Source organism: Oncorhynchus mykiss, chromosome 9, assembly GCF_013265735.2.
Source record: "Oncorhynchus mykiss isolate Arlee chromosome 9, USDA_OmykA_1.1, whole genome shotgun sequence".
NCBI lineage: Eukaryota > Metazoa > Chordata > Actinopteri > Salmoniformes > Salmonidae > Oncorhynchus > Oncorhynchus mykiss.
Window position 1 is genome coordinate 13,918,894 of NC_048573.1, and position 72,089 is coordinate 13,990,982.

At 44.1% G+C, this 72,089-nt stretch overlaps 2 protein-coding genes and 2 long non-coding RNA genes across 5 annotated transcripts in view; all 4 read right to left on the minus strand.

Annotated features, from left to right (window-relative positions):
- Window positions 1-3,950: 3,950 nt before the first annotated feature.
- LOC110531536 lies at window positions 3,951-24,861 on the minus strand. The gene is made up of 3 exons (XR_002474715.2): window positions 24,531-24,861; window positions 5,249-5,303; window positions 3,951-4,290 (listed from the first exon to the last, which is right to left on the minus strand). It is a non-coding gene; the product is annotated as an uncharacterized LOC110531536 (long non-coding RNA).
- A 2,556-nt stretch (window positions 24,862-27,417) lies between these two features.
- On the minus strand, window positions 27,418-51,100 carry LOC110531537 (zinc finger protein 219). 2 transcript variants are annotated; one of them, XM_036989164.1, is made up of 7 exons: window positions 50,863-51,100; window positions 40,466-40,529; window positions 38,531-40,042; window positions 37,574-38,405; window positions 37,023-37,169; window positions 33,177-34,056; window positions 27,418-33,030 (listed from the first exon to the last, which is right to left on the minus strand). In XM_036989164.1, exons 3-7 carry the CDS (start codon window positions 40,037-40,039, stop codon window positions 32,646-32,648), a joined length of 3,753 nt encoding a protein of 1,250 aa, XP_036845059.1. In that variant the 5' UTR covers window positions 40,040-40,042; window positions 40,466-40,529; window positions 50,863-51,100; the 3' UTR covers window positions 27,418-32,645. The 2 variants fall into 2 exon arrangements, with proteins under 2 accessions (XP_036845059.1, XP_021470428.2); XM_021614753.2 differs by lacking the exon at window positions 37,023-37,169.
- Window positions 51,101-58,565: 7,465 nt separating this feature from the next.
- Window positions 58,566-68,046, minus strand: LOC110531538. The gene is made up of 11 exons (XM_036989255.1): window positions 68,014-68,046; window positions 67,616-67,761; window positions 67,099-67,228; window positions 67,000-67,022; window positions 66,489-66,722; window positions 65,436-65,640; window positions 64,168-64,322; window positions 63,718-63,782; window positions 61,823-61,921; window positions 59,431-59,513; window positions 58,566-58,941 (listed from the first exon to the last, which is right to left on the minus strand). The coding sequence occupies exons 1-11, from the start codon at window positions 68,044-68,046 to the stop codon at window positions 58,843-58,845; spliced, it is 1,272 nt and encodes a 423-aa protein (XP_036845150.1). The 3' UTR covers window positions 58,566-58,842.
- A 2,842-nt stretch (window positions 68,047-70,888) lies between these two features.
- The window catches only part of LOC110531539, a 12,279-nt gene continuing 11,078 nt past the window's right edge, over window positions 70,889-72,089 (minus strand). The window contains exons 2-3 of the long non-coding RNA XR_005053429.1: window positions 71,353-71,512; window positions 70,889-71,178 (exon numbers count right to left, since the gene is read on the minus strand). This is a non-coding gene — a long non-coding RNA (uncharacterized LOC110531539). The remainder of the gene's footprint in view (window positions 71,179-71,352; window positions 71,513-72,089) is intronic.

Sequence of the window (72,089 nt, forward strand, 5' to 3'; positions counted from 1 at the left end):
AGGTAGGTAGGTAGTTATAAACATAAATAAACCAAACAGAAGGGTATAGGTACCATAGGTAGGTAGGTAGTTATAAACATAAATAAACCAAACAGAAGGGTATAGGTACCATAGGTAGGTAGGTAGTTATAAACATAAATAAACCAAACAGAAGGGTATAGGTACCATAGGTAGGTAGGTAGTTATAAACATAAATAAACCAACAGACAGAACTTAAACATCATCAATAAATAACACTTCAATAATATATTAATTAAATAATTAAATATAGACAATATAATGTTTTGATTGATCCTAACCACAAAGAGAGAGTTTGCTTGGGGGAGTAAATCTGAAATGACACCCTATTCCCTACATAGTGCACTTCTTCTGACCATACTATTCCCTTGATAGTGCACCATTTTATTTTACCATACTATTCCCTAGAGATTGGACTACTTCAAACATACTATTCCCTAAATAGTACACTATGTACTGAAATGCACTGTCTAGGGAACGGGAAGTCAGCAGATACGCAGATTCCTTGGAATGATTGGTGAGGTTTCACTTTAGGATGGTCTCCTTACTAAACTGGGTTAGTCTACTATTGCTTTAAGTCACTACAGAGTACACCGACAGTAAGGACATATAGGCAACTAGAACATGTGACTTACAGGGGTTGGATGAACAGTCTTCGGTGAGATAAGTATGTATGGGTCTAATGTTAAATCCAAGTTGTATTTTTGTGTATATCCAAAAATCCATGTTACTAGCATACTTCTACTGCTACCTCCTTAGTATATCGTAAGTAAGCTATGTCCAAGCCTGAACAGCCCATAGGGCAGGAGCATATCTCCTGTTTCTGTAGCATGAGGCAGCTTAATGTGCAAGTACACCCCCTAAACAGGACACTACTTGTGCTGTGCAGTAATATATTGGCCAAGCATACTTAAAACTATGTTCACAGGAGGTTGGTGGCCCCTTAATTGGGGAACGACTGGAGCGGAATTAGTGGAATGGTATCAAATACATCAAACACATGGTTTCCACATGGTTTCCACATGGTTTCCACCTGGTTTCCACATGGTTTCCTCATGGTTTCCTCATGGTTTCCACATGGTTTCCACATGGTTTCCACATGGTTTCCATGTGTTTGCAATTCCATTTGCGCGGTTCCAGCCATTATTATGAGCCGAACTCCACTCAGCAGCCTCCTGTGTTCTAGTATGGATATTGGGACACACATTGTTTACGGGATGTGCTATTTTGCTATAAGGGTCTATAGCTCTTGTCAAGAATTAGGTCACTAGGGTTTTGGAGGAGAGCAGAATTGTTTACTTAAAGAGATTCTCCGGTACTTTTGTATACTTTTTAGTCAGTCTTTCTGAAAGTAGCGCTCACGAGTCAAAAGTGGTCCCCTAAAATGGTGTAGTATGTCACATATGTGCAGATATGTGCACCACGTCATTGCTCTTTCTCTCGTTCTGCTGTGTGTGCATCTTGCTAGCTGTCACTCAAATGGTGAGGGGCTGAAGTTCGTTGGCTAGAATGTGAATTGCTAGAGGGCTGGCCCACTTGGGGGAAAATGTAGAGAAAATGGCGCACCACAGCTTCCCAGACAAACAGTCACTTTCAAACTAGGGACTTTGTGGCTAATTGAGGTAAAACAGTAATTCTGCTCATAGATTATGCATGTATAAACTACACATTGACACATCCAGCCCAAAGCGGGAGGTAAAAAATAAAAAAAAAACACTTAGTAGTCGCCAAAGTTCCGGAGCACGTCTTGAAGACACCTCAGACCCACTCTATATACCCTATCTAGAATCCATCATTAATTCCATTCAGAAACACAATCACCAAGAAAGGCTTTCATCACATCATCCATTTAGTCACAGTAGCACTATGTTCTTGATAATCCTACAATATTTGGTTGCCTTTAGGGGAAGAAGTGGAAAAGGGTCCGGTTAAGAAAGAACTAAGATGACCCAGGTTTTAAATGGGGCCATCTCTGATTCAATAGAACTAACTAACTAGCTCTGGGCCCGTAGTTATCAAGCGTCTCAGAGTTGGAGTGCTGATCTCAGATCAGGTCCTCTCCATGTCCATACAGATCAGGTTCATTATGATCTAAAAGGCCAAGCTGATCCCAGATATGCATTCCTGTTCTGAGTGAGCTCCGACTGACAAGGGGCTCTTAGAAAAAGTCTTAAGTAAAAAATCCATATGTAAGAAATAGTCCAAGATAAGGGTAAATGAGAAAAGGCTTAGGAGGGAGTAGAGAGGAGGGGGGGTGGGCGGAATGATATTGCTTGTGCTCGTTTTGTCTTAATCTGCTCTGTCCTTGAAATAGAAAAGAGGTTACATTCCAATAATAATACTATGAATCAGTAGGGAGATTAAAGCGTAAGGAGTACAGAGGTCTGGGCTTTCAGGAGCAGTCCTGTGTGCTACATACGAGGGGAGGGGATGGAAAGTGGGAGTGGGTTTAATCATTGTCCAAACAGGCAGAATGATTAGTTCTGTGCGTAGGAAATATGTGTGTGCGTGTGCATGTGTGTGTGTTTGTTTGTGCAGACTTTTTCACTGTCAAGTGCAGTTGACATTTTGTCGTTTTTTTGCGATTGTGTGCTCCGGATTGGGCGTATAATTGCTATTTTTATATATGGGTGCTGTGTGACTGTGTTGTGGAGGTGTTAGTATGCAACTCTTTTACCTCTCGCTCCTCATTCCTTTCTCTATCCTCTCACCTCATTATCTCTCTCTCTCTCTCCCTCTCTCTCTCTTTCTTTCTCTTTCCATCTCTCACACCCCCTCTGCCAGTCTGTCTGTCTCTGTGTAAAATGAGGGTTTTTAGATCAGGTCATATGTCGGTGCTGGCACCTGGTCCAGAGATGTTATCAAGTGTTTATTTAAGGGCCTGAGGGTCTCAGGTTACAGCAGAAGGAACTCTACACCACTGCTAGGCTGACCCACAAGAATACAACATTCAGCTACAACCAGTTGACCAAGACCTTTCCAAAAATATGTCCCTAAAGGGACAGACTGGCTCAGGTATTCCGAACACACCGGATCGTTATCTATCAGCGGGTTAACTTTATACTCTCTTTCCTGGAGGGTTATCTGACCATCTCTTGACTGATATTGATATTGTTTTTGATGAGCCAATGAAAGCGTCAGTAACTGGATGTTGGATGGAAAAAGGCTCCTATGTACTCTGTATGTACTCTGTGGAGTTTCTAATGGTTACGTAAGTACAACTGAGTTCCCTGTCCGTCTGTCCATCATCTCAGCGCGTCCTCTCATGAGGTCAGAGCCACTGAGTCCAGCGATCGGATGTCTGGCCTGCATCGGAAAAAGAATGGAAAAGAAAGGAAGAGAGATACAGAGCCCTTTAAAACTAACTAATTACAGCTGTCTAAAACATGAGCTAGTAACTCTGCCTTTCTTATTGAGGGTACCACAAAAACACACACACACACACATGCGCGCACACACACGCACACACACAGAGAGAGAGAGAAAGATGTTAAATGAATGAAAGAGAGCTGGAAATATAGTATGTGTTTTTTTTACATGTTGTGTGTGGCAGCCAGTTGTGTTTGTTCGGTCAGAGGACTTGGTTCTCTGTTTTCAAGGGAACAGTTTTCCTCTCTCTTGGGGGTTGGGGGGCATGGGGATGTGCGGCTGTGCAGTGGGAGTGGGGGGACGGGGTGCGTTTGGGAGGGAGGATGCAGGGGGATTCATCAGGATATCTGCAAAGGTGGTGGTGACTGGGGTCATTGGTCATGCCAGATTATAAATTATGTTTTAACATATTATCTCTTCTCCTCTCCTTTCTTCTCCTCTCCTTCCCTCTCCTCTCTTCTCCTCTCTTCCCCTCTCCTCTCCTTCCCTCTCCTCTCTTATCCTCCCTTCCCCTCTGGTCTCTTCTCCTCTCCTTCCCTCTCCTTTCTTGTCCTCTCCTCCCCTCTCCCTCTCTCACAGTGAAGATATTGGTTGGTTTTATAATTTGCGATGACACAATTCCTAACTTCATCTCCCCTCTTCCTCAACGTCTCCACCCTCACACCACCCGTCCTCCTCCATCACTATTTATTTATCTGTTCTGCAGAAAGTTTTTTGTCTTTTTTTTTCTTCTTTTTTTTCTTTCTTTCTTCTCCTTCTGTCACTACTTCTTGTTCTTCTTGAAGCGTCTGAACTGGTTCTGGATGGCGAGCGCTGCTTTCTCCGTCTCTGGCGCTTCCAAGTCGATGTCCACTTCCTCTTCCTCCTCCCCAGTCGCTGGGGCCTTGGAGTCAACCGCCTTCTCTGGAGTGGACAAATCAAAAAGGCATTGATTTCAAAAGGGGATAAGTAACAAATACGTGTACACACACACAGTAGCGACGTTCCCACATCCATGTTCATCTTTACCAGGTTTGGCCTGGCCATGAAGGACAGGACAACGGGTAAGTGTTTGGGGTGACTTAGTGTGTTAGTGTCCCTCCATCGGGCTGCTATAGGTCACAGACCTCGGTTCAAACACTATTTGAAATCTGTCAAATACTTATAAGTGTTTACTTTAGCCTGCCTGGAGTGGCAGTTGGGAAGGGTGTGGAATTTTATGATTATTCTGTCAGTTCCATTGCGCCAGGCAAACTCAATATAGAACAGCTAAAGTATTCAACATTATTTGGTCTGGTAGCTTCAGCACTACTTTGAGAGAGGTGACAGAGGTGCAGAGGAGAGAGGGAGAGAGGGAGGATGGAATGACTGTTCTAACAGTCCAAAGTGGCTGGAGTGACAATGTACTTCTGGACAAACAAACTCATCAAATATATATTTAGTGTCTTGGAGATGGAGAATACAAACAAAGAATGAACGAGGGGCCAAATATGGAGGTGGAGATTTAGCTTATGCATTCAGCCCGAACAAGATATCACAGGATGCGTCCCAAATGACACAATTTTACCTTTTTAGTGCACTACTTTGTCCAGGGCCGATAGGGCACAGGGTGGGAGACAACCCCAGTGAATCCAGACAAAATTTTAAACATTGGGCCAAATGGAGACTTAGTTTATGCATTCACCTGAAAAAAGTAATCCCAAAATTAGGAGAATGTGGCCTTCAGCCGGGCTAACAATGGCCATAGCAGGCAAAACCTACACTGAAAGGCTAGCATGTCGATGCTACACTTACAGATGAGAGAGAGCGTATGACAGACAAGGAGAAAGAGACAGAGACCAAGTTTATAGAGTGTGCAGTCTAAATACACTGTGAGACAGACCTTTGTTGTCTGACGCAGGCGCCTGGCTGCTGTTGGGGTTCCCAGTGGATCTGAGCTGCAGAGAAGAAGAGAAAGAAAGAAGAGGTGTCAACTACAACAGAATTCTTCAACTAACACACAGTATCACCAGTATCAACTACATAACCAGTATCGACTACATAACCAGTATCACTACATAACCAGTATCGACTACATGACCAGTATCATTACATAACCAGTATCACTACATAACCAGTATCACTACATAACCAGTATCAGCAGTAATACCTTTATCAGCAACACAACTAGTGCCAACTACAAGTAACTGCCAAAATAAAGGAAACACCAACATAAAGTGACCTAATGGGGAATTGGGCCACCACGAGCCAGAACTGTTTCAATGCATCTTCACATAGATTCTACAAGTGTCTGGAACTCTATTGGTGGGATGCGACACCATTCTTCAATGAGAAATTCCATATTGTGGTGTTTTGTTGGCAGTGGTGGAAAACTTATGCTCCAGTCCAAAATCTCCAAAAAGTGTTCATTTGGGTTTAGATATGGTGACTGAGACACACACACACACACACACATTACTTGCCTAATTAACGAAGGAACCTCAAGTGAACTGCACTTTTTTCCATAAACTTTGTATTCTCCATTTACTCAAGTGTTACCTTTCTTATGGCAGTTACCTGTACATTACCTATGTAGTTGCCAGTATTAACTGACTGAATACAAGAGACATGTACGAGGACAGACAGTCCTCTTGGAGTGGATAACAGGAGTGTCTGTGAGAGTGACATCCTCTTGGAGTGGGTAACAGGAGTGTCTGTGAGAGTGACATCCTCTTGGAGTGGGTAACAGGAGTATCTGTGAGAGTGACATCCTCTTGGAGTGGGTAACAGGAGTGTCTGTGAGAGTGACATCTTCTTGGAGTGGGTAACAGGAGTGTCTGTGAGAGTGACATCCTCTTGGAGTGGGTAACAGGAGTGTCTGTGAGAGTGACATCCTCTTGGAGTGTGTAACAGGAGTGTCTGAGAGAGTGACATCCTCTTAGAGTGGGTAACAGGAGTGTCTGTGAGAGTGACATCCTCTTGGAGTGGGTAACAGGAGTGCCTGAGAGAGAGACATCCTCTTAGAGTGGGTAACAGGAGTGTCTGTGAGAGTGACATCCTCTTGGAGTGGGTAACAGGAGTGTCTGAGAGAGAGACATCCTCTTAGAGTGGGTAACAGGAGTGTCTGTGAGAGTGACATCTTCTTGGAGTGGGTAACAGGAGTGTCTGTGAGAGTGACATCCTCTTAGAGTGGGTAACAGGAGTGTCTGTGAGAGTGACATCCCCAGAGACACAATGGAACCAGAGAACATAGATGGTTTAACAGTTCAAGAGAATGTTTTTTTTCCTCTCCTTTTCCCTTTAATCTCTTTAGTGTCTCTGTGTGTGTGTGTGTGTGTGTGTGCGTGCGTGCGTGCGTGCGTGTGTGTGTGTGCGTGCGTGTGTGTGTGTGTGTGCACATGAGTGTGTGGTTTACACGAGGCCCTTTCCCTCAAGCACATTAAAAGACACCAGACCGTCCTGGCTGACCCCTCCCTGTGTGTGACAAGTGACCTAATTTTATGATCTCTCTTTCTCATCTCCCCTCTCTTTCATTTCCCATTTCACTCTCATTATCTCTCTCTTTCCCTCTCTCTCTCATCTCCCGCTATATCTCTCTCATCTCTCTCTCTCTCTCTTTTTCTGCTTTAAGGTCTCCTTATTATAAGTACTGTGCTTATGTGCATACGTCTCGGGCAGGGAGAAAGACAGGGAGAGAGATAAGGTGGAGAGGGTGGATACAGAGAGATAGCGCATCTGCTGTGTGTGTGTGTATTGTGTCCCTGCGTAACCCCAACATCCTCATTACGCCTTGTGATGCAGGCACGAAATGGATCGTGCATAAAACAATCTCCAGCTAAGCGTGAGGTGCAAACATGAGGCCTGCCACTCCGGCCTTAGTGATGAAATAAAATAATAGTTAGTGTGAGACACCTTAGAGATCGTAGAAACTCAAGTAAATGACAAAGACTGAGTTTGTGTATCATGGAGAGAGAGAGAGAGGGAGAGAGGGAGATGGAGAGATATGGAGAAAGAGATGGAGACCTCCGTTTTACCTCTTCTCCTCCCACTCCTCTTCTTACCCCCCACACTCTCTCTATTACACACACACCCTCTCTCTGCTACATTCTCATATTTACAGGGATGGCTGGCTAAAACTCAAGTGAAGATGGCACTCTCTCTCCCACCCTGCTTGTCAAGGATTTCTTACTTATTTGTAGCTGCTAATGCCGTAACCCATGAATATATAGACATGAAGCACAGAGAAGGCCAAAAAGAGGAGAGGGGAGGGAAAGGTGAAACGAGGGAGGGAGAGAGGGGTGCGAGACAGATTGCCTGGGAGCTGCTGTAGGTGTTGGAGAGAGAGAAAACGAGAGACAGAGAGAGAGAGAGGGAGAGAGGGAGATGGAGAGATATGGAGAAAGAGATGGAGGGAGAGAGAGAGAGGGAGATGGAGAGCTATGGAGAAAGAGATGGAGGGAGAGAGAGAGATGGGGAGAAAGAGGGATGGATGGATGGAGGGATGGAGAGAGATGGAGAAAGAGATGGGGGAATGGAGAGAGAGAGAGAATGTAAGCGTTGGTTAGAAAGAGAGTACGAGCGGACATACAGAGGCTTTCAGACGGCATTAAATCGGCCTTTCACTGAAAAAGCACAGCTCTCATCAAAAACATCACTGCTCTATTCCTGTACTCGCCTCTCACTGACTCTCCCAATCACTGTCAGCGCTGCGGCGGATGAGAAAGGGAAGGAGGGGGGGAAGGGAGGAAGGGTGGCGGTAATAGCAAGTGTGAAAGAGACACAGGATGCTTAGCTGAAGAGTGAAAAGCACCCTTGGCTTTGGAACGCGTATCTGCAACAATGCCATAATGTTATATCATCTGTCTGTCTGTGCTATAGATCTTAAGCTGACAACCATTATCTAGTATGAATATAAATTATGTTGAAATAGATACTGGTATAGATTTGGACCAGTATAACAGAGTATGACAATCTGGTCTGTTAGTGTCACTAAGCTATAGCTTTATGTTCAATATCCTCCATCTATTATCTATCGTTCTCTTCTTCGTTGTCATTCCCCCCTTCTTCCCTCTCTGACTGACAGACACACACACACAGACACACACATACGCATTCACACTGCCTGGAGGCAATGGTTGTCTCTCTATGCTGTGTTGTTCCTTTCACACTCAGAGGAGACAAAAACTGACACACAAAGCAGGAGAGGAGAGGGGCTTGAGTGAGAAAGAGAGTGGGGAGAGTGAAGAAAAGCAGGCATCTGGGTTGCAGAGAGGTGGCTTTGAATGACGAGCTGAGAGAGAGAGAGAGAGAGAGAGAGAGCGCACAGGGACGAGAATGGAGAAAAAAGAGAGTAAGGTTGAAGAGTGAAGAGAGAACTCACACGATAAACACATTCCCACTGTGAATAGACCTCCGTTTTACCTCTTCTCCTCCCACTCCTCTTCTTACCCCCCACACTCTCTCTATTACACACACACCCTCTCTCTGCTACATTCTCATATTTACAGGGATGGCTGGCTAAAACTCAAGTGAAGATGGCACTCTCTCTCCCACCCTGCTTGTCAAGGATTTCTTACTTATTTGTAGCTGCTAATGCCGTAACCCATGAATATATAGACATGAAGCACAGAGAAGGCCAAAAAGAGGAGAGGGGAGGGAAAGGTGAAACGAGGGAGGGAGAGAGGGGTGCGAGACAGATTGCCTGGGAGCTGCTGTAGGTGTTGGAGAGAGAGAAAACGAGAGACAGAGAGAGAGACAGGGAGAGAGAGAATGGAGGAAGGAAGGAGGGAGACAGCAAGTGGATGAAAACGGAAGATTCCTACTTATCGAGACAGACGGTTGGTAAAATGGAGCCGAGGGATAGACAGGCATCGCTTAATTTCCCCCCCTGCCAACATGCTTTAGCTGGACAAGCTTTCTATTCTAGGAATATACTATCTTTTTCCATCAAGGTTTCATCAGTTTTCTACTGTATGTTGTAAAGCCTTTTATCTTTCAGTCCCTTACTTCTCACTGTTCGACACTGACACTGTGTCTGCATCCAAAATAGCACCCTATTCGCTCTTTAGTGAGCTACATTTGATCAGGGGACTAGTGCACTTAATAGGGAAGTTTGTATGGCCATTCATCCCAGCTCTATACTGTCTGTATTCATCATTCCGTGTTCAGTTATCTGTTTGTATGGCCATTCGTCCCAGCTCTATACTGTCTGTATTCATCATTCCGTGTTCCGTTATCTGTTTGTATGGCCATTCGTCCCAGCTCTATACTGTCTGTACTCATCATTCCGTGTTCAGTTATCTGTTTGCATGGCCATTCGTCCCAGCTCTATACTGTCTGTATTCATCATTCTGTGCAAAAATCTGGTAACCTTCCCAAAATGAAAACCAAAAGTAATAATCCTAAAAATCCTGGATACAAGATTAGCAGAATGGGGAGGGAATAAGCAGGATTAAAAAGCAAACAAAATGGGGGTAAAGTTACCAGAATTTTGCAACCCTACACCCTGTGTTTAGCTGTGTTAGTATGGCCATTTGGCCCAGCTCTATACTGAATTCATAATCCAGCCGGCTGTTCATGGGGATGTAAACTGTCCTCCACCAGCTGTCTGTCTGTCACTCCTCCAGACTACATACTGGACTGCTGTATGTTATCCTCACTGCTCCCAACTGCACTTAGCCAGATGGACACACACGAGCACAAGCACGCAAAATCTTGTATCCACCTAGCTGTTTTCTCACTGCCGAAAATGTCATTCTGAGGGACTCCAGTCCTCGCTTTTATTTTCCATCCTGAACCACTCTGACCGTCTCTATATGAACCACTGACAACTTGGAAGGAAAATTACTGAGGATAATAGCGGACAATATTGCCATTCCTATTTGCCACATCTTCAAATTAAAATCAGATCAAATCAAATTGTATTGGTCACATGCTTGTTTACCTAGCTCCAACAGTGCAGCAGCATCTAACAATTCACAACAATCCACACAAATCCAAAAGTAAAAGAATGTAATTAAGAAATATATAAATATTAAGATGAGCGCAGTGGACTAAGGCACTGCATCGCAGTGCTAGCTGTGCCACCAGAGACTCTGGGTTTGAGCCCAGGCTCTGTCGCAGCCGGCTGCGACTGGGAGTTCCATGGGGCGAAGCACAATTGGCATAGTGTCGTCCGGGTTAGGTAGGGTTTGGCCGGTAGGGATATCCTTGTCTCATCGTGCACTAGTGACTCCTGTGGTGGGTCAGGTGCAGTGCACGCTGACCAGGTCGCCAGGTGCACTGTGTTTCCTCCAACACATGGGTGCTTCAGGGTTGGATGGGCACTGTGTGGCTTGGTTGGGTTGTGTTTCGGAGGACGCATGGCTTTCAACCTTTGTCTCTCCCGAGCCTGTATGGTAGTTGTAGAGATGAGACAAGATAGTAACTACTAACAATTAGATACCATGAAATTGGGGAGAAAAAGGGGGTAAAATCAAAAAAATACAGTGGAATTTAATACCGAATATACATACAGTGGGGCAAAAAAAGTATTTAGTCAGCCACCAATTGTGCGAGTTCTCCGACTTAAAAAGATGAGAGAGGCCTGTAATTTTCATCATAGGTACACTTCAACTATGACAGACAAAATGAGAAAAAAAATCCAGAAAATCACATTGTAGGATTTTTTATGAATTTATTTGCAAATTATGGTGGAAAATAAGTATTTGGTCAATAACAAAAGTTTATCTCAATACTTTGTTATATACCCTTTGTTGGCAATGACAGAGGTCAAACATTTTCTGTAAGTCTTCACAAGGTTTTCACACACTGTTGCTGGTATTTTGGCCCATTCCTCCATGCAGATCTCCTCTAGAGCAGTGATGTTTTGGGGTTGTTGCTGGGCAACATGGACTTTCAACTCCCTCCAAAGATTTTCTATGGGGTTGAGATCTGGAGACTGGCTAGGCCACCCCAGGACCTTGAAATGCTTCTTACGAAGCCACCCCTTCATTCCCCGGGCGGTGTGTTTGGGATCATTGTCATGCTGAAAGACCCAGCCACGTTTCATCTTCAATGCCCTTGCTGATGGAAGGAGGTTTTCACTCAAAATCTCACGATACATGGCCCCATTCATTCTTTCCTTTACACGGATCAGTCGTCCTGGTCCCTTTGTAGAAAAATAGCCCCAAAGCATGATGTTTACACCCCCATGCTTCACAGTAGGTATGATGTTCTTTGGATGCAACTCAGCATTCTTTGTCCTCCAAACACGACGAGTTGAGTTTTTACCAAAAAGCTATATTTTGGTTTCATCTGACCATATGACATTCTCCCAATCTTCTTCTGGATCATCCAAATGCTCTCTAGCAAACTTCAGATGGGCCTGGACATGTACTGGCTTAAGCAGGAAACATGTCTGGCACTGCAGGATTTGAGTCCCTGGCGGCATAGTGTGTTACTGATGGTAGGCTTTGTCCCAGCTCTACTTTAGTCCCAGCTCTCTGCAGGTCATTCACTAGGTCCCCCCGTGTGGGTCTGGGATTTTTGCTCACCGTTCTTGTGATCATTTTGACCCCACGGGGTGAGATCTTGCGTGGAGCCCCAGATCGAGGGAGATTATCAGTGGTCTTGTATGTCTTCCATTTCCTAATAATTGCTCCCACAGTTGATATATTCAAACCAAGCTGCTTACCTATTACAGATTCAGTCTTCCCAGCTTGGTGCAGGTCTACAATTTTGTTTCTGGTGTCCTTTGACAGCTCTTTGGTCTTGGCGATAGTGGAGTTTGGAGTGTGACTGTTTGAGGTTGTGGACAGGTGTCTTTTATACTGATAACAAGTTCAAACAGGTGCCATTAATACAGGTAAAGAGTGGAGAACACAGGAGCCTCTTAAAGAAGAAGAAGGTCTGTGAGAGCCAGAAATATTGCTTGTTTGTAGGTGACCAAATACTTATTTTCCACCACAATTTGCAAATAAATTCATAAAAAATCCTACAATGTGATTTTTTTCATTTTGTCTGTCATAGTTGAAGTGTACCTATGATGAAAATTACAGGCCTCTCTCATCTTTTTAAGTGGGAGAACTTGCACAATTGGTGGCTGACTAAATACTTTTTGCCCCACTGTATGAGATGAGTAAAGCAGTACGTAAGCGTTATTAAAGTGAGTAGTGTTCCGTTACTAAAGTGGGCAGTGATTCCATGTCTATGTAAATAAGGCAGCAGCCTCTAAGGTTCAGGGTCGAGTAGTCGGGTCGTAGCCGGCTAGTGATGGCTGTTTTGATTGATTGTTTTTGGTCTGATGGCCTTCAGATAGAAGCTGTTTTTTAGTCTCTCTGTCCCTGATTTGATGCACCTGTTCTGACATCACCTTCTGGATGATAACGGGGTAAACAGGCCGTCGCTCGAGTGGTTAATGTCCTTGATGATCTTTTTTGCCTTCCTGTGACATCGGATGCTGTAGGGATACTGGAGGGCGGGCAGTGTGCCCCCATTGATGCGTTGGTTGGACCACATCACCCTCTGGAGTGCCCTGCGGTTGTGGGTGTTACAGTTGCCGTATCAGGTGGTGACACAGCCCGACAGGATGCTCTCAATTGTGCATCTGTAAAAGTTTGAAAGGGGCTTAGGGGCCAAGCCGAATTTCTTCAGCCTCCTGAGGTTGAAGAGGTGCTGTTGCGCCTTCTTCACCACACTGTCTGTGTGGCTGGACCATTTCAGATTGTCAGTGATGTGTATGCCGATCAACTTGAAGCTTTCCGCCATCTCCACTGTGGTCCCATCGATTAGGGTGGATTTCAAGTTTTCATAACAATCGTAATCAGCCTTTTTGGATCCTGATTATGGCCGATTACATTGCAATCCACAAGGAGACTGCATGGCAGGCTGACCACCTGTTACGCGAGTGCAGCATCAAAAGGACCTTGTGGCTGCAAGGAGCCAAGGTAAGTTGCTAGCTAGCATTAAACTTATCTTATAAAAAAAAATCTATCTTCACATTATCACTAGTTAACAACACATGGTTGATGGTTGATGATATTACAATGAGGTGCCTGTTAATTTATCATCGAATCACAGCCTACTTCAAGTTGATGATTTAACAAAAGCTCTTTCGCAAAAAAAGCACAATCTTTGCAATAATGTACCTAACCATAAACATCAATGCCTTTCTTAAAATCAATACACAAGTATGTATCTTCTAAAAATCTGCATATGTAGTTAAAAGAAATTCATGTTAGCAGGCAATATTAACTAGGAAATTGTGTCACCTCTCTTGCGTTCAGTGCAAGCAGAGTCAGGGTATATATGCCATTTATTCCTAACAAAGACCGTAATAAATGTGCAAGAATTTTACAGAATTATGACAGAACACTGAAGGTTGTGCAATGTAACAGTAATATTTAGACTTAGGGTTGCCACCCGTTCGATAAAATATGGAACCGTTCCGTATTTCACTGAAAGAATAAATGTTTTGTTTTCAAAATGATAGTTTCCGGATTTGACCATATTAATGACCAAAGGCTCATATTTCTGTGTGTTTATTATATTATAATTAAGTATATGATTTGATATTTGATAGAGCAGTCTGACTGAGTGGTTGTAGGCAGCAGCAGGCTCGTAAGCATTCATTCAAACAGCAGCTCCTTGCAATGCTGGGATGCACAGCGCTGTTTATGACTTCAAGCCTATCAACTCCCGAGATTAGGCTAGCAATACTAAAGTGCCTATAAGAACATCCAATAGTCAAAGGTATATGAAATACAAATGGTTTAGAGAGAAATAGTTCTAGAATTCCTATAATAACTACATCCTAAAACCTCTTAACTGGGAATATTGAAGACTTGTGTTAAAAGGAAGCACCAGCTTTCATATGTTCTCATGTTCTGAGCAAGGAACTTAAACTTTTTTACATGGCACATATTGCACTTTCACCTTCTCCAACACTGTGTTTTTGCATTATTTAAACCAAATTGAACATGTTTCATTATTTATTTGAGACTAAATAGATTTTGTTTATGTATTATATTAAGTTAAAATAAAAGTATTTATTGTTCATTCAGTATTGTTGTAATTGTCATTTACTACAAATATATATATATATATATATATATATATATATATATATATATATAACAATCGTCCGATTAATCGGTATCTGCTTTTTTTGGTCCTCCAATAATCAGTATCGGTGTTAAAAAAAATCATAATCGGTCTACCTCTAATGTGGATAGGAGCATCTTCAATCTAAGCCTACTAGAGAGCGTGTGCCCTCAGGCCGGGAGGAAAGCAAAAGTAATTCCGCTACCCAAGATAGCCGACCAATCAGCCTGTTACCTACCCTTAGTAAACTTTTGGGAAAAATTGTGTTTCAGCAGATACAATGTTATTTTACAGTAAACAAATTGACACAAACTTTCAGCAGGCTTATAGGAAAGGACATTCAACAAGCACAGCACCTACACAAATGACTGATGATAGGTTGAGAGAAATTGATGATAAAAAGATAGTGGAAGCAATTTTGTTAGACTTCAGTGTGGCTAGTCTGATGATGGAAAAACGTATGTGTTACTGCTATATTGTGGATAAAAAGCTACTTGTTCTTTAATGGAAGCCTCTTCAACATAATCCAGGTAGAATCAGGAATTCCCCAGGGCAGCTGTCTAGGCCCCATACTTTTTTCAATCTTTACTAATGACATGCTGCTGGCCTTGAGTAAAGCCAGCAGGTCTATGTGTGCAGATGACTCAACACTATACATGTTAGCTACTAAAGCGTGTGAAATCCCGGCAACACTTAACAAAGAGCTGCAGGTAGTTTCACAATGGGTAGCAAAGAATAAGTTAGTCCTGTATATTTCAAAAACAAAAAGTATTGTATTTGGGACAAATCATTAATTAAACCATAAACCTCAACTAAATCTTGTAATAAATAATGTGGAAATTGAGCAAGTTGAGTTGACTAAACTGCTTGGAGTAACCCTGGATTGTACTGTCAACTGTCATGGTCAAAACATGTTGATACAACAGTAGCTAAAATTGGGAGAAGTGTGTCCATAATGAAGCACTGCTCTGCCTTTTGAACAACACTATCAACAAGGCAGGTCCTACAGTCTATAGTTTTGTCTCACCTGGACTACAGTTCAGTCGTGTGTTCAGGTGCCACAAAGGGAAACCTTGGAAAATTACAATTGTCTCAGAACAGGGCAGCACGACTGGCCCTTAAATGTACATGTAGAGCTAACATTAATAATATGCATATAAATCTATCATGGCTAAAAGTGGAAGAGAGATTAACTTCATCACTACTTGTTTTTGTAAGAAGTGTTGACATGCTGAATGCACCGAGATGTCTGATTAAACTACTAGCACACAGCTCAGACACCCATGCACACCCCAGAAGACAAGCCACCAGAGGTCTATTCACAATCCACAAGTCAAGAACAGACTATGGGAGGCGCACAGTACTATTTAGAGTCATGGCTACATGGAACTCTCTTCAACATCAGATAACTGATGTAAGCAGTAGAATCAGATAAAAAACGGATAAAAATACACCTTATGGAACAGCAGAGAGTGTGAAGAGACACACACAGGCATAGACACACATACAGATGATAAGACACACTGTACACACATGTACACATGGATGTTGTATTGTAAATATGTGATAGTGGTGTAGTGGCCTAAGGGAGCACACTACATGTATAGAGTAAAGTGTTATGAAATGTCATATTTTAAATTGTTTATAACTGCCTTAATGTTGCTGGACCCCCGGAAGAGTAGCCTTGGTAGCAGCTAATGGGGATTCTTAATAAAAACAAACACAAATACTTCATAGACCAGTTAGTCCACACTCAGTTTCTCATGTTTTAATAGGTCTTGCTCTCCATACTTAAGCAATGAAGCAATCAGAGGACAAACTGCATTGCCTTGCATAACGTAATTAAATATTCAGATATGGAGCATGTTAAGGACGGCCACTCTGATACACTCTCCTCCGCTACTTAATTTCTTTACATTACAAATAAACACAAAATAATGTCCTTTCTTTACTTTTTTCTCTAATCACAACTTGCCATTATTCTATTTCTCTATCTGATGCTGCCATATCATTATTACCTGATCTCTCTCTCTCTACTCCCTCTTTCTCACTCTCTCTTTCTCTACCCCTCTCTCTCTACCCCCCCCCCCCTTTTCTCTCTCTCTCTACTCCCTCTTTCTCTCTCACTCTCTCTCTACCCCCCTTCTTCCTCTCTCTCTCTTTCTCTACCCCTCTATCTCTACCCCCCCTCTTTCTCTCTCTATCTCTCTCGCTCTCTCTTTCTCTCTCTCTCTCTACTCCCTCTTTCTCTCTCTCTCTCTCTACTCCCTCTTTCTCTCTCTCTCTCTACTCCCTCTTTCTCTCTCTCTCTCTCTACTCCCTCTTTCTCTCTCTCTACTCCCTCTTTCTCTCTCACTCTCTCTACTCCCTCTTTCTCTCTCTCTCTCTACTCCCTCTTTCTCTCTCTCTCTCTACCCCCCTTCTCTCTCTCTCTCTCTTTCTCTACCCCTCTCTCTCTACCCCCCCTCTTTCTCTCTCTATCTCTCTCGCTCTCTCTCTCTCTTTCTCTACCCCTCTCTCTCTACCCCCACACCCTCTTTCTCTCCCTCCCTCCCTCCCCTCTCTCTCGCTCCAGGCATCAAGATCTGACGATGACTTTCAACCAACGCTCGCTACCTCGCTCTCCAACCAGAAATATTGGCCCTCAATGTAAACTATTTCCAGTTAATGGTTTTATATAAGTACTGTAAGTAGGTGGATGGAAGGGAGTCTATTGGGTAACGCACTTCAAAAATACACTGACACCTGGGAGATGGAGGATTATGTCTGTGTCCAAAATGGCCCATAGGACAATGCTCAGGAGAGATAGAGAGAGAGACAAGCGAGAGAGAGACAAACGAGACAAGCGAGAGAGGGAGACAAGCGAGAGAGAGATTTTGTAACCTTACTCTGTGTTCAGCTGTGTGTTACAGTAGTATGGCCATTTGGCCCAGATCTATACTGAATTCATAATCCAGCCGGCTGTTCATGGGGATGTAAACTGTCCTCCACCAGCTGTCTGTCTGTCACTCCTCCAGACTACATACTGGACTGCTGTATGTTATCCTCACTGCTCCCAACTGCACTTAGCCAGATGGACACATACACACACGAGCGTAAGCACACACACACAGGAACAAAAGCACGCAAAAACGTGGAAACACACACACTGTTCTACAGTATAGGCCTTCTGTATCCACCAAGCTGTTTTCTCACTGCAGAACATGTCATTTTGAGGGACTCCAGTCCTCACTTTTATTTTCCATCCTGAACCACTTTGACCATCTCTATATGAACCTCCTCATAGACCAGTTAGTCAACACTCGGTTTCTTCTGTTTTAAAAGGTCTTGGCTTCCCCCTTTCTCTTCATAAGAACAAACTGTTCTTCATTGCCTTGCATCATGTAATTCAATATCCAGATATGAGGCATGTTAAGGACTGCCACTCTGATACCCTCTCCTGTACTTTCTTTCTGAAGATGTCAAATAATAAAAATAAAGTCCTTTCCTTTTTGATCTCTAATGACAATTTGACATGTTTCTCTCTCTCAATCTGATACTGTGATACCATGTCATCACCTAATCATCTCTTTCTCTCTCTCTCTCTCTCTCTCTCTCAATCTGATACTGCAATGTCATCAGCTGATCATCTCTCTCTTTCTCTCTCTCAATCTGATACTGTCATGTCATCACCTGATCAACTATTTATCTTTCTATCTCTCTCTTCCCTCTCTATTTCTCTATCTCTATCTCCCCACCCTCTCCCTCTGTCTCTCTCCCTCTCCCTCTCACTCACTCTATCTCTATATAGCTCCCTCTCTCTCAAGTGCTCTTTATCACTCTTTCTCAGTCTCTTTCTCTCATACTCTTCTCTCACTCTCTCTATCTCTACCCCCTCTCTCTTTCTCTCCTTCTCGCTCTCCTTCTCCAGACGTCAAGATCTGATGATGACTTTCAACCCACGCTCGCTACCTCGCTCTCCAACCAGAAATATTGGCCCTTAATGTAAACTATGTGCAGTTAATGGTTTTATGTAAGTACTGTAAGTAGGTGGATGGAAGGGAGTCTATTTGGATGGAAGGGAGTCTATTATATCAAAAATAGACTGACACCTGGGAAATGAAGGATTATGTATGTGTCCTAAATGACACCCTATTCCCTACGAAGTGCACTACTTTTGACCAGCACCCACAGGGCTATGGTCAGAAGTAGTGCACTATGTAGGGAATAGGGTGCCATTTGGTATGATGTCTGATGATGCCGTTTGAAACGGTGAAATGGAGAGACAGAGAGGAGGAGAGAGAGAGGAGAGAAGAGGAGAGGGGGCAAGTTAGAGAGAGAGAGAGAGTAGGGGGAAATGGAGGGGAGAGAGAGAGAGAGAGAGAGAGATGGAGAGGGAGAGAGAGAGGGGGTAAATGGAGAGAGAGAGATTTGAAGAGAAACAGACAAGGGGTCTTAAAGAGGAGGAGCATAAGAAAGAGGAGAGAGGGGAGAGGGGAGGGAGTGACAAAGGGAGAGAACAAGAAAACATGACAGGTTTGACTTTAGACATTTAACTGCCCTTTATGGATAATTTTTTTAATTTTCATAATTTTCACAGCATGTGTTGGTCTTTAATCGAACCACAAATACCACTCTACATCTCTAAGAAAAACAGCACAGCTGAAGATATATTGGAGGGGATAAAGAATAGACCCAAAGCATACAAGGCCCACTAATGCATGTATTGGTACAACAAAAGAGACATTACTGTAAGAATAATAATATATACAATACTATTCAAAAGTTTGGGGTCACTTAGAAATGTCCTTGTTTTTGAAAGAAAAGCTACTTTTTTGTCCATTAAAATAACATCAAATTGATAAGAAATACACTGTAGACATGGTTAATGTTGTAAATGACTATTGTTGCTGGAAACAGCTGATTTTTTATTGAATATCTACATAGGCGTACAGAGGCCCATTATCAGCAACCATCACTCCTGTGTTCCAATGGTTGTGTTAGCTAATCCAAGTTGATAATTTTAAAAGGTTAATTGATCATTAGAAAACCTGTTTGAAATGATGTTAGCACAGCTGAAAACTGTTGTCCTGATTAAAGAAGCAATACAACTGGCCTTCTTTAGACGAGTTGAGTATCTTGAACATCAGCATTTGTGCGTTCGATTACAGGCTCAAAATGGACAGAAACAAAGACCTTTCTTCTGAATCTCATCAGTCTATTCTTGTTCTGAGAAATGAAGGCTATTCCATGTGAGAAATTGCCAAGAAACTGAAGATCTCGCACAATGCTGTGTACTACTCCCTTCACAGAACAGCACAAACTGTCTCTAACCAGAATAGAAACTGAGCAAGAGGACAAGTACATTACAGGGTCTAGTTTGAGAAAGAGATGCCTCACAAGTCCTCAACTGGCAGCTTCATTAAATAGTAACCGCAAAACACCAGTCTCATCGTAAACAGTGAAGAGGCAACTCCGGGATGTTGGGAGCACACCAAGGCCTCCCACTCCTATTTCTATTCTGGTTAGAGACAGTTTGAGGTTAGTTAACATAGTGTCCAAAGAAGGGCCAGATGTATACAGAATGGCATCGTCTGCGTAGAGGTGGATCGGGGAATCACCCGCAGCAAGAGCAACACCATTGATATATACATAGAAAAGAGTCGGCCCGAGAATTGAACCCTGTGGTACCCCCATAGAGACTGCCAGAGGTCCGGACAACAGGCCCTCCGATTTGACACACTGAACTCGAACTGAGAAGTAGTTGGTGAACCAGGCGAGGCAGTCATTTGAGAAACCAAGGCTGTTGAGTCTGCCGATAAGAATACGGTGATTGACAGAGTTGAAAGACTTGGCCAGGTCGATGAAGACGGTGATATTGTGATATTGTGACAATATGATATTGTTTAGTACCTTGAGCGTGGCTGAGGTGCACCCGTGACCAGTTTGGAACTGGATTGCACAGCGGAGAAGGTACGGTGGGATTCGAAATGGTCATTTATTAACTTGGCTTTCGAAGACTTTAGAGAGGCAGGGCAGGATGGTTATAGGTCTATAACAGTTTGGTTCTAGAGTGACCGTGGCAGCTTTCCAATCTTTAGGGATCTCGGACGATACGAAAGAGAGGTTGGCGGCAGATAGTTTTAGAAAGAGAGTGTCCAGATTGTCTAGCCCAGCTGATTTGTACGGGTCCAGGTTCTGCTCTTTCAGAACATCTGCTATCTGGATTTGGGTGAAGGAGAAGCTGGGGAGGCTCGAGCAAGTAGCTGTGGTGGGGCTGTTGGCCGGGGTTGGGGTAACCAGGAGGAAAGCATGGCCAGCCGTAGAGAAATGCTTTTTGAAATGTTTGATTATCATGGATTTATCTGTGGTGTGACCGTGTTACCGAGCCTCAGAGCAGTGCGCAGCTGGGAGGAGGTGCTCTTGTTCTCCATGGACTTATCCAACTAGTCTAAAGAAGGACAGTTTTATTGCTTCTTTTTTTTCTTTATTTTTATTGCTTTTTTTTTATTGCTTATTTTTGCTAACATAATTGCAAAAGGGTTTTCTAATGATCAATTAGCCTTTTAAAATGACAAACTTGGATTAGCTAACACAAAGTGCCATTGGAATACAGGAGTGATGGTTCTGTTTCCAGCTACAATAGTCATTTACAACATTAACAATGTCTACACTGTATTTCTGATCAATTTAATGTTCTTTTTGTGGATTTAAAAAAAAAATTATTTCAACAACAAGGACATTTCTAAGTGACCCCAAACTTTTGAATAGTAGTGTATAAGCCTACAGGAAGGCTTAAAACCGCATCGGGTCCACGGGAGAGGAGAGAGAAAGAGGAACTACCCTCCTCAGCAGTAAAATGTCTTTATTTATAGATATAAATAAAGGGATTATCTCCCTGTCGGGGGGAGGGAGAAAGGAGAAGAGGAGGGGACCGAGCGAAAAGCCAATAATATTCTAACATCCCAGTCAAGAAGACGAGAGGGGGAGAGATAGAGTCAGGAAGGCAGAGAGATAAGGGGGGATAGGTTGAGAGATGGAGGGGGGATTGGCACTTTTTCACTTTTTGCCTCAGTGGCTGGAGGATTGGCCTCGCGCTGCAATTAAGACCTGCTAATTAGCCGCACATGACTAAAATAGAACGTGTTTAGTGAGGAGGAAACCTGCTAACTGTTAATTGCAAGCATGTGTGCGTGTGTAGGCTGCCTGCAGGCACTTGCGACAGTTGCGCAAATGTAATTTCTTATATCTATCTATGCTACAGCCTAGTCTATATAATTTTATATTTTATGAATAAATAATCACTCACAAATTCCAACGAGTCTGAACTTGACAAGAGAGGCGACAAGTACAAAATGAAAAGAAAGTCTTCAAAACAAGCAGCTGTGTCAATTCTGGTGCCAAACATAACTTACATAAGGCAACTCGTTTCATTGCATGCTACTCAACTCTTGTCTTCAGAGGCTTGCAAATGCGCCGCGCATATTGGCGCTCCCGGATATGTGCGCACGAGTTTTAATACCCTGGCTGTACAGTATGTTCTCGCGCTGTTGCTAAGGGGAATATTGTGTGGTTTTACTAAAGGGATGAAGAATAGCAGGAACACCATAAAACATGTCAGCCTTGGGTGGAAAGTAGATTTGAAAAAAAAGATAAAGCCGACAGGGGGGTCGCGAAACGGAGGCAAATAGAAGAGCCATCTGTCCACACTACTTATCCAACACAACCACAAGAGCACCAAGTGGCACCGAGTAAGTTAGCCAACAGTGCGACTGCAGTGCAGGGCCCGTATTCACAAAGTGACTCAGAGAAGGAGTGCTGATCAAGGTTCAGATCCCTCCCCCTGTCCATATACACTGAACAAAAATATAAAAAGAGCATTGAAATGTCTGGGTCCCATGTTTCATGAGCTGAAATTGAACATCCAATACTTTTTCCATACACACAAAAAGCTTATTTCTCTCAAATGTTCTGCACAAATATGTTTACATCCCTGTTAGTGAGCATTTCTCCGTTGCCAAGATAATCCTTCCACCTGACAGGTGTGGCATTTCAAGAAGCTGATTAAACAGCATGATCATTACACAGGTGCTCCTTGTGCTGTGGACAATAAAAGGCCTAAAATGTGCAGTTTGTGCACAACACAATGCCGCAGATGTGTTTGGAGGGAGCATGGAATTGGAATATCCACCAGAGCTGTTGCCAGAGCATTGAATGTTAATTTCTCTACCATAGGCCACCTCCAATGTCATTTTAGAGAATTTGTCAGTACATCCAACCGGTCTCACAACCGCAAGCCACATGTATGGCCTTGTGTGGGCGAGCGGTTTGCTGATGTCTATGTTGTGCTCCATAGTGGCGGTGGGGTTATGGTATGGGCAGGTATAAACTACAGACAATGAACACAGTTGCATTTTATCAGTGACAAATTGAATGCACAAAAATACCTAGACGAGATCCTGAGGCCAGTTTTGAGGCCCATTTTTTTCAAAGGTATATGTGACCAACAGATGCATATCTCAGTCATATGAAATCCATAGATTAGGGCCTAATGCATTTATTTCAAGTGACTGATTTCCTTATATGAACTGTAACTCAGTAAAAACAAGGAAATTGTTGCATGATGCATTTACAATTTTGTTCAGTATAAAATTATTTATTAAAATCGAAATGGCAAAACCGATTAATAGTGTCACTAATAAGTATTGTGATTATTGCTCTTAATACGTTGTAGGCAAACTTTGAAAGATATGAACAATTGTAGTTCAAGAACATTTCAAACCTGAATTATGTGGTGGCAGGTAGCCTAGTGGTTAGAGTGTTGGACTAGTAACTGAAAGGTTGAAAGATCCCTAGGCTGACAAGGTAAAAATCAGTTGTTCTTCCCCTGAACAAGGCAGTTAACCCACTGTTCCTAGGCTGTTGTTGTAAATAAGAATTTGTTCTTAACTGACTTCCCTAGGTAAATAAAGGTTAAAAAAATATCTCTAATATGTGAACATACAGTATATGATCCTATATAAGCCATTAACTAAAAGTGAAAAAACAGATTCACCAAGAACCAAAGCAAACTTGGCAAAAAACTATAATATTTGGATATGTCCCAAATGGTATTCCCTATTTAGTGCACTACTTTCGACGAGGGCCCATTGGCACCCTACTCCAGTCCTATGAGCCCTGGGAATAGGGTGCCACTTACTAGTCTGAAACATTATAAAGGGTGTCCAATTTAGTCTCGATTACTGTAGGCCTAATAATAACATTTTGAATAGTCAAATGGCAAATTAAATTTACTTCTTAATAAATGGATTCCAGAGACAAAATGGGTAGAGACAAAACAGGTAGGCTAAACCATGAAGACTAAAGTTTATTTGATCAATTAGAAAAGAAATGGACGTGCTACATCATGGTTTAAGTCCATGATAGACCGCGTAGTCATATAGCCCAGATGGTTCGTAATAAAATCATCTCTATTCCAGAGAAACAGGTGTGTCTGACATCTGCGTGACAATTCACACCGGCGGCGGAGGAGACTTTTGCCACCCATCACTGGGCTTGAACGGCTGTTCACAATGCCCATCGGCGATGCAGGCCTCGGTAGTCTACAACGTAGAGCCGGTAACAGCCAGGTATTTGTATGCGGACGTCCAGTGATTCTCGCCTCGCGCTCTCGGTACAGTGCCCGTTTGATTTGGGACCCGAGCCAAACAATAGTCGCAAGAAGATGGAGACAGAGCTGCGCTCTGAAAACGAGACTTTTAAAAATGTTTTTACCGCACCTTGCATGGGTTGCGGCCATGGGGTGGAGGTGCGGTGTGTCATGGTGGTATCATCTCAAACATATTCAGATAGACAGTTATGTGAGCAGGGTAAAAATGATACGTTCCCATGTTAAAGTGAATCAAAAATTGGCTATAATTTCCATCCAAGCATAACCATGGGATTTATTGAATGGTGCGGATTGTATAACAAATGGGAGTTATATTGTGCATTCTCATAGCGCGTAGCCTTAAATCCAATCAATACAATAACGGCAGAATAATAATAATCACCTCATTAATATATCCTAACAACAACTGCGGCTCCAACTGTTAGAAACAGATATAGTTGATCTGCACACCTACCTCGCTCATGTTGAGTACGTGCAGTGGGGAGAGAGTTATTCAAACAAGTGACTTCTTCACGTTTTTATAACCGGTTATACTGGCAGTTTCAACTGTCTCTTTCCTTGGAAAAACACTTCAGTCGATCAAAGGTTTTAAAGAGAAACTAAAAGGATGCGCCAAAGACAGAAGAGTCGGGTGTAGAGTGGAGTAAACGGACTCCGTCTCAAGCAGACAGTCTAGGATACAGCAGCATGGACAGTGCAGTCAGAGCAAGCAGTGCGGTTTTGTGCAACAGACAACGTCAGAATCTTCGGTACCTCTCTGCCGCCCCCCACCCTCTCTTCTACTCTTTCTTGCTCGCCCACTCAAGAGCGCTCTCACCCACTCACTGGAGACTTGCCCTTGTGCCAACTGAGCGGTGATGCGCGGACGCTTACTCCTGGACATGAATCTTTGAATAAATCACTTGGGAATAGATAAAGTAACATTTCTAACAAAACAAGTAACACTATAGAAGTTTTATCAGATTTTAATGTAAAAATTACACCATTGAGATGAACTCCAAAAATGCGTCATATTTGATGACTGGTGCATGCGCTATGAGAAGCATAGATCTCAAAATAGGCCGACATGACATCATCATTCGTCGTATCATATTTAATGACAGACAGTGATGTTATCTACTATATGTTCTGTTCATCCTATGTCAGGAAAATGTCTGGGTACTTGACCATGAGACCTACATTGTGCTATCGTTCCCCTTAGAGGAATGGGAACCACACATTTTCCATACGATGTTTTAATTGTATCAGCCAGGAAAACAGACAGAGTGGCCCCCCTCTATCATAATCACATTCATACTCGCTCCAGTCACAGAATCACATTAATGATACCTGAGAATCTAGATGTGCCTGTTATACCCACTAGAGGACGATAGAGATCCACCGTCTATTTTTACAGTCAAGACGTGCATGCCAAATGGCACTATAGACAAGAGCCCCACGAGCCATGTTCAAAAGTAGTGCACTAATTAGGGAATATGGTGCCATTATGGATGTTCCCAAGTTGTGAGAGGTGAAGGGTGGAGTCCTCCGGTGCTCCAACACCGTTATAGGCCAGTATGACTAGACACTCTCGTATGATAATGTAATTTATCATGGCACACTGCACCATGATGGTTCAACAGTGTATAGTCACATGGATGTCGTAACCCTTTAGTGAAGGCATGGTGAAGTCCCATCAAGTTTTAATCTTGTGTGTTAATTAGGGGTTCAGCAGCAAAGCTGGTGAAACCCGGTTGTGTTGGTTGCCGTTCGTTATTGTTATTCATGCAAGCTCATTGTTCCATAGCGGCCATATTGTTTCAGCAAGAGTTTTGGAAAATAGTGCTTTGATGCAATTTACCGAATTTGGTTCAGATCGGTCCAGCGGTCCAGTTGATTATTGTTATTAATATGTTCATTTTTCTGCCGTTTCGGTGGGAAATAAACACATTCCAGTGAGATTAAAAGGCCCAGGATTGTGCAATTTTGCATCATGGTAAAGTCCCAAGGGCCACACCCTCTCATGCAATATCATGCCAATTGGCCACATGGTGTCGCTTTAACAAGCAATAAAAAATGCAAAGTTTGAAAGATCAGCCTCTGCACCCCGTTTGACCTAGATTCATGACATTTTGTCCATAGGTCCATTTCCTCACATTGAACAGATTTGCCTCAAGAACCCATGAAGTTCACCCTGATGGATTCTCCATCATTTTGAATGTTGTCAAAAAGCACATAAAATGCTACTCTGGCACCGAATGACCGATCTTTGCAAAACTTGATATATGGCATCTATGGTCCAAGGTCAGTTTACACACTATAACCCAGGCTAGTACATCAAACAACATGGCCGTAATGGACCAATAAACATTCACGTGGGCGTGGTTTGTCAAATAAATGTATATAAATCAGCAAATAGCTCAGCACATTCATATTGACCACATGGTAGCGCTATAACGGGCACATTTTTATATCTCTTGATCTGTTTGACTCAAAGTGATGAAATTTGGCACACACGTTCAAGGATAGTCTAGCTAACCTGTAAAATATGGTTGAGTTTGTCCACATTGTGGTACTGTTGGACAGGTAAAATCATTTATTCATAGCGGCCATACTTTTTCAGCTAGTTTTGGAAAATTGTGATGCTATATACCAAATTGTGATGCTATATACCAAATTCATAGCTGCTATATACCAAATTTGGTTTCGAGCGGTCCAGTGGTGCTGGAGAAGATGTTTAAAGTAGTCAACATCATTGAAAATGGTCCAAAATACATAAAAAGCAAATAATATTGCATGATCAGTTTGATTTTGACTTCTGATATTTGGCAAGCATTTATAATAGCACAGAATTAACTCGTACTAGGGCAATGTGTCCAACTTGTCCTAATGGTGGCACATTGGGCACACAGCTGAACCCCGGCAATGCTGCTTGCAGCTTTAATCTTATGTTGTAACCCTACATATAATTGAATGCATCTGAGAGTAGGACTGCTGATCTAGGATCTGTTCTTATGTAACACACTTGATTCGGTCAGGGTCATGTGATGAGGTAGCCCCGCCTACAAATTTCAAAACTAGTGATGAACCCAGGTTCATGTCCTGCGTGATACATATAATATCTATTATTCATTATGATCCAAAAGGAAGAACTGATCCTAGATCAGTGCTCCGACTCTGAGAGGTTTTGTGGATACGGGCCCTGGTTCCTCTCAAGGTTTCTTTCTTTCCTATGGAGTGTTCTGTCTTTTTCTTGACCTCTGTCCCCCTTCAATCCTTATCAGGTACTGCCTTTGAAATAACAACACTGTAAGAGAGCATTAGAGAATGACACAGGACACACAAAAAGAAATCGTCAAACCTTGTTTTTCTTTGCGTTTATTCATCTCTAATGTTGTTTTTTTAATCTGTCCACAAACTCATATTATTAGTTACTACTATGTTAGGTACATTTTTCCCTCACTGCAATGGCAGTAATCTACACAAGAGCTAAAACCCAGCACTTCCCTCCACCTCTCCAACAGACAGTGGTGTTGGACCAAATGGCACCCTATAGTGCACTGCTTTGGATCAGAGCCCTATGGCCCTGGTCAAAAGCAGGGCATTTAATAGGGAATACGGTGCCATTTGGGACACAACCTATGATAGGATGCCCTCACACACCACTATAGATTTTTTTCCTTTGAAAAAAACAACTAAGAAATTAAGGGTCAACAATATACACTAACTGGACAGTTTATTAGGTACACCACCCCTTTCACGAAAATGGATTGCTCCTATAGACAGTGAATCATGTGGCAATGGCTTGCTATATAAATCAAGCAGACAGGCACCAAGGCATTCAGTTACTGTTCGACTGAACGTTAGAATGGGCAAAACGAATGACCTAAGCAACTTTGAGCGTGGTATGATCAACATGCCAGAAGCAATATATTAGAAACGGCAGCCTTCCTGGGATTTTCAGGCATGACAGTGTCTAGGGTTTACTGAGAATGGTGCTACAAATAAAAAAACATCCAGTCAGCGGTAGTTCTGTGGGCAAAAACAGCTCGTTGATGAGAGGTCGAAGGAAAATGGCAAGAATCATGCAAACTAACAAGTGGGACGAAAAACAGACAAATAACGGCGCACTACAACAGTGGTGTGCAGAACGGCATCTTGGAACGCACAACTTCTTGTCACGGATGGGCTGTTGCAGCAGACGACCACCAAGTGTTCCATTCCTATCAGCTAAAAACAAGAAGAAGCGGCTCCAGTGATCACGCAATCACCAACTCTGGACAACTGAGGAGTGGAAAAACATTGCCTGGAACATGACAGTGAGTTGTACTTGAGTGGCCTGCGCAGTCCCCAGACATCAACCAAAGAGAACATATTTGGGATGAGAAGGAACAGGCTGTACCGCCGTCCAATCTGCAGCAGCTGCGTGATGCCATCGTGTCAGCATGGACCAATCTCCTTTTGAACGTTTCTGACACCTTGTAGAATGACCCAATAATTTAGTCTGTTCTGGAGGAAAAGGGGGGTCCGAACTGGTGCTAGATAGGTGTACCTAATAAACTGTCTGGTGAGTGTAGCTAGGCACCAATTAAAAGATTTCAAGCATGTTTCAGGGAGATTTTCAGTGCAAACAGCAATTGAGGAAATATTTAAGATTGCCTGTTGCCTGTCTGGGACATTCATATTATCACATATTATCACATTATATATAGTGCTCCAAATTGGTGCAGTGGTCTAAGACACTGCATCTCAGTGCTAGAGGCGTCCCTAAAGACCTTGGTTTGATTCCAGGCTGTATTACAACTGGCCGTGATTGGGAGTACCATAGGGCGATGCACAATTGGCCCAGCATCGCTGGGGTAGGCCGTCATTGTAAATAAGAACTTGTTCTTAACTGACTTGCCTGGTTAAAGCATTTAAATAAAAATATGACATATTCTGTGGGTAATTCAAGAGTACGATGTGGATTAGATTCATTGGATCGAACATGTTTGTCAGTTTGAGGGCAAGTCCGTTACCTTTAGGTCACTTCTCCTATCGTTGGCAGGGCACTTGTCCTATCTGCCAATGGGAGGGAGGAGTGGGTGGGACTAGCACTTGGGTTTATGCTCTCTTTTTAAAAACACAACATCTCTAGTGCTATAATGTTCTGTACAACATTAAACAACACATTTTTTTCTTTTTTTCTTTCTTTCTTCTCCATAATAATGCCAAAGCAATAATAATAATAATTATAAGAAGAAGACTCCATCTCATCATGTTACTCCATCTCATCAGGCATCAAATGTCAAACAAACGTACGAACATCACACAAACTGACAATACAAATCTAAGAATAAAAGGCCTCAATACCAGATAGTACACATCATCACCTTCTAATGGTGCCACAGAGAGAGAGAGTGACAGGTTACAGAAGAGAGAAAGAAGAGAGAGAGAGGGTACGGAAGGGAGGTAGAGAAGAGAGAGAGAGTAACAGGTTACGGAAGAGAGGAAGAAAAGAGAGAGAGACATGCACACAGACATGAAAGGATAAAGGGATTGAAAGGGGGGAGGGAGTGGACAGAACAAAATTGGAAGGTCACAAAGAGGATGAGAGAGAAAGAGGATGAGAGAGAGAGAGGGATGAGAGAGAGAGATAGAGAGAGAGAGAGAGAGAGAGAGAGAGAGAAAGAGAGACAGATGTGGGCTAAGTGCTTTTGGTGAGCTTACAAAATACCAAATCCAGGAAGTGCTTGACACAGAAGGCACGGTGGCTTTGACACTACAGTCTACATCCAAACGGGCACTCTATTCCCTAAATAGTACACTACTTTCGATCAGGGTTCATAGCACTAGTTTTGACCGGGGCTCAATGGTCCTGGTCAAAAGTAACGGACTATATAGGGAATAGAGTGCAGTTATGGATGTAGCCTGTCTTTAAGGAAACACCACTTAGGGAACTTCTAAACTCATATAAGGCGCTCTAATGAGGATAGAAGTAAAACACGTAAACCAAAAGTAAGGCTGCGGTTCCGATCCCAGGCTCTCGCCGTCAACCAATGGGCAAAGAGGGCGAGAAGGCAGGACTTATCCAATCAAATAGTTTAGTGATGTTTACAATCATGAGTAGGGATTTTTGATATTTTTTACATTTGCATGTTCACAGTGTGCAGAACTGTGTGTGGTATGATGCTCTAAGACAATACCATGGCTATGGTATGTGATACTAGGTATAGGTTCATATTTTGATATCAAATTATATTTTGTGATGTCAACTTGAATCTCATACAAGCACTTAATAATAACATGACAAAGTTTTGATTGGATTATTGATTGATTGATTGATTGATTGATTTATCGGGCGAGGGGATGGAAACGGCAGCTGTTTACTCCAACAGAATGTGACTCATTACATTTTCATAAGATATAGGTTTGGTCTATCGATAAAGTCAAAATAAAATGACTACTTTTGGAAATGATAAACCTTGCACAGTGCTCTTTATAGACAGCAGGGTTGGGGTCAATTCCATTTAAATTCCAGTCAATTCAGGAAGTACACTGAAATTCCAATTCTCTTCAATGGGGAAAATTTGGAATTGGAATCGGGTTGACTTTCTGAATTGACTGGAATTGAAATGGAATTGACCCTAACCCTGATAGACAGACATTCCAACTAGTGTTTTCCTCACAACAACAAGCCTTATATTTATTATTATTACCTATATTCATAACCTTCTCTGTAAGCTTCTCTTCTTGAAATGAAAATAAACAAAGGGATTTTTTTCTTGTCTTTACAAAAGCTACACACACATTCTACCGGAATGTATCTATGGATTTGTTAGTTTTTTTTAATGCTTACTCTTTTCTACTGTTCTTCTTCTTCTTCTCTTAAAAAGAAATGAATCTAGTCATCTAAAAGACGGCGTACCCCAAGAGTACAACAGTTTCCTTTCTCAGCTTCGGTCCCCTGGTCTGTGAGGGAACTTACTCTTTTCTCTCCTCCATTTTCCTCCCCCTTGTTTTTTTTTCTTTTTCTGGTAAAAGGAATGAAATGAAAGAGTGTGACACGGTCGTGGAGCCTTGGTCACCTGACCAGACGTGTCAGCTGATTGTGTTCGGGATGCACAGTCTGTCTGTCGGTCCCGTGTCCCCCAAAACAGTCTTCTGTTTGTTCAGTTGTCAGTTGGTCACCATGACAACGTAAGAAATAACCGCTATCCCACGTCCGACTCTGAACATGCTGGCATTTCTGCTGTAAACACTGACCTCTGACCTTTCACCTACATTTTCACTTCTTGACCTTTCACCTTGATCTCTTTTGATTCATATGTATATCTATTGTTTCATCATCATCAACTAAGTGCTTTATCTTTTTCTTTTCACAGAAGCCACAGGGAGATGCTATCGGTCTCTTGTAACGAGAGACAGATCCACACCACTTTGTATACCACTACAGCTTTCTATTCACAATACCCTAGAACCATTTTTTTAAACATATATACTTTAGCTTTATACTGTATACTCAGATATCATTGTTCTATAACAGCCCAGAAACACTGGTCTATACTGTAGATCTCCCTTGACGACATACCATACATAGACAGGCACTAAACTGAGGGGAAAACAGGAAATGACAAACTGCTCCTCTGTTCCCGTGGTGACCTTGGAACAGCCATCCGGCCAATGAGAGGCAGTGATAACAGGGTCCAGGATCATCTTGTCCTTGATCATTGTCATGTCAATAGTTGTCTGTTAAAAAGTTGCTCCTGTTGTGTTTGTTGTTGTTGTTGCAGACAGCTGGATAGCTTAGCTTGAGTTGACAGCTTGAATGGTTCCGGGTTGAACCGCGTTTCCGAATCGGTGCTCTTGAACAGACCATAATATGACCTTGAAAGTGTCAAGAAGTGGTATCTTATTTAAACGGCAGTTGTGATGAAGTTTGGCTTATTTTGACACTTGTTCTGCTAAAGATTTCCTCCATTCACAGCGGTGGGTTGTATAACTAATCAACAACGTTACTCTTATAAGTATTATTATTCTCAAAACATGAAGTATAAGGTCTGATAAAATCCTTTTTGTGTTCTCTGGAATAGTAGGAGGTCACAGTTTCTTTTTGCTCACATACTAATATTAAGACTCACAGCAGCAAGAGGACAATCTCATTCAAATCATCACAATTAGCCCTCTTGGTAGGAGATGGAATGGAAAACAGGAAACGTTGAAATATAGAAGAGAAGGCCTCAAAAGTCCTACACTGTACTGTGTGTTTGTAAAAGGGGTGTTTTGGTTGGTTGGGAAAATGGAGAGGACTGCACTGAACTCCTGGGATGTAAATATTAAAAGAAGAGAGATAAAAATGGAGGATGTTTAAAAGGGATTCCTAAGGAGGTGTGTGAGCTGTTGTTTACATGACCCTCTCCATGGACATGGTTCTCAGTCCGTGGCCCTTGAAAGTCAAGGGTCAGGGGTCGTGACCTTGACAATGACCTTGAACTATATAAAAGAGGTGATATGAACTTGACATCCAACCTATGACCCCCAAACAACTTCCTTCCTGTATAGTTGAACCGCTTTTCCCCTTCACTCTGCAGGATGACATTGTTGTTGTTGTTTAGTCCCCCATCACTCCTTCCTCCCCTCTGGTTAGACGGTCAGAGCCGAGGGTAGGTGACATGGTGAGAGACATGCTCATCCCATGCTCTCTAGGAGAATCCCCAGGACTAATGCTCTCCCCTTCCAAATCCTCTTCTTCTTCTTCCTCCTCTTCCTCTTCTTCCTCCTCTTCCTCATCCAACTTCCTACTACCGGCGAGGCCACTCTGTGTGTTCCTGATTGTGGTGGAGGCCCGGTTAGAAGCCTCGGGGTGGTGGTGGTCGTAGCGACCCTCGAGGTCCCCTTCCTCTGGTGTGAGGCCGTTCTCCGTCCCCCTCTCCCTCTCCATCCTGGATGAGGCCCACTCCTCCAGGGGGGCCCGGTCTTCGGCCTCGCTCAGATACCTAGGATGGGACAGGATCAACTTTAGGAAGTGTTACCCATGTCATACACGTCATAAGCAGAAGAGTCTACTTGCGGACTGTGTTTTTTCCTATGCACTGATTATAAGTTGCTCTGGATAAGAGTGTCTACTGAAAGCATCTCTTACCTCCACAGGGCCAGGGGGTTGGAGTCGGCCCGGGGTTGGGGAGGCCTCTGAGGCCCGTGGTCACCCAGGGCGGTGGGGATGGGGGCCCTCCTCTTACGCCTGGACTTGCTGGTGTGGTTGACCTGGAGGTGCATGGCCATGAGCTCGGCCGAGGAGGTGCGGAAGGGACAGAACAGGCACTGGTTGAGGGTATCCCCTGCTCCTCCACCTCCTCCTGGTACTCCATCCTCTTCCAGACCTCCGAGCCCAGGGGAGGGGCGGCGGGAGAGGTCCAGGGGCTGGGACAACAACCCTCCCTCCTGGGAACCCCGAGGAGCTGACCCCCCTCCCTTCCGCTCCCTCCCATTAGCTGGCACCATACGGCTGGTGGTGAGCGGTTTGCGGCGAGACACTTTGGGTGCCTTTGGTGGGGTTGGGGTGGGGGTGGAGGTTGGTGACTCCCCCGTCCACCCTCCCTCCATCCCTCCCTGGTACAAAGCCCCCATCACCCCGGACAGATACCGGTACTGGCTCTCCAGATCTGCCTCTCTCAGTCCCTCCATGGCCTTCGCGTGTTCCCTGTCTCTCTGCTCGGGGAGGCCCAGTATCCAGGGCTGGTGCTGATTGTGCCTGGAGGAAGGCGTCTCCGCCGGGCCTCTGGTGGCCGAGCTGTGGTTGAGGCTCTGGGTCCGGCGCTGCTTGGCCATCCCCTCCCTCCCCTCCCCCTGTGGAGCTCCTCCTCTGCCCAGGGAGGCGGTGGTGAGGCCTGGTGAGGAGGCGGTGGATGAAGAGGCTCCCATGGTGTTCCTCTGTTCTCTGTGGTGCCTCTGGAGGTGGTACTTTAGAGAGCCTGACTGGGTGCCAGCGTAGTCACAGTGGGGACATTTATACGGTCTCTCCCCTGAAAGAGATACATACACAAGTTGTGGTTATCAGGGCACTGGTACAATGGAGGAATGTCAGTAGATGGATAGTAACATTTGTATAATTATAATTCTGCTCAAAAACCCACATTTAGAAAAGACCACTGAACTAAAGATGGAGCAGCCCATCTGGCATTTGCCCAAACTTCACTATGGACAGTCTGTTTCTTTCCACAGAGAAAAGAAAAACAACAATTCTGCGGACCTTGAGGCCCGGATTTCTGATATAGGGCACTTTTTTTGGGCTGCCGTTAAGGTGACACTAGTGTCAAATGCACGTTAGTTTGCAATTTCGTCATGTAAAAACTGATGCACTGGCATTTTCCCTCCCTAACGCCAGGTTTGACCTGTCTTGTGTCAGCACTCTTTCTCTCAGATGGAAGAAAATATTTTAGGCGTGTCCTTAAACATATGATCCAAAGTGCTAATTTCAAGCAGGGTTGGTAGAGATATTTTAAGCCCAACCAAAAGCTGGTTCTAGTGGTAACACAGTTGCTATGTAATGAATTTCGACAGCAGAAAAACAGCCTATCCAGGTTTTGACTTGCAACGACATACTTTTTTTAATTTACGTACCTTTATTTAACTAGGCAAGTCAGTTAGGAACAAAATCTCATTTACAATGACTGCCTAGGAACAGTGGGATAACTGCCTTGTTCAGGGGCAGAACAGCAGTTTTTTATCTTGTCAGCTCAGAGATTTGATCTAGCAACCTTTCAGTTACGGGCCCAACACTCTAACCACTAGCCTACCTTCATCCCCCTTGGAGCACTCCACAGAGCTGGGATTTATGGAAAAGTGGCCAGAAAAAAAACATTGCTTAAAGACAAAAATAAGCAAACATGTTTGGTGTTCGCCAAAAGGGATGTGGGAGACTCCCAAACATATGGAAGAAGGTACTCTAGTCATATGAGAATAACATTAAGAATTTTGGGCAATCAAGGAAAACGCAATGTCTGGCGCAAACCTAACACCTCTCATCACCCCAAGAACCCCATCCCCACAGTGAAGCAAGGTGGTGGCAGCATCATGCTGTGGGGATATTTTTCATTGACAGGGACTGGGAAACTGGTCAGAATTGAAGGAACGCTGGATGACGCTAAATACAGGGAAATTCTTGAGGGAAACCTGTTTCAGTCTTCCAGAGATTTGAGACTGGGACGGAGGTTCACCTTCCAGCATGACAAGGACCTGAAGCACACTACTAAAGCAACACTCAAGTGATTTAAGGGGAAACATTTATATGTCTTGGAATGGCCTAGTCAAAGCCCAGACCTCAATCTGGGCTTTGGGGTAGCAGGTAGTAGTAACCTGGTGGTTAGTGTTGGACAAATAAACCGAAAGGTTGCAAGATTGAATCCTTAAGCAGACAAAGTAAACATCTGTCGTTCTGCCCCTGAACAAGGCAGTTATCCCACTGTTCCTAGGCCGCCATTGTAAATAAGAATTTGTTTTTAACTGACTTGCCTAGTTAAATAAAGAAAGAATAAAAACAGTTATGTACGCTCAAGTTTTCATTTTTTTTGTCTTATTTGGTTCAGAAGAAAAAATATTTTGCATCTTCAAAGTGGTAGGCATGTTGTGTAAATCAAATTATATATTGAATATATACATATATCGACATTGAAGCCATGCAAATACTTGTGTGGACTGCAAACAGATTCAAAATAACATATTTAGCAAAGACGGGAGAGGTCTACATTTTACAATTTTGTCTGTAAGCTCTTTAACTAACTATAATGGACTAACATTTGGAATTAGAGTTGATTCCAAGTCAATATGTAAAAGACCGTAAATACACAACTTGAAGCAACCACATATTCAGCCATGGAGCACTTTCTGATTGGCAACGCCTCGACACACCCACAACTTGTTTTCTCATGAAAAACCCAGCCCTTTCACGGCGACATTTGCATCTGCGCCAATACTTGTGCTTGTGAAAATAGAAAAAATATATCTTACACATCCCCGAACCTACAGTGCTACCGCCCAGCGCTTCGATTGACCATTGCATTAGGTTCATTAACATAGAGCCAATAGAGTACATGAGAGGAAACTATATGGTTATTAAAGTATTAAATGAGGTTGTAGTTACACATTTCAAACAACAGATGGCAGTGCTCCATCACAATCTAGAACCCTGACAGGCTTCAATTGTACTTAACTAGGCAAGTCAGTTATGAACAAATACTTATTTACAATGACGGCCTACCCCGGCGACGCTGCGCCAATTTTGCGCCGCCCTATCACGGCCAGATGTGATGCAGCCTGGATTCAACCCATGGACTACAGTGACACCTGTTACACTGAGATGCAGTGCCTTAGACAGCTGCGCCACTCGGGAGTCCCTACTAGAGTGACATGGAAGACATTCAGACTCAAAAGGAAGTGGTAAAAGTAAATACTGCTAGTGGCAATTTACTGAAGTATAATTATTTGCCAAATTCATTTGAACAGACAGAGCAGAGGATTGTGTCTAAGAATCAGCAACTTTAATAGTTAGAATTTAATGAATGGTGTATGCACTTAATTAGATGTTAAGTCCCCAATATAGGGTTAGGGTTAGTTAAGGTTAGTTGAAGTTTAGTGTGCTAGAGTAGACTGTAGTGTTAGTTATTATTTGTCTGAAATCCAAATGGATGTCTAGCCCCTTACTTTGTAGCCACTTTGAGATCTCATTGAACAGGTGGAAGCGGAAGATGGAAGATATGGCGACATTTCCACACAGCCAATCAGAAAGTGAGATGAAGTTATTACCGTAACGCTTATACTGTATCTTATCCAATCATCTCAGATCTACAGGAGTGCCTAGGCCCTAAGTTGGATAGATACGCATAAGCGTCCTTGGCCCTAGAGTGTAGGGTTTACGGACTAGGGGTTGATTTGAGATCCAGCCATTGTTAGGTGAGTTGGTGGGGGGGGGGGGGGCTAGTGGCAGGCTCACCTGTGTGAACTCTCAGATGCACTTTAAGGTGATGGGAAGAGCGGAAAGCTTTACTGCAATAGGGGCAGTCTTTCACCCCCGTGCCTCGCACACGCTCCCTAGAGCTCACCGAAGAGCCTGACGAAGAGCCAGACAGACCATTCTCTCCTGGAGAGAGAGAGAGGGAGGGAGAGGATGGGGGGAGGGCGGGGAAGGGAGAGAGAGAGAGTGAGAGGACGGGACAGAGGGAGAGAGAGATAGAGGGGGGAGAGCAAGAGAAGAAGGGAGAGGGAAAGAGAGAGCGAGAGAGGGAAGAATGGAGGATAGAGTGGGAGAGAGAGAGGGAGAAAAAGGGAGGGAGAGGAAGGGAGAATAAGAAAGACGGATCAGAGATTTGACAATGGAAGAAATTTAGCGAGTGATATTGATAGCTAATTGAGTTGCTAGCATCTACACTCACCCACTCTTTCTACAAGCGTTTTATTTGTGTCCTGTTTTTCTCTAATGAAAATGTAAAACAAACGGAAGACATATTGGAGACGTTTTGTTGAGGTGAAGTCATGTCACCGTACCTTGGAACTGTGACATCACTGAGTGGAACCCTCCGACTACTGCTTGTTGATGCTGATGCTGAGATCCACTTTGAAGTTTGGACTCCTGTCTTTTTTCAGTACTACTTCCTCTCCCTCCTCCTCGTCCTTCTGCAACCCGGCTCCCCCCTCCATCCTCCTCTCCTCCCCCGGTGTGGCGCGGAGGGTGACCGTGGCTCTTCTGGGGCCGCTGGACGTGGACGCGGGCGTGCGCCACCACCTGCTGCAGGCTCCGGAACAGCTTCCCACAGTCGGGGCACTCCCATGGGGCTCCGGAAGACGATGGCTCCTCCCGGGGATCCAGACCTCCAAGGTAGGCCCTGACCTGCTCAGATTCTCCCACCACGGTGCTCCTGGATGTGGCTCGGTGCTGCTGCTGCTGCTGGGCCTGTTGAGCTGCTACCAGGCTACGAGCTACAAACTGCCACATGGCTATCTGGTCTCCTCCATTTGTTGTCTCTCTTCCTCCTCCTCCTCTTCCTCCTCCCCCGTTACCGTTCCCCATCTCCGCAACCTGAGCCACTGCCTGGAGTCGTTCCATGCAGCTGGCGCCGCCGTCGCTAGGCAACCCCAGGTAGCCTAAGATGGCAGATTTACTAGAGACTCCGGCGCCGTCCCTGTCGCCCCTTCCTCGTCCGACTCTCCCCCCTCCACCACCACCTCCACCCCCACCACGAGCCAGCAGAAGGCTGGAGTAGAGAGCGTTGAGGCCCTGGTTGGTGACTGAGCCTTTGGGCCCTCCTTGTTCAGCCCCGGCGCCAGGGGCCACCTGCCCCACCAGACCGGCCTTCAGGCCCAACTTGTTGAGGTGCACCTGTAACAAAGTTTAAAGTCACAACACATCTTCAATAGTTTGACAGCTGCTATAACAGAATATACTGACACATACACACACACACACACACACACACACACACACACACACACAAGGTCACACACCTTCATGTGGTTCTTGAGGAACCAGGGCTCCTTGAAGCCACGGCCGCACACCTGACACTTGTGGTCCAGAGAGTCCTTGTGCTTCCTCATGTGGCCCTTCAGGAACCAGGACTGGGTAAAGCGCTGGCCGCATGTCTCACAGCAGAAGGCAGGCAGAGGGGATACCCCTGGGGCCGGGGCTGTGATTGGGGTGATAGTGGGGGTGGGCAGGGGTGCGTCTGGAATGGGGGTGGCGATGATGGTAGTGGTGGTTACAATAGGGATGTGTCTGGGGGTGTAGGGGGGCAGGGTGGGGAGGTCCACAGGTGGGGAGAGAGACAGGGAGGACAGGGAGGGGTGGCAGTCCTGGAGGTGTGCGGCCAGGCGCTCCTCCTGGCTGGCAGAGAAGGGACACAGGGTGCACTTGTATGGGTTGTGGAGGATCCGGACGTGGCGAGACAGCTCCGAGGCGGTGCGGAATTTACCTTTGCAGGCATGGCAGCGGAACGCGGGCGCTGCCGCTGTGACGGCGGTAGCTTTTTCCAAGATGGTGGGACCCACACCACCCAGGCCGCAGGAGGAGTAGGGAGAGGTGAGGGAGAGAGAGAGGGGCACCTCCTCGGTCAGCAGAGGGGTCAGCTGTGTGCTGTCGTCCATCAGGAACTGCTGGAGGATCTGGTGATCCATCTGGAGAGCCTCCTCTAGGGCTTCCCCTTCCCTGTCCTCCCCTCTATGGCCCTGGGTGAGAGATCTAGACAGCGCGGGGCTCTGGCGGTGGATGTAGTGGTTCTGCCCGATATCCTTGTCGTTCTGGTGGGTCTTGAGCTGTGTCTTGGACCCCGTCCCAATGATGCTACCGGACCCGGTACCGGTCCGGTACAGAGCTGAGGCGCGGCGGTCCCTGTCTAGACTGTGAGCGCGGGCGTGGAGCGACAGGATACTCTGAAAGCGGAACTTCTTCCCACACACCAAGCAGGGGAACTTGAGCCCGGCCACACCCCCAGAAACACCCACCACCCCAGGAATTGATCCTGACAGACACCCCCCATCCTTATGGAAGAGCTGGAGGTCCAGCTCATCACTACAGGTGGCACCCGGCTGCCCGGAGGACAGAGCCAGTTCCAGGGCCCCGAACCCTGAGAGAGGGGCTGACGATGTCGGAGTGGCCGGAGCAGAGCTCTCCAGAGAGGGGCTACACACCTCCCGAAAACCCCCTGGGAAGAGAGCAATGGCTGGGGTGGGGGACAGAGGGACTGACAGCCTCTCTTCATCCTCTTCTTCATTGTGGTGATTGAGGGGGAAGGGGGAGAGCGGGGAGTAGGGGGTGGTGTCTGGGGTGTCGGAGGACGGGGTGTGGGACAGGGCTGTGGGACTGAGGGGGACAGGCAGGTCCAGGAGGCTGTGTAAAGGGGAGAGTTGGGAGCAAGAGTGAAGGGAGGCCAAGGGACTGTGGTCCAGAGATGGTAGTGTAGGGGGTGACTGGGGCGGCTCACAGGACAGAGCCAACACACACTCAGGAGGAGAATCCATTCTCTGAAAGAGAGAGAGAGAGAGAGAGAGAGAGAGAGAGAGAGTCAGGTGATGACATGGCAGTATCAGATTGAGAGAGTGAAAAATTTCAAATTGTCATTAGAGATCAACAAGGAAAGGACTTGATTTGTATTATTTGACATCTTCAGAAAGAAAGTACAGGAGAGGGTATCAGAGTGGCAGTCCTTAACATGCCTCATATCTGGATATTGAATTACATGATGCAAGGCAATGAAGAACAGTTTGTTCTCATACCGCTTCATTGCTGGAGAGAATGGAGAGCGAATGAATGACATTTTATTTTCGTGTTAAATCGCTAGTTGGCAACCCATCCCTTTTGGGATTCATTTACACATAAACCAACTTTACAATAATTCACTGTGATGATTCAGTGATAATTCTTCCGGTGTTCTGTACAGAACTCACCAGTAGTATGTGTGATGCTATGCCATGCTTCAGTTTCTTGGCAGAGGGGGCCTCCTTTAGTGCTCTGAGAAACACACACAGTCAATATGTTATCACATATGTTAAAAAAAATATGTTAAAACACACATATTTTACATTATAACTCCTCCTGCTGCATACTCCATTACACCGAAGAAAAATTAACATATTGTTCATCCATGTGGTGTGTGTGTGTGTGTGTGCGTGTGTGTGTGTGTGTGTGTGTGTGTGTGTGCGTGTGCGTGTGTGTGTGTGTGTGTGTGCGTGCGCGCGTAACATGCATCAGTCTGTCTATCTCTCTTTTTTACAGGTGTGTGCTTAAACGTGTAACAGTTGATCACCTGTTTGATGTTAACTTAACCATATGTTTGATGTCTGTGTACTGTATATGAACGGGGGTGTGTGTGTGCGTGTTTTCATTTCACGGCGTGTGTATTGTGTGTGTGAGCTAAGCGCACCACAGGACACGGACTGTCCCAAACAGGATGGGCGCGAGATGTTTTGACTTCCCCACACACCCTTCCTCTGTACTCATACAGTAGCAGCTTAACCTTAAAAAAGTCCAAGCCCACTTTAACTAACATATGGAATTGTTTTAGGATGGTGATACCAATGATCATTTAGCAATTTGATTTACAATTGTAGGACCCCTGTAAGTATTAAAAAATATATTTTAACTTTAAACAGTATTTGATAAAATATTGAATTTGGCATTTACTACTATAGAAATGTACTGATGCCATAAATGGCAAAACAGACAGTCAATAAATAAATCAGAAGGAATAAGGTTTTGAAGTGTATTTCCTATATCTAGGAGATAAAATAAAGCTCAGGAAATATTTTTGTTTTTTGGACACATATTCAACCCCTTTTTTCGGGGGTGGGCACAAAACGACTTCCCTACTTCCATTCATTATTTTATACCGGTACCGGTTACATTCAGACGAGTCCCGTGACACTTGTGGGGGTCGTATAGAGAACACCATTGTGTTCGTGAGAGTCTCTTTCCATAGAGTGATCGTAAAACATTTAAATGTGTTAACCCTCGCAAGGCGGCAGGCCCAGACGGCATCCCCAGCCACGTCCTCAGAGCATGCGCAGACCAGCTGGCTGGTGTGTGTACGGACATATTCAATCAATCCCTATCCCAGTCTGCTGTCCCCACATGCTTCAAGAGGGCCATCATTGTTCCTGTACCCAAGAAAGCTAAGGTAACTGAACTAAATGACTATTGCGCTGTAGCACTCACTTCTGTCGGCATGAAGTGCTTTGAGAGACTAGTCAAGGATCATATCACCTCCACCCTACCCGACACCCTAGACCCACTTCAATTTGCTTACCGCCCCAATAGGTCCACAGACTACACAATCACCATCACACTGCCCTATCCCATCTGGACATGAGGAATAACTATGTAAGAATGCTGTTCATTGACTACAGCTCAGCATTAAACAACATAGCAAACTACCTGCCCTCCAGGACACCTACAGCACCCGATGTCAGAGGAAGGCAAAAAAGATCATCAAGGACAACAACCACCCGAGCCACTGCCTGTTCACCCCGCTTCCATCCAGAAGGCGAGGTCAGTACAGGTGCATCAAAGCTGGGACAGAGAGATTGAAAAACAACTTCTATCTCAAGGCCATCAGATTGTTAGACAGCCATCACTAGCACAGAGAGGCGGCTGCCTACCTACAGACTTTGTATCTTTGGCCACTTTAATAAATGGAACACTAGTCACTTTAATAATGTTTACATATCTCGCATTACTCATCTCATATGTATATAATGTATACTGTATCCTTCACTATCTATTATTTACTATCTATTGCATCTCAGCCGCTCTGTCACTACTCATCCATATATTTTACATATTCTTATCCCATTCCTTTACTAGATTGTGTGTATAAGTTTTTGTTGTGGAATTGTTAGATAGTACCTGTTAGATACTGCTGCACTGTTGGATCTAGAAGCATAAGCATTTGTAAACCTTCAACCAGGGATGAGGAAGGCCGACAAAGAGGGATGCGGTGGATTAAGATTCAGCCCATGCAAAAAACAGACGGCTTTTTCATTTTTATTATGTTACTTAGATTGACGCACAGGTATTATTCAGACACACACACACACACACACCTGAGCCTACAGAATCACAAGCAACCACACACACAAATCTGAACACATTCAACCACACAAAAAAACACACAACCCACTGCATTTGAATGTTTACAAGAACAGACGCCAATTATATGTCAGGCATGTTTTCACCCGCAACTTTAGTAACAGATCAGAGAAGAAGCACTTGAAACACACGGTCGTATACAAGGTCATCATCATTATGGCTAAACAATATGTGTGTGCAGATGTGTGTACGCTCTGTACGTCTGTGTGTTCATATATACTGTGTGAATGTGTGTGTCAGCGGGCCAGGACCACAAAAAGCCAGTTGACATTTTAGCTGCGCCATAACAAACAGGGATATCACACCGTATCAATCATACTCTGTCTCTTCCTTCTCCCCCTTCTCTTCCCTCTGCTCCCTCTCTTCTCTCTCTCCTTCTTAATCCACCATTGTTGTTCCTTCTTTTCCCCGTCTCTCTGTTTCCCTCCCTCATTGTGATTCTATTCTCCTCCCATCCCCCTCTCTTTCTCTCTCATTCTCTCTCGCTCCCTCCTCCTTCTATTATTCACTCATTGTCTTTCATTCTCTCACTCCCTCTGTCTTTCTGTCCTGCGGCGGAGCCAGTTGGCACGGTGCCAGGGAATGCTGATATCAGCTGGTAGATTGGGGCCTGCCAAAATGGCGAGGAGAGAAAGAAGGGACGAGGTAGACAGCGAAAGAGAGAGATAGAGAGAGAGGAGGGAGTTAGAAGAGGAGGGAGTTAGAAGAGAAAGAGAGAGAGAGAGAGAGAGAGAGAGAGAGAGGAGGGAGTTAGAAGAGAAAGAGAGAGATAAGGAGAGAGAGAGAGGAGGGAGTTAGAAGAGAAAGAGAGAGACAGAAAAAGATAATGAACCGCAACTGAATTAAAAGATCAGATGGTGATTTGATGGTGATGTGATTTGTCCTTTTCAAATATCAAAAAAAGAGACAGGTAGATAGTGAACTGGGGTTTTGTTGTAGGTGGCTATTCATAGTGGTGGTGTGGAGATAGATGGCGGACAGTGTGTCTGTGTGTGTGTTCGCATCGTCTGATGTGATGGCACTGTAATATGAATGTCTGTTGAATTGTTCTGTTGAGGAATGAGGAATGTGTGCTTGATCGGATTGCAGATTATCCCAATGGAACCGTAACAAAGCATACACTAACTAACTGATTTTACAAAGACTTGTGAAAGCTTCAAATTATACTCATGTTTTACCTAGTATCACACACACGCACACAATACAGTCAAATATTTAAATCACCACTGTGAATGAACTAATTTTATTGTACAGGTTGACAAGTGTTTGGGCCATATACAGTACATGTATGCAAGTATCAAAGATGCAATGCAATCGTATCACTACGACTGTGTCGGTACAGTGTGTTAACAACTCAGTATGTGTATTTGAAAGACTATATCTCAGTGTAGAAAGAATGCACAAATGTAACTATGTATAAAGTACACCTACTCATTCAAATGTTTTTCTTGAACCCTTGAATGAGATGTGTCCAAACTTTTGACTGGTACTGTATTTGTGGTTGTGAGCTGGACACCGCTCAGGCAAGTTCATGCATGGCCGTTACAACTCTTCATACGAGGGTGTGGATCCTAATGTATTTATAATATTGTCTAGAGGCTCATCGTGTTTACTGAAGGCAGCTGAGAATCAGGATTTCTATGGATAGATGTTTGATAAAGGGGTTGTATGAGACTTCTGCATCTAGTTTCTTAATGGCTTTTAGTTACACGTTATAGTCAAAGTATGTCGGTGCACGTGTGTCACGCGTGTGTGCGTGTCATTAAAGCTTACATGTGTCTTAGAATGAAGAGTTTGTGTGTGTGTGTGTATACTGTAAGTACGTGTGTGAGGGCCGATGTTTTTAAGGGTGTGTGTGATCGATCCTGTGTTTAAGTGTGTGTTAGTGTGAAAGAGTGTCTGTCTGAGAGCGTATGTGTTTAAGTGTGTATGCGTTAGCGAAAGTGTGTATGTATGTGTGTTCTCTCTGTGTGGTACAGTAACTCAGAGCCTGATGTGTTTTTTATCACCGTGGTCACGCGGAAAAACTTCCCCACAGACGGGATTCATTTCCTGTATTTCACCTTTCCCTGAACCCCCTCTCTCTTTTTTACTCCCTCCCTCGCTCCCTCTAACTATCTGTATCGGACTCTTTCGTTATCCCCCCATCACAAAGAAGAAGGAGGGAGGGTATCTGACTTCTCTGACTCAGTCTTCTGATTCTTGCCCCTTGGCCTCGTCTCACCTCTTCTACTCCTCTTCACCTCCTCCTCTCTTCTCACTCGGTCTTTCCCCTTCCACTGGGTGGTGATCAGTAGGACACAACGTAGAAAAAGTTTTTTCAACAGAGAAAAGACAACATTTATGTCTACGGGACAGGACCCTGTTCTTGCCTCTTCTCCTTTTCCTCTTTATAGTTGTCATCCAGATGAAGGGAAGTATGCAAAGGGACATATGATGACGCAGAAGTAACATGTAGACTGAGTATGAACTGGAAGTGTAATGCTATAAGCAGATGTTAGTGTGCATTAAAAACCTCAGATTCCTTAGCAGACATTCCATAGATGAGTCTCTCACTCAAGACTTCAAATGTGCAGATCTCATCTCTATCAAGGCATAATGCTTCATAAAACGATAGCAATTAGGCCAATCTAACCTCAAAAGTGTCCTTGTAACTTTTATGTGTTACAAGTGTTACATCTTCTGTAACATGAATGTGCGTGTCTTAAGGGCTGAATCAACTGGTAGTTTGAGCCTGACTGGCCTGCCAGACCAGACAGATTCCATTACATCATGAATATTGACACTGTCTGGGAGACTGGGTGGTCAAGCAGCAAGCTGGCCTCTAGCTTGCTGCTTGAGTAAGTTTATTTGTATTAATTTAACCTTTATTTAACAAGGCAAGTCAGTTAAGAACAAATTATTATTTACAATGACGGCCTAACCCAGCCAAACCCTAACCAGAACAACTTTGGGCTAATTGTGCGCTGCCTTATGGGACTCCCTATCACGGCCGGTTGTGATAGCCTGGAATCGAACCAGGGTCAGTAGTGACGCCTCTAGCACTGAGATGCAGTGCCTTATGACGCCTGTGCCACTTGGAAGCACCTTGTAATTAATGTCCCTTATAACGGTGAACATACACTGACTTATAGGTTGTATCCCAAAGGGTACCCTATTCCCTATTACCACATAGGGTGCCATTTGGTACGCAAGCATATAATTTGCTCACCACACTTAGTCATCAGTTATGTGGTGAGTAGAGGCTACACGTAAGATTAACTTAATTACAGTGTAATTACTAGTTACTTTCTCTCTCGGATGTGTTATCTCAGAACTTATGAAATTCTAACTCTAAGAGGTCTACTTGCACCATTACGGTTTCTTAGGTTTCTTGTTTTCTACAAAAACATTTACAAGGTTTGAGAGCTGAAAATGTTGATGGAATATGCTACTCTAAACTTGGTGAAGGGCTAAGAATTATTGCTTGTAAGTGTTTTAAATGTCACTAAGGAGGCCGAGCAGGTGTTTATCTATCTATCCCACAGACCCTTCATGACCCAATTAAATCAGTCACTTGGTTGGGACGCTCCAAGGGATAGCTAGATAGCTAGATAGATAGATAGAGAGAGAGAGAGAGAGAAGGAGAGAGAGAGAGAGAGAGAGAGAGAGAGAGAGAGAGAGAGAGAGAGAGAGAGAAAGAGAGAGAGAGAGAGCACCTAGATGTTGCACCCCTAAAGTGCTGTCCTGAGGAGATGCACTGCATTAAAGACATGCTCCGGGAACTTTGACAACTACTAAGTATCTTTTAAACCTCTCGCTTTGGGCTGGATGTGTCAAATGTGTAGTTCATACATGCATAATCTATGAGCAGAATTACTGTCTTCTCTCAATTAGCCACGAAATCCCTAGTTTGAAAGTGGAAGCTGTCCCTCCATTTTTGGCTAGAACTTGAATTGCTAGAGGTCTGGCCCATATCGGAGGACGAGAAAAGTGCCATCATGGATTTCATCTTGAATTTCGCTGCCAATCTCCCCCCTCCATCACCCTAAAACTAAATCAGACCTTCTCACATTTTGTCTAGCACACGTACGGAAGGCTACATAAAACAATCCCCTATTTTATATCAACTTGCGTTTTCAGAATGTGATTCAATGTTGCACGCAACACACTTGCTACTTTCTTGCGAAATAACTAGTCTGAAGAAGGTGAAAGGTAGCCAATAGCTACAGACAGTGAAGCTCGTACTCATGAGAGGTGAGGCTAGAACAAGTTTACCGGTTGTAATAGTATAGCCTACGAATCGTCCTGGTAAATATAGTAGTAGGCTGGTGGGAGGACGATATTTTTAAAAAACGTTTGGTAGAGTTGGATAGGTGTAGCCTAGCCTGCACACATAGAGGCTACCTACATTTGGTTAAACTGGTCATCTTAAAAATGTGCCGTACGCAATGTGTCTCCAACAAAATAAGAAACCTGTCTAAACCTGTCTAAATCTATGAGCAGAATTACTGTCTTCTCTCAATTAGCCACGAAATCCCTAGTTTGAAAGTGACAGTTTTTCTGGAAGCTGTCCCTCCATTTTTCCCCATATGGGCCAGACCTCTAGCAATTCAAGTTCTAGCCAATCAGCTTCAGCCCCTTGCCATTTGACTGATTGCTAGCACACACAGCAGAACGAGAGAGTAATGACATGTTGCACATATCTGCACATATCCCAGCTAGCAATGAGGAATCGGCCCTCTTCCGGGGGGCTGGAACTGATTGAATCGGCCCGGAAGCGGGTGTCGGGCTCGGCCTGGAATCAAAATGAATGACTGCCCAGAATCGGCCCAAGTACATCAAGCCGTGTCCGTCTACCGGAATTCAGCCGACTTAGCCTGCATCTTACCAGAATCCCCCCAGAAGCGGCCCGATGCAAATTTAAACAAATGTCTACAAAATGACCTGATTTAGTCATTTTAATTATTACTATTTTACATTTTATACATACAAATTATACCCATCCACAAAAAAAACATTTTGTGTCAGCGTGCATGCGCCTGGCTCACCAGGCGCATGCACACCATGTGACAAGGATATCCCAGCCGGCCAAACCCTCCCCTAACTCGGACGACTCTAGGCCAATTGTGAGTCGCCTCAATGGGTCTCCCGGTCGCGGCAGGCATAGGTCTCGAACCAGCATCTGTAGCAACGCAGTTTGCACTGCGGAGCAGTGTCTTAGACTGCCGCGCAACTCAGGAGGCTCCATCCACAAAGTTTTGAATGCTTATTAATTGACTTGTACAAAGTATTAAAATACTAAAATATTACACAGGACTCTTAAAGAATTTTGTTTAAATGTTAATTGTATTTTTTGATCATAGAAACAATGAGAAAATATGGAAAAATAAATAATCAAATGTTAATTATATAAAGCAGCACGTGTAATCATCTGTCAGAGAGTAGCCCCAATCGGCCCGAGCCCCATGTAATACATTTGGGCCAGATAACTCACACCGGAATCGGCCCGAGCCCGAAGTAATATATACATTTGGGCCTGATAATTCTCACCGGAATTGGCCGGAGCCCCAAGTAATACATTTGGGCCAGATAACTCACACCGGAATCGGCCCAAACTCAATCCCCGAGTCCTAGCCATTAGTAATACTGCCAAAAGCGGCCCAGACTCGGGCCACATGACGTCGGCAGAGTCGGACTCTCAGCCGAGTGCCCCGACTCTCAGCCGGAATCGGCCCAGATCCACTGTGCTAGCTGGGATGTAACGTAGTACGAATTTTTCAGGGACCACTTTTGGCTCGGGAGTTACTTTCCGAACCAGTGGCTGAAATGTATACAAACGTTCTGCAGAATCTCTTTAATGTAGGCTACAAGATGGTAAAAAGTCACCTTCCCAATGAATCCATTCCCCAATATTCTATCTAGATTTATAACAGCATCTAAAGATGACACACTCTTTCCCTCAAACTGACACTTCTTGAAAAAAGTATAGAAATGTGAAATTATAAAATATATTTTAGGTTGCAGAAGCATGTTTATAAATCCATCTACATAGTTTGATTGAAGGGAAATCAAAAACTACAAGCTGAAAATTCAAAAAGGACAGGAAGGGAATGGGTTACAGTAGCCTGTTAGTCTACCTTATATCATATTACAATAGTTTCAGTGTGCAATAAAACTATGGTAGGTAGGGTGAAAACGGGAAATTTTTCTGTGGCTGTGGGATTTGAAACGGCTGCGACCGGAGTGTCTTGTGCTACTCCGGTCACCGCAGATGACACGTCTGCCTCTTATCTGGAGAGGAATTTCCTCCTCGCCCTGTATGATGATTTGCGTCAATAACGTGCAACCATTTTCAGTCGTTCTTTCCCCCTGCCTTCTCTCTCGCGGCCATCTCAATTAAAAAGCCACAGTAATGAAATAAATAACTACCAATAAACAATGCCCGGGTGCACAGCCTACACACGTAATGTCCCCCCCCACAAAAACGCGTCCCGTTCGCAGCTGGTCTCCAGACATTAAGCTTGTAACATATGATCTTAAAATCCTCTAAGTGAACATAGTAACGCTGATTGTTTTAAATCTCAAAACCGTTGAGGAGTCACGGTCGTTGTCTATTCTCTGTTTGTCATGTAGCCTATCTATCTCTCCCCCATGCTTCATCCATTTTGTTCCTACATTTTCTATAACAAAAGATTGAAAGGGAGGAGATATAAGACATGAGTGTTGCGACGAGGGATCGGGGGACGAGAAAAGTGCCATCATGGATTTCATCTTGAATTTCGCTGCCAATCTCCCCCCTCCATCACCCTAAAACTAAATCAGACCTTCTCACATTTTGTCTAGCACACGTACGGAAGGCTACAACAAACTATCTTATATCAACTTGCGTTTTCAGAATGTGATACAATGTTGCACGCAACACACTTGCTACTTTCTTGCGAAATAACTGTAGTCCGAAGAAGGTGAAAGGTAGCCAATAGCTACAGACAGTGAAGCTCGTACTCATGAGAGGTGAGGCTAGAACAAGTTTACCGGTTGTAATAGTATAGCCTACGAATCGTCCTGGTAAATCTAGCTGTAGGCTGGTGGGAGGACGATATTTTTTAAAACCGTTTGGTAGAGTTGGATAGGTGTAGCCTAGCCTGCACACATAGAGGCTACCTACATTTGGTTAAACTGGTCATCTTAAAAATGTGCCGTACGCAATGTGTCTCCAACAAAATAATAAACCTGTCTAAATGGATCTCTGAATGGAATGTACTCGCGTTGCAGCTTTGTAAATCACACTGGAACATGTAGTTAACCAAGAAATATGTCCGCGAAGATCAAAGGTTCTCGAGCGTTAAGACGCGATTCAAATATATGCTGCTTGATCCTGATATGCAATTTATTTATGTCAAAACTGCGTTTTTATGTTTTAATGTGAACCAAACTCGATGCGCATGCATGGTTGAGTGCAATTGGCATTCAGAGTACGATTTTAATAGGCCTACTTAGAGCAATACATCAAATATAGAACTTAATCAAAGTTGTACAATTAATAGGCTTTAATAGGCTACACTTGTGCGTTCACTTTAGTGGACTTTTAGTGCACTTCAAACATAATAAAGTAATTTACAGTGTAGGCGAATATGTTATCCGGCATTGCAAGTAGGACATTTTAGGCCCCAAGTTATAGCTGAAACTATTCCATCATGATATACCGTAGCTTATAGGGCTATCGCATGCAGACAGTCGGCCACGCGCGCATATACAACACCGGCCTCATACATGACACAGTGAAGTGCTGCAACATACATGCAGCACACACACCACACCACACCGAGTACAACACGCCAATCACTTTCAACAATCCACCCACTATACTAACGCATGGAAACTGCAAGGTGTAAACAAAATGCTAGATAAAAATGGACGTAATAAGCTTAAATCACAGCAACTAACGTTATAGGGTGATTTCCCGAATCTGCACCCCCCCCCCCCCCCCCCCCCCCCCCCCCCCGCCAAAAAGAAAAAAGTCGTCGCCACATATTTGTTGTTCATGAAGACAACAACATTCGCGATAAATACAACAATTTTGGAGAGGTTTTACTATAGTGCTACACAACCGCAGTTCCATACCACCCTATATAAAAGTGCACATGTAAACGTGTGGATAGTATATATTGTAAATTAACTAGATATTTATGATGAAAGTAAGACTCTATGTACTTACGGGAAAGGCGGCGGGCGGATTAATGACACGACACGTCATGATTACGTTTCACTTGAATTAAATACATTACGAGTTGGGGGAAAAAATGGAAATCAGGGTTGCTGTATACAAGCATACGCCGTTTCCCCCCTCCCTTAGCTCACCCTCTTCTCCTCCCTTTCTCCCTCTCTCTCGCATTTTTTCCAAAGATCCATTTATTGTGCAGTAGTGAGTGAGTGAGTGAGAGAATAAGATAGGGAAAGAGAGCGAGAGAGAGGGGAGCGATGAGAGAGGGAGTGAGAGTGATGTAGGTTGCAGATGTAATTATAATCTCACAGCACCATTTTAGAACATTGACACGCGGGCGGCTGTCTATCAGCTCGGGCACAGTTCAGTTGCAGTCCAAAATAACGACACATTATAGCACCACTATCAAGTGATCTCTATTTGACAGCATACATATAAAAATAGCCTACATAAGTTTGGGGGAAAGTGTCTTATCGAAGTGCGTAAATGTTATAAAGTATGTGTTTGACGCGATGTATCCAAATGTTGTTTTGATAACCCACCCCGGAAGCGTGTGGTTTTATAGTTACACAAGTTGAAGGGAGATGTATATGGTTATCACTGTTTTATAACTGTTTTGGTTTACTCATTGTATAAGTGACTAACAAGTGTCTTTCACTATGAATTGAAACAAAAGTTTCCCACTCAAAAGTTTGGTTATTAGTCGTTTTCATCATCATTCGAATCGGAAGTTTCACGTTAAACTCGGAATTTCTCCGAATCATGCTTCTATTCTAACTCACACTGAAGCACAACACGTGGGTAAAAGCAACTTCACCCCACGTGGGCTCGCGCTCCTGGAGGCGCAGGTGCATTGCCTTTAACAGGCCACTCCATCACAATGCACCTCTCTAAGAGCATACCTGCACGGAGGCCGGTAGGCAGCGACTTCACCATCTGTCTGAGATGTTTTATTATCATGCATATCAATAAAAACAGGTACTGGGGTAAGTTCTCTGCTATTATGTATAACACTGTAATAATACCTATATTTAAAATACAGGAGTCAAGATTACATTCAATGGTGAGGTTGAACTTTATCCCTCATCACCCCCTAAACACATGGGCACACACACACACATGCACACACATGAGTATTTTCATTCTTATTTCATTCACCTGATGTGCCCTTAAGGTCTAGTGGCGTGCTACTGTAAATAGCATACTGACCATGTCATTTCTCCTGCTCTTATCACACAGCCCTCTTATTTTCTCACAAACCTATAGAATAGAAGATAATGGAATAGGATAGAATATTATGACTTATTTGTACCAAGAGGGAACTTCAGTATATACATTAATAAAACCTGCTCTTGATTGTAAAATATTCTATAAAACTAATTGACATTTACATACAGCAGACGCTCTATTGAGAGCAACATACAGTAATTGCATTCAACTAAGGTATAGGTAAAACAACCAGAGATCACAGTCACCGCAATGATCTATAATAGTAATAAGAGTTTTACATTTATATATATTTACAAGAGATGGTGCAGCTGTCTATGATAATCTACTATCACCTTGCCATCTATTGTGATTGGCATATGTGCAGTACACATGTATTTGTTGTGTGAATGGATGTGACTGTGTGTGTGTAGGTGTGTGTGTGTGTACAGTCACGGCATATGTGTGTCTGTATTGTGTCTGTTTGATTGTGTGTTTATTTTGTATAGCATATGTGTACATGTTTGTGTCTGCCACAATGACATCATCACCCACCCCTGATGCTTTGATTTTGTGTGTATGTGTGTGTCTGTGTGTGTGTATCTCTCTGTGTGTGTGTGTGTGTGTGTGTGTGTGTGTGTCTGTGTCTGTGTGTGTGTATCTGTGTGTGTGTCTGTGTGTGTGTCTCTGTGTGTGTGTGTGTGTGTCTGTGTCTGTGTGTGTGTGTGTGTGTGTGAGAGATACTTTGATTGTTTTCTCCGCTGCAGAAGAAACACACCAATTAATATGCAGAGAGTGACTGAGACGAGACAAACAAAAAAATACAGGCGGGGAGGAGAGAGGAAGAGTGAGAGAGAGAGAATGGATGGAGGGGTGATGAAATGAGAGATGAGGGAAAGAAGGTGGGAGGAGGAGGGAAAGAGAGAGAGATTAAGTTAGATAAGGAATGAGGAGTGGAGGGGAGGTCTCTGGATGGAGAGAATGAAATCTGATAGATGCTGAAGTAGAAAACGAGAATAAAAAAAAGAGATAAAGGAGGGAGTAGGGTGGAGGATCAATATGTACATATTTAGAGGGGAGATGGAAGGAAATCAATTGATATGTGGGGGGGAATTGACGTGCAGTAGAGAGGGATGGGGGAAGGGAGGGGTGAGAAAAGGAGAAAGAGAGACGGAACAAGGGATGAGAGAAGGAGTGCAGAGGTGGAGTGATATATGTGGCTGTGGCTGCTGTCCTTTTGTTGCAGTGGAAGGGTATTGATACTGTAATACCCCCCCCCCCCCCCCCCCCCCCCCATCACAATGCTGCCGTGACAACGGGCAGAGTGACGCCCACCGGCATAATGCAGCCAGCCACAATACTGAGGGCACTGAGGCATCACACACACTGGCAACATGGGACAGAGAGACAGAAGGAGGGAGAGGAGAAAGAGGGATAGAGAGAAAGAGGGAGGGAGAGGAGAAAGAGGGATAGAGAGAAAGTGGGAGGGAGAGGAGAAAGAGGGATAGAGAGAAAGAGGGAGGGAGAGGAGAAAGAGGGATAGAGAGAAAGTGGGAGGGAGAGAGGGTGGGAAATGGAGGTGAAGAAAATAAGAATCAGATAGAGAAAGGGAGAGATGGAGAGGAAAGATGGAGGGAGGGGGAGAAGCAAGGGATTGATGGAGAGACAGAGAAATGGCGGAGAGAGATGGAGAGATATATGAGAGAGAAGTGGTGTGGAGAGGAGAGAAAGAATGGAGGTATAGTGAGAAGGAAAGATGTCTGATTATTGGGTTAATGTCTGGATTTGGGTTAATGTCTGGATTTGTGTACCATGAACAGGTTGTGTGTGTGTGTGTGTGTGTGTGTGTGTGTGTGTGTGTGTGTGTGTGTGTGTGTGTGTGTGTGTGTGCTTATGTATAACAGTATGCAGTATACAGGTTTACAGTATAGTGCTTTTTCCTATCTCAGAGCATTGTTTGGGTCGTTGGCCAGTCAGATTGTCTCTGGCAGTGATGTTTATCAATGCTGACATGTCTTTTAGCATATACCGTATCTCTCCAGGATATCCATCCCAAATAGAATCCTAATCACTATATAGTGCACTATTTTTGACCAGATCTCTATGGGTCCCAGTCAAATATAGTGCACTACACAGGGAAAAGTGTGCCTTTTCAGATGCAACCTAAGTGTTGATGGCATAAATCATGCATGCAGGTTTAAAAACGGTTCTCTCTGTTGGCAGTCTATAAATCAGTTTTACCACAGGAGATGACCAACGTTTCTCTCTCTCTCTCTCTCTCTCTTTTTACCCACACCATCTTGTTCTCTCACTCACCCTGTATGATCTATAGCTCCCTGCCCCCCCTTTCCTCCCTCCCCCCTACTCCCCCCTCCCCTTCTTAATATGATGTAAAAAGCTAATCGCATGCAAATGTCTGTTGTCCCGGTAACCAGGCCTGAAAAATCCCTTTGATGTTGCACCCGGCTCATTCTCTCCACGTTCTCTTTGTTCAACTAGACTCTCTCTGCTTTGTCAACATCCCCCTTTACCCCTCTTCCCCTCTCTCTCTCTCTCTCTCTCTCTGCCTCACACTCTCTCCCTCTGCCCCTCTCTCTCTCTCTCTCTGCCTCACACTCTCTCCCTCTGCTCCTCTCTTTTCCCCTCTCTCTCTGCCTCAAACTCTCTCCCTCTGCCCCTCTCTCTCTCTCTCTCTCTCTCTGCCTCACACTCTCTCCCTCTGCCCCTCTCTCTCTCTCTCTCTGCCTCACACTCTCTCCCTCTGCTCCTCTCTCTTCCCCTCTCTCTCTGCCTCAAACTCTCTCCCTCTGCCCCTCTCTCTCTCTCTCTCTCTCTCTCTCTCTCTCTCTCTCTCTCTCTGCCTCACACTCGCTCCCTCTGCCCCTTTCTCACGTACTCTCTCTCTCCCTCTCTCGCCCCCTTCTCCCCCTGCTCATTTCTGCCCTGCAAAAGGAAAACTTATCTAACTCTCTCGCCACTTTCTTTCTGCCTGCCTATACCTCTATACCACCCTGGTTCTTTGTGTCTTCCCCTGTTCTCTCTCTGGGTTTCTATAAGCCCCCTCTCTATTCTCCTGTCTCCCTCATTTTCTTCTCCCCTCTCTGTGCCTCTCTGTCTGCCCCTCGCCCTCTCTCCTTTCCCATCATACCCCTCTACTGTCTTCTGTCCCTCAACTCCTCCTCTCCTCTGTCGCTCCCCCCTTTCACTCAGACGATCAGCCCCTTCCTGTTTCGCTCCACTTTCTCTCTCTCTCTCTCTCTCTCTCTCTCTCCCTTTCTCTGTGGAGTATTTCACTCCCTCTGCATAGTTGTCTAGTCAGGTTTTGTTGATGGGTTTGGTGTTTAACTGCTGCTGGGGGGGTAAAGGGGGGTAAAGTCACAGTCACAGTAAATACACTTGTAAAAACATTAGTGCATTTCTGTGCATTGATTGTTCAAGTACACAAACTGGAAACAGATATTATTACAGTAGTAACTATATGTAACAATGTTTAGCTACACTGTAAATGCACTGTGCCTGCCTATTTCACTAAAATGTTAATACTGTACATTGGTTTATGTCACTTTGAATGCAAAGTATGACCCCCATGACAACATTTTCTGATACCAAGCAATACAGGTATTTGAGTTGAATGGCTTCCTTCCAGTTTTAATTTAATAATACAGGTACAAATGGTGTAAGTACAATTGAAGTCCGATACCTGCAACCACATAGCATGCAAACATTGAACCACAAACAGAACAACCATTTCCTAATTCTTGCTTATGCTTAAAACTGCATATGTACGATGGCACTTACAAAAACACATGAAAAAAAACTTTTATTTACACTACCGTTGAAAATTCTGGGGTCACTTAGAAATGGTCTTGTTTTTGAAAGAAAAGCACATTTTTTGTCCCATTAAAATAACATCAAATTAATCAGAAATACAGTGTAGACATTGTTAATGTTGGAAATGGATGTTGTAACTGGAAACGGCTGATTTTTTATGGAATATCTTTTGAACAGTAGTGTACCTCTCCCAATATAATGTAGTATATATTCTGTAGTACATACCTCTCCCAATATAATGTAGTATATATTCTGTAGTACATACCTCTCCCAATATAATGTGGTATATATTTTGTAGCACCGAGTTAGTAGTGTGGTACTGCATAACTTCCAGTTAGACAAATTACTGTAGATATCGATTCAATGGGTTCAATATCCTTTTGAATTTAGATATGGAGAGTTCCTACGAGACCCATGAAACCAGACAATGAGAGAGACAGATAGCTGGCTGCTATCTGAGGATGTTAGGCGTGGAGGGAAAAGGGCTGCCTAAGTATGGTCCCCAATCAATAGCTTACTGCATATTGTACAATAACATGATTTAAATACTGTTTGGTGCCAACTTTAACTAGCTTAGAATTACTTTTATACTTAATTATACATGTAAATTATTGTAACTGAACCCAACCCTCATTGTATTGTATTGAGTTGGGGCGGCAGGGTAGCCTAGTGGTTAGAGCGTTGGAAGAGTGACCAGAAGGTTGCAACTTCAAACCCCTGAGCTGACCATGTATAAATCAGTCGTTCTGCCCCTGAACAGGCAGTTAACCCACTGTTCCTATGCCGTCATTGAAAATATGAATTTGTTCTTAACTGACTTGCCTTGTTAAATAAAGGTAAAGTTGGAGGCATAGGCTAGTAGTGCATATTGCATTCAAAAATACACAATCTATAAATTCATGACAAAATAATAAGGCCGATAACCTACATCTCTATTTCGTGGAAAACTTCATTCATTTTGAATAACGTCATCATGGAGTACATTTTTTTGTCACTATTGTTTTGAACATTTGTTTTAGGACTAAAGCCCGACTGAGTGTTCTACTCAATGCATTGTCAATTGCCGCTAATGAAGATTTAATCAAAAGTGTGGCTTTGAAACACAATGACATCTCAAAAGGAGGCAAATAATAAATAGGAAAACCTTTTGTCATCATTGGGATGTTACCAGATTGGCTTTAGATGCAATATAACTTTAGCTAGCTAGCTAAGATTAAGGGGACAGCACCGCATATTAGCTTGCTAATGTTAGCATTGCTAGCTATTTTTTACAAACTTGCTAGTTAATGGCAACATTGTTGTCTCTCTAAAGTCAATTTGACAACATCATAATGATGGCAAAGTTGTTTCCTACTAATCATTTGCCTACTTTAACATTGGCATCATATGTCCAAACCACTATAGTGTCAGTTAGATCAGCCCCCGTTCAGTATGACTGTGCCTTAATCTACGTTGGGGATCAATATGGCTACGACATCTGTAGAACATTGATGACAAAAGCAACGATGTGGGCGAGTGACGGAGGTGCAAACCGTGAATAAAAGCTACAAGCATATTATTTAGAATAACACATTACACATTTTACACACTATACCTAACCAACGTCATATTGCGTTATTAGCTCATGATCGCAAACAAAACGTTTGTACACTTGGTGAATACAAAAGTATAGCATATATGGAAGAGAAGGATAACAAAATAAATGAATCAAATAGTCACTGAAAAGACCCAACACCCTAACAAACCAGTTTAAGAAACATAGTTTGGTAGTTTCTCCTCACAGCCTTAACAGCTGATTTGATTCTAGGTGCTTGGATGAATAGTTTGGTAGTTTCTCCTCACAGCCTTAACAGCTGATTTGATTCTAGGTGCTTGGATGAATAGTTTGGTAGTTTCTCCTCACAGCCTTAACAGCTGATTTGATTCTAGGTGCTTGGATGAATAGTTTGGTAGTTTCTCCTCACAGCCTTAACAGCTGATTTGATTCTAGGTGCTTGGATGAATAGTTTGGTTCTTATACAATGTTTACATTATCTTTCCGTGTTATTATTTGGTCCAGGCTAGGTCTATGGATAGTAGAGTGCCATTCCTGCCGTTGGTTCATATATGTCACCTGGTTGGTCTATAGGCTACTGTACTGAGCTGTACGATGGCCACAGTGTTAGAACAGTACTCTACTGTCTATACCACAATAAGACTGTCGGCAGTGTGTGTGTGTGTGTGTGTGTGTGTGTGTGTGTGTGTGTGTGTGTGTATGTGTGTGTGTGTGTTCCACACTCTGCATACTGTGTGTGCTCATGCATCCAGGGCCGGACATACTCATTTGCATAGATCCGAATCGCACCTAGTCTAGGCTATACCACATATACGGTCACACAGACATAATCTGCACTACTAACATCCCAACCAACCTGCATTGTATAAACGGCATCATGAAAGGATATATTTTAATGAAGTCCAATAAAGCCACTATACGCTATAGTACACACACACACACACACACGCACACACACGCACACGCACGCACACGCACACACACACACACACACACATACACAGACACGCATACACACGCATACACACACACACGCATACACACACATGCACGCCCGCACACAAACACACACGCATACACACACACGCATACACACATACACATACACACGCATACACACACACATACACACACACACATACACACACACGCATACACACGCATACACACACGCATACACACACACGCATACACACACTAGGCCATGGCTGCCAGTCAGTGGTTCAGACAGAGTGGTTTGGCCTAGCGGGGAGCCGCAGAGAGAGGACAATGCTCCTTCTGTGTGGCTGGAGTGTCCACGATATCAATGACTCTGCGAGCAACTGTGTCCGGCCGATCCAACATGGCCACCACAGCAGGCTCTGTTGATGCTAGATCCTGGGTTAGTTAGAGCCGTAATGTCTCTTTGTTTGCTTTATGTTCAGTTTCACCCTTATGTAAATGTAAAATGTAAGTTGTTTTTTGAGTCCGGAATCCAGTTTCTGGACAGAAAGGGATGAGAGTTAACAGAGAGAGGTTGAGAAAGGCTTGGGTGTTAGATGTTTGCCAGAAAGAGTTCTGTGGCACATATATTCAGGTAGAGTAAGATTGAGTCATCTCAATACAGTCTTCTCTAGAAGAGAATGTAGATTACAAGGCGGCTGGTTTGGAAGTTAAAAGGAGAGAGAGAGAGAGGGGGGGGGGATTGCGGGTTGACAGGGCAGAAGGAAGGAAAGGAAGAGAAAAGGAGATATAGAGGAACAGATAGAGATGACAGTAGGTGTAAGATAAGATCACTCGTGTTGGTCGCTGAGATCAAGATTACACTGCAGTGGAAGGAGACTGATGCTGTAGAGACAAACAGCAACCATAGCATTTAAAGCACAGTGTGAATGTGGTTGCGTGTGTATATGTGTGTGTATGTGTGTGTCAGCCTGGGTGCAAGCGTGTGTGTGAGTGAGTGAGTGTGGGTATGAGTGTGTGTAACTCACCTGTGTGTGTCCCCTCCCAGATGCTGGGGATTCCCCCTCCTTCTGACTGCCAACAGAGGAGGAGTCTAAACAGCTACTGTGAACTATAGAAAGAGAGTGAGCGAAAGAGAGGGAGAGCAAGAGAGCGAATGAGTGAATGAGAAAGGGAGATAAAGAGGGATATGGAGACAGAGACAGAGAGAGAGAGCAAGAGAGACAGCGAGAGAAATACTGAAAGGATGAGGGAGGGAGGGAGGGAGGGAGGGAGGGAGGGAGGGAGGGAGGGAGGGAGGGAGGGAGGGAGGGAGGGAGGGAGGGAGGGAGGGAGGGAGGGAGGGAGGGCAAGAAAAAGAGATAGAGAGGTGGTGGGGGAGGGTCAGTGGCCTGCCAATAAAGTGTTTATAATGAAATTAAAATTGGATCACCGCAGAAAGACAGAGGACAATTCTATAAAGTGAAAATTACTATTCACAGGGAGATACAGTTGAAGTCAGAAGTTTACATACAATTTGGTTGGAGTCATTAATTTTAAAACTCGTTTCTCAACCACTCCACAATTTTCTTGTTAACAAACTATAGTTTTGGCAAGTCGGTTAGGATATCAACTTTGTGCATGTCACAAGTAATTTTCCAACAATTGTTTACAGACAGATTATATCACTGTATCACAATTCCAGTGGGTCAGAGATTTACATACACTAAGTTGACTGTGCCTTTAAACAGCTTAGAACATTTCTGTCACGACTTCCTCCGAAGTTGGTCCCTCTCCTTGTTTGGGCGACGTTCGGCGGTCGACGTCACCGGTCTTCTAGCCATCGCCGATCCACCTTTAATTTTCCATTTGTTTTGTCTTGTCTTCCCACTCACCTGGTTTCAATTTCCATCAATTACATGTTGTGTATTTAACCCTATGTTCCCCACATGTCCTTGTACGGTATTGTTTATTGTAAGTGCCTGTGCACGTTATGACTGGTGTGCGTCTGGTTTTGTACCCATTTATTGATAGTTCTGTTTTCCGGTGGTTTTTATTATTAAACTGTGCAGTTAGAAACACAGTTTTTGCTCTCCTGCAACTTCTCTGCCGCCAGTACGCACCCCTTACAATTCCAGAAAATGATGTCATGGCTTTAGAAGCTTCTGATAGGCTGATTGACATCATTTGAGTCAATTGGAGGTGTACCTATGGATGTATTTCAAGGCCTACCTTCAAACTCAGTGCCTCTTTGCTTGACATCATGGGAAAATCTAAATAAATCAGCCAAGACCTCCACAAGTCTGGTTCGTCCTTGGGAGCAATTACCAAAATGCCTGAAGGTACCACGTTCATCTGTATAACCAATAGTACGCAAGTATAAACACCATGGGACCAAGCAGCCGCCATACCGCTCAGGAAGGAGACGCGTTCTGTCTCCTAGAGATGAACGTACTTTTGTGCGAAAAGTGCAAATCAATCCCAGAACAACAGCAAAGGACCTTGTGAAGATGCTGGAGGAAACGGGTACAAAAGTATCTATATCCACAGTAAAACTAGTCCTATATCGACATAACCTGAAAGGTCGCTCAGCAAGGAAGAAGCCACCGCTCCAAAACCGCCATAAAAAAGCCAGACCACGGTTTGCAACTGCACATATCATACTTTTTGCAGATTTGTCCTCTGGTCTGATGAAACAAAAATAGAACTGTTTGGCCATAATGACCAGCGTCATGTTGTGGGGGTGGTGCACTTCACAGGAGGGCCTGGTGCACTTCACAAAATAGATGGCTTCATGAGGAGGAAAATGATGTGGATATATTGAAGCAACATCTCAAGACATCAGTAAGGAAGTTAAAGCTTGGTCGCAAATGGGTCTTCCAAATGGACAATGACCCCAAGCATACCTCCAAAGTTGTGGCAAAATGGACAACAAAGTCAAGCTATTGGAGTGGCCGTCACAAAGCCCTGACCTCTATCCTATAGAAAATGTGTGGGCGAGCAAGGAGGCCTTCAAACCTGACTCAGTTACACCAGCTCTGTCAGGAGGAATGGGCCAGAATTCACCCAAATTATTGTGGGAAGCTTGTGGTAGGCTACCCGAAACGTTTGACCCAAGTTAAACAATTTAAAGGCAATGCTACCAAATACTAATTGAGTGTATGTAAACTTCTGACCCACTGGGAATGTGATGAAATAAATACAAGCTGAAATAAATCATTCTCTCTACTATTATTCTGACATTTCACATTCTTAAAATAAAGTGCTGATCCTAACTGACCTAAGACAGGGAATTTTTACTCAGATTGAATGTCAGGAATTGTGAAAAACTGAGTTTAAATGTAGTTGGCTAAGGTGTAGGTAAAGTATCTCGTTTTACTGTGGATAGAGATACATTACACATAATATGGTCCGTTAAGGTGTGTGTGAGTGCATTTGTACCTCTGTCATTCAGACTGTAGATAGAGTCCATTTCAGATGTTTCTGGTGCTCCTGTGACATCTAGCAGTATCTTACTGGACAGACCAATACACATGGTCTCTATCAGACATGAGAGAGAGAGAGAGAGAGAGAGAGGCTTATACATACAGTGGATGCATCTATAAGTAGTAGATGGCAGGAGTAAGATTGGTCACATGACCGTGTGACAGGTTAGAATGAGAAAGGCTAAGTTAGAATGTTGTGAATGAGGGGAGAGAAGGGACAGGTGACTGTTCAGGTGTCATACCTGTGCTATGGATAGTGTGTGTGAGAGGGTAAAGGTCAGGGTTTAGAGGTCGTACCTGTGTTATAGATAGTGTCATGACGTTGTATTGATTAATGTGACAACTGCTGTTCATCGAATAATTAACGGTTTCTAATTACGTGATTAGATGAATCAGGTCATTATTAACTCATTAACCTGGGGTACCATGGGAAAGTTTGGTTTTTATTGAGTTTATATTTCCCAGATTAACTCAAAGAATATCAGAATATTAATTTTACAACAGTCGCTAGTCAATCAATTTCCTCTACAGTCTCATTCTGAACGTCTCATAATCCGGGAATCTGCACAAACCCGAGTCTCACCAAGGAGTTCGTACCACACCAATTGAGTTGATCATTTATTTGCTAACAAGCTAAAATGATATAAGATACACATACACAAGCACACAGTCTAGGCTATTGATTAGAACTTAGTACGATGAACAGGTCCCTAGCGGGCCAACACCATATGACACGTGTTACACACAATGGCGATTTCAAAAGAGAGAGAGATAGAGTACGGGAGAGAAAAACACAATTGGGTGCATTTGTCAGTTATGATTATTTCAACCCTAACCTTGCCCCAAACTACCGCTCTTATGGGTCAGAATATAACAATGTAATTACGTGTTGAAGATCTCTGATGAGGGGTCTTTGCGTGGACCGTGGTTCCGACTTCTCTGATGATGGTCCATCTTCGGTTACCAGGTGTAACTCTCTGTTTCTCCTCACGGTGTCAGTGTCCTTTCTTTTAGTGGTCTGTTTCCTCGCACTTGCTCTGAAAAAGGGGTCTTCGGAGGAGGGCTAATCAGCGTGGGAAGGAAAACAGTGTAGACACACGATTCCTTGGAGAGTGGTGACCGGGTGGTCCTGCTTGAATTCACCCCCGTTAGATACAGCTACTTGTCCGTAGAATAGGTTGTAAAAAGGTTCCTTTGTCCTCCTCAACCTCGTGTTGCGTTTTGGGTTTGCTGACCACTCAGACCTTGGCTGCAGCTCAGGGTCACTTAGTCTAATATGTTCATTCTTAACTCACAGGTTTTATACCCTCGGGTCAGAAATGGGCGTTTCCGCCTTCAGGGCAAGTTCTCTGGGCGTACCAAGTTATGAGGCAAGGTCTGGATTTTACTCAGCTCCAATTTAGACAACTAACTTCACATTTAATCTTTACAAAAACATTATCTTTTTTCTGAACATTTTCCACACAATGTACAATATGCAAACATCAGGCACATATTAGGAAAACCTTTAACTTTTAATAATATAACAAAACGACATGTTCCATCTATCGTCATGACCACCATTGTGGCTGACGAAACCTATTGTCCCCAAGTCCATTTATTGCATGTTAATGTTCTGAGGCTGGTTCTCCATAGTGAGAGGACAAAGGAATGTTGTCTGCTGCCTTAAGATTTACAATGGGCGTGAGGTGTCATAAACCCCCCCCCACCTCAATGGCTCTCGATCTCTTTCCCTCTGATGAGTGTCAGAGATCTCTCTGTAGGATTGTGGTCCATGGTAACCTTACACGAGCAGGCCAGTCATGACAACAGTGTGACTGAGAGGGTAATGCCAAGGTTTAGAGGTCATACCTGTGTTGTGGGTCCAAAGGAGCTGAGTGATATCGTGTGTCCAGGCTGCCCTCTCCACACTGACACTGCAGCGTCAGGCAGTCCCGGATACGGATACGGAGATAGAGAAAGAGAGAAAGAGAGAGAGAAAGAGAGAGAGAGAGAGAGAGCGAGAGAGAGAGAGAGAGAGAGAGAGAGAGAGAGAGAGAGAGAGAGAGAGAGACAGACAGACAGACAGACAGACAGACAGACAGACAGACAGACAGACAGACAGAGAGAGAGAGAGAGACATACATACAGTGGATGCATCTTTTTCTCATATAACTGCAGTTTTGAAGTTATGTCATTTCTCTGTAGGTGTCGTGTTTATTTGAGAACATACGTGTGTGTGAGCATGTGTGTCATTGTGAACTGCATGTATGTGTGTGTGTTTGCATACAGCGTTCCTATGTCTGAGTCGGTGTCTGTTACCTTGGTGCTGTGTTTGAAGCTGTAGGCGGTGTGTCCCAGGCTCTTCTGCTTGGTGAAGACGATGAGGGGTTGATAGAGGAACACACCCCGGTCTTCTTCCTCCTGGTCCTCCCACACACCTGACTCACCAGCTCTCCACGCTCCGCCACCGGGTCCTAACAGACGCACACACATAGGCAAGCACACGCATGTAAGGAAACGCCCACACACACACACACACACACACACACACACACACACACACACACACACACACACACACACACGTGTCATGTAAACACTACAACAACATACTGACTGTCAGATCATGACCTATAATTTACCACACTTACACACACAGACATGCACAGTTTACCATCCCCCAAACCGCTTCATGTTGTATTTTGACCTGTCCAGTGATGTGAGGGTCATGTAACATGAGCGGTGTCAAACCTCCTCCACCACTCAGTTCTTTAGCTAGCTACCTCTCAGAGAGCTGTGTATCAAACCTCCACCACTCAGTTATTTAGCTAGCTACCTCTCAGAGAGCTGTGTGTCAAACCTCCTCCACCACTCAGTTCTTTAGCTAGCTACCGCTCAGACAGCAGTGTGTCAAACCTCCTCCACCACTCAGTTCTTTAGCTAGCTACCGCTCAGGGAGCTGTGTGTCAAACCTCCTCCACCACTCAGTTATTTAGCTAGCTACCGCTCAGAGAGCTGTGTGTCAAACCTCCTCCACCACTCAGTTCTTTAGCTAGCTACCGCTCAGGGAGCTGTGTGTCAAACCTCCTCCACCACTCAGTTCTTTAGCTAGCTACCGCTCAGGGAGCTGTGTGTCAAACCTCCTCCACCACTCAGTTATTTAGCTAGCTACCGCTCAGAGAGCTGTGTGTCAAACCTCCTCCACCACTCAGTTATTTAGCTAGCTACCGCTCAGAGAGCTGTGTGTCAAACCTCCTCCACCACTACCTCTCAGCTAGCTACCTCTCTGTGTGAGTCTCAATGTCTTCATGTGTGAGTGTGTGTTAACATGCCATCCTATGTTTATGCATGTGCGTGTGTGTATGTATGTGTGTGAGTGTTTGTGTGCACCCTATTCCCTATATAGAGCACTACTGCCCTATGATCAAAAGAAAGGCACTATATAGGGAATATGGTGCCATTTGAGACACAATAGTTTAGGGTTGAAACCTTGTCACTAGTCTGGGAGCGTTATACCAGTGTTGGGATTAATCTATACTAATCTAAATCTAATCTAATCTAGATTAATCTAAGTCTGGCATTCTCACCGGACACCCGACGATGAGGTCGCTGGCCCGGAGGTCCTCACCGTGGCGCTGGGCGTGTCTGAGGACGGAGAGGAAGGAGTCAGAGGCGTGGTTTAGCCCTCCCAGTTCCTCCAGAACATCACAGTACTGTTCCAGTCTGTGTAGGGGACTGGAGACAGTGGGGGAAGGACAGGAGGGAGAGAGGAGGGGTGGCAAGGAGTCTGAGCTGGGGAGGGACGAGGAGGAGGAGAGGGGAAGGAGAGGACTTCAGCCATCTATGGTCATTACCATCAATCTCATTTTTTTTCTTCACATAACATAAAAATGATCAACTTGCAACTCCAGTCCATAAAGCAAAACTACAAATACAAAAAAAATCCTATTAAATATACAGATTTGGCCAAGCCTCCCACCAAATCATCATCATCATCATCATTGTTATCACATCATCATTTTCATGATACAGTACTTTTAGGCATCTTCTACTGCCACCCTGTGGTCGTTTTAGATAACTACAGTGAACATTCTACCCTCAGATCTCAGCCAATACCATCTGTGTGATGTTCTCCTTGTTTACTCAGTTTAAAGCTGTGATCAGACATTGCCCTGTGTATGTATCAGACGGGCTATTATAATATATTGAAAGTCTGGTGATTGGTTTTAGGGTAATCCAACATTAATGAGTTATTTCAGGGTATACAATGCAGTGCTAATTGCATTTACTATATGAAACAGCTCAAAATCCCAGCCATTATTATGAGCTTTCCTCCCCTCACCAGCCTCCACTGATGCTGTAATAATGTTTTTTGAATGGAACATTTTCTTACCTTGAAGAAGTCTGCAGCCTAAGTGACCAACAAGGAGTCCACTTCTGGTTTGGTCCTTACTATATGCAGTGAGGGTACTGGAGAAACACCTATCTCTTTGTATGAGAGGGAGAAAGAGGGATAAAGAGTGAGCGAGAGCCAGAGAGAAAGAGGGGGAGAGATAGAATAAAGTAGTCAATTTCTTCTTCTTCGACTTCTCGATGGCGCTGCCCGTGCTAAAATATCCCTCTATCCAACTCTATGTGACCCACTCACACGTTTACTGAAGAGGTCCTGTTTCAGCAGACTCTGCAGTAGAGCTCCCTCCATGGCTGGGAGGAGGTACTGCGAGTGGAAGGCGCTGAAGCTGGCCAAGTTGTGGAAAAGGAGGTCTGCTTCCCCCCGGAGGGGGGACGGGGTGTCTGGACCCTCCAAGAGGGGCAGGTAGGTCTCCTCCACACCCGTTAACACGGCCACGTACTGCCTCCCTGAACTCAGCATCCTACACCATAATAGATAGAGCTTGCTGTAGGGAGAAAGAGGGGGGGGGGGGGTAGAGGATGAAGGGAGTGGATGAGGAGGGGAAAGAAGGGGTTGGGGAGAAAGGTAAATGGGGGGAATCAGAAAGAGAGAGGAAGTGGGAAGAGGAAGAGGAATAGCGAAAGAGATGGAGGGAGATAGAGGAAGGGATGACAGAGATTAGGGAAAGAGAGAAAGCGGAGGGAAGGAGTAAAGAGAGGGATCCCCCTACACTCCTCCTCCCCCATCCCTCCACCTACTCCCTCTCTCTCCAGTCTTCCCTCTGTGATACAACACAACACAGTACAACACTATACTAGTGTTCCATTTCATTCAGATCTTCCCTCCCTCTCTCCTACCTTTTCCAGTTTGTCCACCATGTCAGCCAATCGACCGAGGACTTCCAGGTCGCTGCCTCTGTGATTGGACACATGTACGAGGCGGTGGAGGGCGTTGTCCACACTATCATAGAGGTTAGAGGTCGCAGCCCTGAGGGGCACAGGGTTCAAAGGTCATAAAGGATATGATTATATAGGAGTGAATCCTAACTTCCACTTCAGTCGAATTTTCACTCCCATTGACATCATATGACTCAGTTAATATTTGACTTAGTGTAAGTTAGGATTAATTGATTTAATGAAAGAGATAGAAGATTGATGTGTTATAATAGGAACCGTTTTCAAATACATTTCTCATACGTTATATCCATGATAGGATCATCTATTTTAATTACATTTTCATTTGGACACACTGATGGGACAGGGTCATGGATATGTACTAGAGAGCTCATCTATCTTTGCAAATGCCACTTCTGTGACAGCATTGAGGGAAAGTGTGCCTTCTATCCAACTCTATGGACAGGGTAGCTGGTGGTACCTGCAGTCTGGGGATCGCTGTGCCAGTCCTGATGTGGTCAGCTCTGCCAGCCAGGCCCCGCCCTTCAGCTGCAGCTCAGTCAGCCGTTGGTCGACGAGGACGCTCGTCATCAGCTCTCTGTGTTTATCCACACTCAGGGGAACAGTCTGGAAAAGAGACCAAAAAATAATCTGGTAAACATTGTGTTGTTAAGCAAGATGGTTCACGCTCAGAAAGTATGTGACATTTACACAAAATGTGTTCAACTTTTTTCATAAGTTCACTCAAAAGTTGTTGTTTTTCTTCTAAAATCCATTTGATGATAATTGTTAGTATTTCACCCCATAACACCTCATTGACTTGTGTGCTACCATGTTAAACCACACAGAAGCAGTGGTATAGTAATACACATAGCATACCTTGATACAGTCTGGTAGTGGTGATGTGTCCATAGACTGCAGTTCACCCTCCAACAGAGAGAGGGCGCTCTCACAACACTCAGTCAGACTCAACACTCTAAAAGCAAAAACAGGACTGGAGTAACTTAGTACAGTTAGTCTACAGTTCAAATGGCACCCTATTCCCTGTAGTGAACTGTTATTGACCAGAGCACTACTTTTGACCAGGGACACAACCTATAATAGTTCATACTTCACATGACATAAAAAGGCTTGATGGTGAAAACATTGATATGGCTGATTTCATATCTAAGGAAATAATGTTTGCGATATCAGGCTGTCTTGTTCATTCAAGTCACATGACTCGAGTAATATACAATGTTGTGTGTGTGTGTGTGTGCACATGAATGCATGCCTTCCTGAGTGTGTGTGTGTACGCTGTGCTGTGTGCGTGTGTGACTGTAAATCAATTTGAGATAAGTATAAATAAACAAAACATTCCTGCCTGTCTCGGTCTCCCAAGACCGAGACCAAGACCAAATGCCAATAGTGGCATATTGATTGAGCTGCATATGGAATCTGAATTGATTTGAGAAAGAATAGGCTTTATGACTGTAAGTCTTGGCATTCAAAGAGCTAAACTTGATATTCTGAGTGCTAGAAACATGCTAGGAAGAGACTCTCTCTCTCTCTCTCTCTCTCTCTCTCGTCGGTCTCTGTGTCCCTGCCCCTCCCTCCATCCCGCTTTCCCTCCCTCCCTCTCCAGTCTGAAAGCCAGTTAGAATGGCAGTGTTTATAGTCTCCATCCATCTCCAGGGGCAGCTACTGCCTGTCTACATACCTGTCCCTCGCACCGTGTGCACACACACACACACACACACACACACACACACACAAAGACAGAGATAAAAGGGAATTACATTTAGTGTGACAAGCGATAGTGTTAGAATTCATTTGAATTCTTTATTTGGCTTTATATGACCACCCAGTATATCACACACACACACACACACACACACAGACACACACACACACACACACACACACACACACACACACACCCAGGAGAGTCTATTCACCTTTATATAGCCACCCAGGAGAGTCCATTCACCTTTATATAGCCACCCAGGAGAGTCCATTCACCTTTATATAGCCACCCAGGAGAGTCCATTCACCTTTATATAGCCACCCAGGAGAGTCCATTCACCTTTATATAGCCACCCAGGAGAGTCCATTCACCTTATATAGAGAGCCTTGATAGTCCATTCACCTTTATATAGCCACCCAGGAGAGTCCATTCACCTTTATATAGCCACCCAGGAGAGTCCATTCAACTTTATATAGCCACCCAGGAGAGTCCATTCACCTTTATATAGCCACCCAGGAGAGTCCATTCACCTTTATATAGCCACCCAGGAGAGTCCATTCACCTTTATATAGCCAGCCTTGATAGTCCATTCACCTTTATATAGCCACCCAGGAGAGTCCATTCACCTTTATATAGCCACCCAGGAGAGTCCATTCACCTTTATATGGCCACCCAGGAGAGTCCATTCACCTTTATATAGCCACCCAGGAGAGTCCATTCACCTTTATATAGCCACCCAGGAGAGTCCATTCACCTTTATATAGCCACCCAGGATATCACACACACACACACTCCACTCCACTTCCCTCATTAATCATCGGTATCACTCCATTTGACCTCTGACCCTGTTACTTTAATGGTAAATTATGTTTTTATAGAGCACACTATACTTCATCCTCCTTTCTTATCGTCCCTTCAATGATAAATGTTGCTGTGTGTGTGTGTGATGTGATGTGTGTGTGTGTCTATGCCTTCTAGACTGTGGGGAGACTCCTGCTGCTGCTCCTTCACCAGAATGAGGACAGAGCCAAGACCTCCCGGTACTACAGCCTGGACCACACACACACACACACACACACACACACACACACACACACACACACACACACACACACACACACACACACACACACACACACACACACTCATCATAGGATGCCCTTTCAATGTAAACACATGATGATACGCATATTAACAAAACACACACGTTTAAACATTCTTCAACATTTAACTCCTTCTCCCCGGAATTGTTTCAGTGCCGCGAGGCAGAGAGTGGAGGGCTGTCCACTATCACTGTAAAACCTCTCTCTTCAACAGAAGGGCTGATGGAGAGAGAAAGATAGATGAGAGAGAAGAAGAGCGAGAGGGAGAAAGAGAGAGAGGGAGAAAGAGAGAGAGGAAGAGAGAGAGGAAGAAAGAGAGAGAGGAAGAGAGAGAGGCAGGAAGAGAGAAAGGGAGAAAGAGAGAGAAAGGAAGAGAGAGAGGAAGAGAGAGAGAAAGAGAGAGAGAAAGAGAGAGAGGAAGAGAGAGAGGCAGAAAGAGAGAGAGAGGAAGAGAGAGAGGGAGAAAGAGAGAGAAAGGAAGAGAGAGAGAAAGAGAGAGAGAAAGAGAGAGAGGGAGAAAGAGAGAGAGGAAGAGAGAGAGGGAGAAAGGGAGAGAGAGGATGAGAGAGAGGGAGAAAGAGAGAGAGGATGAGCAGATAAAGTGCATAAAGTGAAACATTGAACTTTAACTTTCAATTTCTGTCAAAAACCATTGTAAAACTAATCTGGCACCAGCCTGTTTAGCTATCGTTCCACTCCTTGTCATGGCTAACTGGGGGATGAGAACAGCCAGGGGATTCTGACAGAGTTTAGTCCTCACAGCACTACAGACAGGAGGAAGGCAAGGAAGGGCTTTTTTCATAACATGGGATAAAGTAGGTAGATACCGGATAGGTTACATCTGCTGTGGTGCAGTTTATGGGGCTAAATCTTTGGCACATGACACACACACTAAATGTCATTCTCTTTTATCTTGGAGTACAAAGAGTGGAATGTTAGCTAAACAGAAGGTACCCAGGCTACTACAAAACCACTATATAAAGTATCACAGAGTTTTTTACACTGCCAGTAGTGCTGTGAGTGTTACGCTATAAAGGGTCCCCCCAGACTAGACTGTAATATTGTACTGACAGAGTTTGACATAGTGACAGGTGATTTACAGGGTTACCCTGTGATAGCAGGCTAAGACACGGCCCATCTCATCCTCACGGCAACCGTCCTCAGGGAGGTGCGTTTCAGTGACGACAACCGCTCGTCCCAGCCAGTCCACCGTACCTACGGACAGAGAGGGAGAGAGAGGGTGGGGGAAAAGAGAGAGAGACAAGAGAGCGGTGGAGGGTAATGGCATGAGAGGTTAAGGGAGAGGTATGGATGAAAGGAAAGTACCAGTAAAGGGCTAAACTGATGGAATGATAGAAGTAAACGAGATGGATATAAAAGACAAGTCACCTGACAACATCAGCTTTCCTGATCGGAGACGCTCTTTGGGAATTGGAGGTGTGTTGGGTCATTGTCTTGTTAAGGTGTCATTGTCCAACCTGGAGGTGTGTTGGGTCATTGTCCTGTTAAGGTGTCATTGTCCAACCTGGAGGTGTGTTGGGTCATTGTCCTGTTGAAAAACAAATGATAGTCCCACTAAGCCCAAACCAGATGGAATGGTGTATCGCTGCAGAATGCTGTGGTAGCCATGCTGGTTAAGTGTGCCTTGAATTTTAAATAAATCACTGACAGTGTCACCAGCAAAGCACCCCCACACCATCACACCTCCTCCTCCATGCTTCACGGTGGTAACGGCTCACCTAGGGGTCATGACAAGGACTGTGCAGATGTTTGATGAATTCAAATATTTGATCATGCTTATGTTATATTAATAGAAGGGGAGGGGTTATACGATCCCTCCCTCCTTACATTTATAGGGTCCTAGACTACAGATTAACATTATATATACATTATGATGTTTTAATATTGTCCCACAGTTGTTTTCTAATTCTCTCTCTCTGCCTCATTATAAAGAGACTCCTCTGAGAAATGTGTGACTGTGAAGAAGGAGCTCTGCAGGGGAGAGGGGAAGATAAGAGACTAGTCAGACATTCCACAATAAATCAACTTGGGGGATTGGACATTTACTGCTGAGGCCTTAGAAAACACTGAACTATTGTATCTATTGCAAGTTAGTATAGCTGTGT

What these genes read in the sequence shown, in the direction of transcription:
- LOC110531537 (XM_036989164.1), bottom strand. Translation starts at nt 40,039, where the DNA reads ATGGATTCTCCTCCTGAGTGTGTGTTGGCTCTGTCCTGTGAGCCGCCC. An exon ending in AGTGATGTCACAGTTCCAAG is followed by an intron (nt 37,170 to 37,573) that starts GTACGGTGACAT and finishes CTCTCTCTCCAG; the next exon opens with GAGAGAATGGTCTGTCTGGC. An exon ending in GCATCTGAGAGTTCACACAG is followed by an intron (nt 34,057 to 37,022) that starts GTGAGCCTGCCA and finishes TATCTCTTTCAG; the next exon opens with GGGAGAGACCGTATAAATGT.
- LOC110531538 (XM_036989255.1), bottom strand. Translation starts at nt 68,046, where the DNA reads ATGGACACATCACCACTACCAGACTGTATCAAG. An exon ending in GCTTCAAACACAGCACCAAG is followed by an intron (nt 63,783 to 64,167) that starts GTAACAGACACC and finishes CTGACGCTGCAG; the next exon opens with TGTCAGTGTGGAGAGGGCAG. An exon ending in CTGGGAGGGGACACACACAG is followed by an intron (nt 58,942 to 59,430) that starts GTGAGTTACACA and finishes CTTTCTGTCCAG; the next exon opens with AAACTGGATTCCGGACTCAA.